Raw genomic sequence first — 72,089 nt, 5'->3', positions numbered from 1 at the left:
AAAAAATCTGCTATGCAATCTCAAAGAATCATTCAGATCTTCCAAAAAAAAGGAGGGAATTATTAGCGAGAAATTTGAAGTGAAATTAATTGAAAACGCAATTGGCGATTTCCCTCCTTATTTTGGCGGTAAGTGTTACTATTGTTGATAGTTTGCTTGTATAATTCATTCAACTATACAAAATCACGCACAAGATAATTGAAATTCCTAATTTTTCGAAATTATAAATTTTATTTCAGAGTGTTCAATATCCATTGCTACTGAATTCGAAGAAGCAGTTTGCTGAAAACACCCTAAATTGCACCGTCTTAATATTCAGGTATGCAGAAATTGAGAGTGTTCAATATTCATGTTTTCATGTAATTTTATCTAATATATACCAACTAGAAGCCATTTCAATTACTTGACGTAATTTTATCTAATATATATCACGCACAAGATAATTAAAATTCCTAATTTTTCGAAATTATAAATTTTATTTCAGAGTGTTCAATATTCATTGCTACTGAATTCGAAGAAGGAGTTTGCTGAAAACACCCTGAATTGCACCGTCTTAATATTCAGGTATGCAGAAATTGAGAGTGTTCAATATTCATGTTTTCATGTAATTTTATCTAATATATACCAACTAGAAGCCATTTCAATTACTTAACGTAATTTTATCTAATATATATCACGCACAAGATAATTGAAATTCCTATAATTATACATTTTATTTCAGAGTGTTCAATATTCATTGCTACTGAATTCGAAGAAGGAGTTTGCTGAAAACACCCTGAATTGCACCGTCTTAATATTCAGGTATGCAGAAATTGAGAGTTACGCTTTTTACTTGTTCAATTTTCATCGTTATGTGGCTTGGCTGATCTTTGCATCATGATACTTCGTCATTATAATTAGAAGTTTCTAGCTGTGTATAACTCCAAATGCCTTTATGAAGCTGCCTTGATTCATTTATGAGGACCTCTAACCTGTAATGACACTTAGTTATTAGTCAATTGTCATGTATAGAAGTTTTGAACTCCAATGCCGTCTCTTGTTATACACTTTTTAATCGTATAGGCCACTGCTGGAGGATAGAGAGAATAAATAGAGAAAAAGCACAAAACAATAAAGGAAATTAGAAAATTCAGATTTAATTTGTTACGAAGCTGCATTTTAACTGACTGAAATTGATGCTTTATTTATAATCATGACTAAATTATTCATCTACTTGGATCAAAGGTAGGACAATATGGAATCATATAATCGTGATTGGATGTTATGCAAGAAAAATGACCCCAAGTATAGAACTGGTGTGAAGAAGTTCTTAGAGTTTGCTTTTACACAAGGAAAAGGAAACCATGTCCTTCTGTGAAATGCAACAATGAGAGGAGGAAAACCAGGCCGGAAATAGAATTAGATCTGCTAAAGTTTGGGACTGTTAAGAGAATGTATTTTTAGTATAAGGTCTAAAACACGAGAATGTATTTGGATCAAAGGTAGGACAATGTTGCATTTCACAGAAGATAAGTAATAAGAAATGGGTTCTCAAATCAAATCTTAGTCAACAACAGGAACCCACGAAAGAAGGGGTTCCTACAACTAACAATTAGTTGATTTTTGCAGGTTGGAGTGAGAGGGAACAACACATGGTATCTTGATAGTGGTTGTTCCAAGCATATGACAGGAGACAAAACTAAGTTTCTCTCACTCTCAACCTACAAAGGTGGAAGTGTGACATTTGGTGACAATAAGAAAGGTAACATAGTTGCCATGGGCAAGGTTGGTAAGTCACCATCATACTCCATTGAAAATGTAATTTTAGTAGAAGGTCTAAAACATAATCTATTGAGTATTTCCCAATTCTGTGATAAGGGAAATGTTGTCGAATTTAATAACGAAAAATGCTTGATCATTAACATTAAAACTAAGAAAGTTATCTTGCAAGGAACAAGGAAAGGGAACACATATATTGTGGATCATGATCTTGTTCCTAAATTCAATCTGACGTGTCTTAGTGTAATTGAAGATGATTAACTCCTTTGGCATAAGTGTCTAGGACATGCTAGCTTCTCATTACTTGACAAACTTAGATCAAAAGACCTCGTCTTGGGATTACCATCTATTAAATTTCATATTGATCAAGTTTGTGATGCATGTGCCCGAGGAAAGCATGTTAGATCCTCTTTCAAATCAAAGACTATATTAAGCACCACTAAACCATTAGAATTAATTCGTATGGACTTGTGTGGACCTATGAGAATTCAAAGTAGAAGTGGAAAGAGGTATGTATTAGTTATTGTGGATGATTACTCTAGGTATACATGGGTTATTTTCCTCTCTAGTAAAGATGAGACTTATTATCAGTTCCTTGTCTTTGTTAAAAGAGTTCAACATTTGAGTGGTCACAAAATAATGCATATTAGATCCAATCATGGTAAAGAATTTGAAAATTATAAATTTGATGACTTAAGCAGAGATCATGGCATGAATCATAATTTTTCTGCCCCTAGGACACCACAACAAAATGGGGTTATGGAAAGGAAAAATAGAACTTTGGAGGAAATGTCTAGAACCATGCTAATTGCTAGTGAACTTCCAAGGAACTTTTGGGCTGAAGCTGTTAATACTGCTTGTCACATAATTAATCGTGCCATGATGAGCCTATCATTAACAAAATCCTTATGACTTTACTTTGGAAAGAAACCTATCACTTATTTTAGAACATTTGGCTGCAAATGTTTTGTTCATAATAATGGAAAGATAATCTTGGAAAATTTGATGCAAGGAGTGATGAAGCAATATTCCTAGGATACTCATCACATAGTAAAGCTTATAGAGTTTACAATAAAAGAACTATGTGTGTTGAAGAAAGTCACATAATCTTTGATGAATCTGACAAATACGATCCAAGCATACAGGTCGATGACTATGTGATTGGGTTGGTACGGCCAAATGAGAAAAATGCAGATTCAAATAAAGAAGAAGAAATAAAAGAGGAAAGGAACGAGGAAATTGAAAACATTCATAACAATGATGTTCCTGTTCCTCAAGGTGAAGGAGATGTTCCTGTTCCCCAAGTTGAAGGAACTGAGTATACCATTGCTAACAGAGGAACAACTGATCATAGCTCCTCATCTACTCAAGGAACTCACGAGGAACAGGTTGTTTCTATAAGGGAGTTTTAACCAAAACCTTGGAGACAACAAAAGTCACATGCATCCAGTGGAACTCCTAATAAGTGACATATCCAAAGCTACACAAACAAGATCTCAGTGAAGGAATTTTTGTGTATTTCATGCGTTCCTATCAATGATGGAACCACAAAATCATGAAGAAGCCCTAACTGACTCTGATTGGATCACTGCCATGCAAGCTGAATTAAATGAGTTCGAAAGAAACAAGGTATGGCATCTAGTTCCTTCTTCTAAATAACAAAAAGTAATTGGCTTAAAATGGGTGTTTAGGAATAAACTAGATGAGTATGGAACCATTTTCAGGAACAAAGCTAGACTTGTAGTAAAAGGTTATAATCAACAAGAAGGAATGACTATGAAGAAACCTTTGCTCCTGTAGCTAGATTAGAAGCCATTAGAATTCTAATTGCATTTGCTGCTTACATGGGATTTAAATTATATCAAATGGATGTTAAGTGTGCATTTCTAAATGGCTATTTAAATGAAGATGTATATGTTGAACAACCCCCAGGTTTGAAAAATAATCTCCCAAATCATGTCTACAAGCTTGAAAGCTCTTTATGGGTTAAAACAAGCACCTAGATCATGGTATGAGAGATTATCAAATTCCTTTTAGAAAACAACTTTAAAAGAGGAAAGGTTGATAAAACCTTGTTCCTAAAATCAAAGGAACTGATATTTTCTTGTTCAAATATATGTTGATGACATCATATTCGGAGCTACAATGAAACATTTGCAAAGAATTCTCAAATCTCATGAGTAATGAATTTGAAATGAGTATGATGGGTGAGTTAAATTTCTTTCTTGGTACAAATAAACAAACTGAAAAGGAATAATTTTCACCAACAAAAATACATAAAGGAACTATTAAAGAAATATGGCCTCGAAAATCAAAGATAAATCACACTCCTATGGGAACTTCAACTAGATTAGATGAAGACTCCATAGGAACAAGTGTTGATCAAACAAAATATAGAGGAATGATTGGTTCATTTTGTATCTAACTGCTAGTCGTCAGACATAGCTTTCAGTGTTGGTTTGTGTGCTAGATTTCAAGCAAATCCAAAGGATCTCACTACCGCGTGAAGAGAATTCTTAGATATCTTAAAGGAACAGATGATCTTGGACTCTACTATCCAATAAGTGACACATTTGACTTAAAAGGATATGTTGATGCTGATTATGCAGGAGATCTTGTAAATAAAAAAAGCACCTCAGGTATGGTTCAATTTCTTAGTCATAATTTAGTTTCTTGGAGCACCAAGAAACAAAATACAGTTGTTTTATCCACTGCTGAAGCAGAATATGTAGTTGTTGCTGCATGTTGCTCTCAAATGCTGTGGATAAAACAACAATTGTCACTAGTAGAAAAAAGCCTACTTGCTGCGGTTAAAAAGTGCCCTATTGCTGCGGAATAGGGCGCGCAGCAATTGAGGGCGCAGCAATAGGTATTAATAATATTGCTGCGGTTTTGAACCGCAGCAATATTACGTAATATTGCTGCGGTTATATCTACCAAACCGCAGCAATATTTGGAATTGTGGTGATATAAGGTGGCCGAAAAAGTAATATTGCTGCGGTTTTGGGCCAGAAACCGCAGCAATATTACTTTTTTTTATTATAAAAAATAAATATTGCTGCGGTTTTTAAGGAAAACCGCAGCAATATACTCCATTAGGTCAAAAATTTTTTTTTTTTTTTTCATTTTGCCATTAAATTCGAAATTGAACAAAATTCAGAAAAATAGCCAAAATTTATAAACTTTCATCAAAATCTAGCTACAAAAAGAAAAAAAATTGAAGACAAACATAACATTACATCAGAAAAACTTAACATTAATTCTAACACATAAACAAAAAATAAAAAGACAAACTTATATTACATCAGACTAAAAGGAAAAAAAACAGATCTGAAAAAATTAAAAAAAACGAAAAAAATAAAGAAATACAATTGAAAAACGAAAAAAAAAATCTGTAAAACAAACAAAATAAATAAAAAAACGAGAAAAGATAAAAAAATAAAATGAAAGGAGACGAGTCTTCAATCTTCGAACTCGATCTTGGAGTCTTCTATCTTCACGCCTCGATCTTCGTAGGAATCTGGGCGCGCGACAAAACGAACAGACGCGCGACAAAATGAAGAACCAAAGAATAGCCGACGAAGAACAACGAACAGCCGACGAAGAACAACGAACAGCCGACGAAGAGAAAGCAGACGCGCGACGAAGAACAGATCTGGGCGGTTTCCGGCGAACAGAACAGCCGACGAAGAACAGATCTGGGCGGTTTCGGGCGAGATCTGGCGGAAACGACGAGCGAAAAAAGAGAGAGGGAGAGAGAGAGAGGAGATGAGGGAGGAGAGGTACTGATGAGGGAGAAGAGGCGTGAGATTGATAGAGGAGGAGAGAGAGAATATGAGGGGGGAGGAGAAGAGGCGTGAGATTGTTGATAGAGGAGAGAGAGAGAATATGAGGGGGAGGAGGATATGCGTGAGATTGATAGAGGAGGAGAGAGAGTGAGAACATTTAGGGTTTAATTTAGGCGTGAGGAGTGGGGTGGATTATTTTATTATTAATTTTAAACGCCTATTGCTGCGGTTTTTTTGTAGGAACCGCAGCAATAGGTTCAAATAATATTTTTTAATATTATTTTAATATATTGCTGCGGTTTTTATCAGAAACCGCAGCAATATATCTGGTCAAATAGTCAAAAATTTTCGTTGAAATCATATTGCTGCGGTTTTCGGCCAAAACCGCAGCAATATTGTTATTTTATATTTTTCTTTTTTTTTAACATGATATATTGCTGCGTAGGGGTAAAACCGCAGCAATATCACCGCAGCAAATAGCATTTATTCTACTAGTGTGTGTGACTATGGAATAAACTTTAATTGTGTTCCTATTTATTGTGATAATACTAGTGCCATTAGTATTTCAAAAGATCTAGTACATCATTCAAGAGTTAAGCATATACATATCAGACATCACTTTCTAAAAGAAAATGTGGAAAAAGGGTTGATTAAACTTCAGTTTTGTCAAACTGAAAATCAAATTGCTGATATACTATCTAAGCCTCTACAAAGAGATAGATATGAAAAATTAAGGCTTGAGTTAGGCTTAATAAAACTTAAGTAAATTGTTCCTGTTCCAATCCCTCATGTTTGAATCGATTTGACTTACTCTATGTGATATTGAGTGATTGTGATTGATTGCCTAAGACCATTGCAAATTGACATGTCAAAAACATAAACATGGATTCAAAGGAATAAAACAACTCACAAATGTCACATAATACTCCCCTTATTGTTCCTAAGTTAAAGAAACATGCATAATATGAAGAACGTTGACATTAAAGCACAAGTTGTTCCTATAGCACAATTTCCTTCGAGTTAATTTTCTTTTCAAAAATTAAAAAGTCCATAAAAATTCTAAAAGATCCGAAAATCCCAAAAATATAGGAATCGAATTTAATTAAATCTTGATTCTCTTTTATCTATTTTATCTTTTATTTTAAGGATTCTTTGCCTAGAAAGGGCTCAACTATTCCCCATTTACTTTAACAAGTCCCACCTTCTGATTATTCCCTGTAGGACCCAAGTTTCACATCTTGTGACTTTTATAAGTCCCGGTTCACTTCCAACCTGTTAAGAAGGTTAAATTTTTTTAAATGTGGGACCCTTCTCTTTCATTCACTTCTCCTCCACTGCATCAGCTGGCCGAAAACAGGGGTTGAGCCACCCCTGTCGCCGCCTCCCCAACCTGACCCATAATCTCTCTCTTCCTCTCTCCACCCAACCCACCCCAAGCCACACCCCTCATTCTCTCTCATTCACCCTTGCCCTCTCGCCTTCTCCTTCACAAAAGAAGGCGCCACATAAGGCCGGAAAACAGGGCAGAGGCACCCTTGTCGCCACCTTCCCAGCCCTTCTCTCTCTCTCCCATGAAAAAAAAACCCAAACCCAAACACCCACACCCTTCTCTCTCTCTCTCTCTCACCCCATCACCTTTCTTTCTTCCTCTCGTCGGTGAACCCTCGCCAATGCCGCACTGACGCCCAACTCCCCTTTTTCCTTCACTCTCCTCCCCTGCGCTGCTGCCCCATCACCCTTTGCTCGCCGGAGTTTTCTTTCCCTCTTTCCTTCGCTCTGTTCCCCGATTTGTCTGTGTTGTTGCTGTTATTGTTCGCTGCTGCCGCTGAACTTGCGCCGTGAAGCCGCCGCCCTACTACCTTGTCTCGTTGGTGTTCCATTACCACTTGTTGGATCTCTACTCTTGCAGCCATGGTGAGATGGAGATGAGAGAAAAGAAAGGAAATATGGGGATGTAAAAACTCACGTGCTACATTAAGTTGTGAGCACGTGACATTCAACCTGCTATAGTAGGTTAGTTACCTGCTGGGTCTTATAAAGGTCACAAGATGTGAAACTTGGGTCCTATAGCGAATAATCAAAAGGTGGGACTTATTAATGTAAATGGGGAATAGCTGAGCCCTTTCTAGGCAAATAATCCTTAATTTTTTTTTTTGGCGTGCAACTCCTCATCTACTGTTACATGCATTTTCCTCTTTCTTTCATCCCAAAACCATGTTCCTTAGTCCCTTCATCTTCACCATTATTCATCTTCTTCACACCCCTTCACACACCTGAAAATCCCAAATTCACTCACAAAATGGCAAAAACCTCATGCAATTCACCTTTTCCAAACACAAAATCTTCCAACCCCTCGAACATGGAAAACCCCTCCTCTCCATCAAAAACCCTAGATTTTGAACAAATTCAAGAAACAACCTTGGTGGAAGAAGAACAAAAATTGGAATCACCAAAAAAGAAGTGTGAGAAGACGAAAATTAATTGAGGAGGATGATGAAGAAGAATCCCCGGAACAAGCTAAGGGGGAAGAAGAAGTTACCCCTGTTCCTTCCAAAGGAATTGTTGCTTCTTCCTCCAAGAAACGCGTAGGAAGAAGTGAATCAAGGTATATTTTAGGTTTTTCTGTAGATTTAGAGTGGGCAAAAGAGGTAAAATTCAATGAATTAATCGACATCCTAAAGGAACAGGGTATGGAATACCTATTTGAAATTGCATTTAACAATGCCTTAGTTCCTTTAGCTATGGATGAATTTCGTACTAATTTCAACAACACTGATGGAATTTGTACTACTGAAGTAAGGGGGAAGAAAATAAAATTTTCTAAAGAAACCTTGGTAAAAATTTGGGAAGTTCCTTGCAAATGAACTAATGTGTATTTTAAGAGGAAATGAACTGTCTCCTTTCCCAATTTTCCCCAAGACAAGATTGTTGAATCTTTTGGGGGAACTACTGGCCAAAACAAAATCAACCAAAACCTTCTCTCTCCTGTCCACAATATTCTGTTTAACCTGGTTTGGAGAGCACTCATTCCTCGAACTGAAAAAGAGGAATGAAGTGGGTCTCTTGGATATGTGTTACATGTTTTTCCTTGACCACCACATCCAAATAAACTTTCCTTCTCTCTTTATCCAACATCTCACTCATTACATTGAAAATAATTGTGTAGTTGGCTATGGAGCTTTAATTACTTCTCTACTTCATCACTTTAAAGTAAAAAACAACCAGATGGCCTACATTGGGAATAAAGCAAGGAAATATTAAACATTGCATGGTTTGGATCTATCTGTGCAAGAGGGAGCGTTGACTCAAGGAAGAATTGCTCCCAGTTCCTGTAATAAGAGGAAACTGCCTAGGGCAGTAGAAGAGGAACTGTCCGAAGTCATTCTGGATGAACAAGTTCCTGGCCCCACAGAACCTAAGGAACAAAAACCCAAGAGGCACAAAATAATAGCTAAAAAGCCTACTTGACATGTTCCTAAAAGAGTTCGGCAGAGCTCTAGATTGAAAATTGCTCAAACTGCCCCTGTTCCTTCCAACGAGGACTCTTCTTTAGTCCTATTTAATGCGGAGGAACAGGAACACCACTATCCTAAGGAACAAACTCCTCCACCCTCACCGAAATTCTCTGTTCCCAACACTATACTCTCTTCCATCTCTCCCTCATCCTTCTCTGTTCCTTCTAGCTTTGAACAGTTAAAAGATGAGATGACTGACCCTAATCCTTTCTCCACCACCTCTACTGATTTTCCACCACCACCACCTTTTCTTCCTTCCATTTATACAAACACTTCTCCATCTGTTTCTATTCTAGGAACAGCTGTTCCTTCACAAGAAACCACCCCAATTCCTCCATCAAAACCACCTACTGCCTCTAGTTTTAAGGGAGAGGAACAAGTTCCTTCAGCTGATTGTGGCTGGGTAAATGAAGTATAACTTCCTACACAACACATGATTAAGTTTTATAATCACCTCCAGTGGACTTTAGAAGACAAAACTGATAAGATGTTGGGTTTAATGAAAGTTCTTAGTGATACGATGATAGACCAACAAAAGAAGATGGAGACAATGGCTCAAGCCATTAAGAGTTTAAAGCAGCAACTTGATGGGCTCCATGGAGAGGTGATGAAGAAGTTGGAATATGTGGTTGAAGAAGAAGTTGTTGAGGAACACTATTCCCCTTCCCTTCCTAGTGTTTAGTTCTTATTTCTCTTCAAGGAACAAGACTACTTAGCTTTGATTTTTTTTTCTTATTTTCTTTCTTTGTCTCTTTTTGTACTTTAAGGAACAAGTGATATATATATACATGACTTTTGCTATTTTTGTCTTCGTTTGTGATTTATGTGCATAATTTATTATTTGGAATGGCTAGTATTCTGTGATTGATGTTTGAGCTAGTCTAACCTTTGCATATCCTAACTTAAACATTTTTATGCTGCTTGTTCATGGTCTCAAGGTCTTGATCACTATTCATGAAATCTCGAAGAGTTTGATCTTTTTGACGATGACAAAGGGGGAAAAAGATTACGGAAAAAATATACTAACTAAAATAAAAAATAAAAATTTACATAGAGGTAAAACTAAATGAAAAATCAAAATTAAGTTTATTAATTCAAGAGGTAAATAAAAAATCAAAATTACGATACTTAATCTTATGTTTTCATTTCTTATTTTATTATTTTGTTTTTCTCATTCGCTTATGTTATTTGTTAATTCCTTAGTTTGTACCTTTGTTATCATCATCAAAAAGGGGAAATTATAGAACCCTAGTTTTGATGATGACAAAGGAACAAAGATGCAAACAAAGTACTGGACTAACAAGTTGTTTAAGTGAGTGAATTTCAAGGTATCATTGAAAGGAACAAAGAGAATACTAATTCAAGGAAGAAATCAAGTTTGGATTTTGAAGACTAAGTGAAGATGTTTCTCTATTTGATACTAGAGCAGCATTGGAGCAAGAAGACTAAAGCGAGGCTTTTTATTTCTAGTTCCATTGTAAAGGAACGAGGAAAGATGTTAAGGAACTATGACAGTTTTGAATGAGAATGATAGTGTGTTCCTTTGTAAGGAATAGACGAATTGGCGCTAAACTTATAAGTTAAAGGAACTAACAATTAAAAGGAACTAGACTTAGGTTGAAGCATTATAATTGTACATTGATGGCAGTTGAGAAAGTTATGCCTAGAATGTAGGTAACCGTTTTATTTTATAAAAAATCTTTTTAAGGAAAAGATTTTATTTTTCCAATGATTTTATTTTTCGGTTTTTGTGGAAGTAATTTAAAGATAATATTTTTATCAAAATGATTTAATTTCAGATTTAATAATTAATTTGTTTTTAATAAAACCTGATTTTCGATTAATGCTTAAAGTGGTTGCTAAAATTGAGGAGCGGTAACTAAAAGCACTCCCACGTCTAACAGTGATCATGGGATCATGGGATGTTTGCGGAACGTGTTCCTCAGAGTAAGGAACATCATAGGATAATGGTATTTCACAAATACATGTTTTAAATCCTACGTTCTAAATTACTACCACTATAAATATTAATGTCTGATTAAGTTCCAAAGTGTGTATGACTAAGTGATTTAGTGAGTTTAACTAATTAAAGTGTCAGTGCGTTCATTCTCTCATAATAGCCATTTGTTCTTTGCTTTCTTACTCTATTTCCACTAAGCTTATTCGATCAATTGTATTTTGATTTTTGGGGTAAGGGAACTTTGAGTGAAGTTTTGTAAGAGAGAAGCTTTGAGTAAAGCAAGTAAGAGTGAGAAAACTTCGAGTGAAGTTGAGAGGAACTGCTGTTAAGGGAATAGTGGCTCATAAACTTAAGTTTAAGAACTCAAGGGGTGGCTCGTGAGTAGAATTAGGTTGTAACAAAGTTGTTTGGCCTAATTAGTGAAAGAGTTGAGTTTAAAATCCCTAGTGGTCGAGGTTGTTTCTTCTTGTCGGGCCCAAGAAGTTTCTCCTCGTAAAAATCCCTTGTGTTCCTTTAGCTTGTTTATTTGTTTAAGTTTGAATTTCCGCAAAAAGTTACGTTTATTTCTACACATACAATTCATCCCCCCCCTCTTGTAGTGTTCCTAGTGAAATAACAAATATTGCAATCAGGCATAAAAAATTATATGTTCATAGAAAAAATAAAAAAATAAGAAAAGAAAGTCTTGCAGGAAGTTAGTATAATATATGCAATACTTACAACGCATAAATATATCAATAACCTATATCATGAATAGAAGGTTAGTAACTTCAAGAAAAAAAATAAAAATAAATAAAGGAATAAAAAAAGTTTGTTAATATAGATGATCCTCAGAAATTATACCACCATCCGAGGTCAATAATTTGGCCCAATAAACTTAATGTTTTGATAATTTGTATTATGCGCAAGTATTAGATGAATTGGTGTTATAGAGATGTGCGAGTGTTTGATGATGATGATGAATAGGGTGTGCTAGGTGTAGGTATTAGTATATGATGAATTGTAAGTGTCAGGCCCGGTTATTTGGGTGTGCAAAAAGCCCAGTTGCACAGGGCCCCTAATTTAGGAGGGCCTCCTATTCCCTTATCCTGCGTGATACATTACTGAATTTCTGAAAATGCCATTTACTTTCCTAAAACACAAGATACAATACGCATGAATATTGAATAATGATATATTCCTCTCTCAATTTCTCTCTCTATGATATTCAATTTTCCATCTTCAATCTTGCAACTTTACATATTCTTTCCTTTATTTCCACAACTAAATCTTCATAATTCCCAAATTAATCAATTAATTCCGTTAATCTCTCTGCAATTTTCCATGGAAACTAAACAACTTCCTCTCTTAACAATTCAATTTGCAACGGGAATGAAAAAATTCTGTCAAACGGCGAATTTCATCCCTCTATTATATAATACTACCTAGAATCGTTTTTCTTCAACAATCAAAATTTTACATCTTTATATTCCGAATTTGCGATCTAATCTCCAAGAAATTCGAGAAAGATCTGACAATTTTAAATGTGAAAGACTCCAAGTTCATGTAAGTTATCTAATCTCCAACCATAATTTTAAGTTTTTTTTTTGTTTCATTTACTCAAATAAACGATTATTTTGAGTCTGATATGTTTTGGTAGGAGAGCAATTGTGTACAGTATTTGAATATCTGGGTTATTTAACTGAATTATGCATATTTGAGTTTTTGAGTTTTTGTTCATTGATTTTAATGGCAGATTTGTAGAATCTGGAATTTACTTGAACTTGAGTTGAATTTTGGAACACGACAGAAAGAAGCAGTTTCTAAGAGAGAGAATTTGAAGGTTCTTCTTCATGTAAGTTATCAAAATCTTCTTCTTCCTTCGTGATACAATGAAAATGTTGACTAAACATGTATTAATGAATGAAAGCAGTATTAGAAACTGAACATGTATTATCATATTATCCAAATTTCAAAACTTTCAATGGGGATTTTAATAAGGTTAAAAAGAAGGCATGTTTATAGGAATGGTTGATCTTTTAGTTTTTCTATTTATTAAATAACATTTTTTAGATGAAAGTCTTCACCCATTTTGATAGATTTAAGTACTAGTTGAATTTTACTTCCAATTCGATTTTTAGGTTCAGCAAGATTTGTTATTTAATTTTCCTTTCCTTCTTTTTTTTTTGCAAATATAAAAATGTTAAGACTTTTTTTTTAGGGGAATAAAAATGTTAGACTAGTACTATACAATAACTGATTCTTTTTGTTGGTTTTGTTTTGAAAGGTGATTTTTTTTTTCCGAGAGATAATGCAAAAGGGCATGTCATTCAACTCATTCTATTGATTCAAGATTTGAAGCTTCAACTTTCCAGGTTGTCTCAATTCATTATGCTTCCTAAAATTAGAAAATATCAATCTGGTTATGAAAAACGAACAAAAAAGAAAAAGGTAGAATTGTTGATTGAGTTACAAAGAGGAGCTCTTGATAAATTTCTTAAGAAAGAATCGCAAGTTCCTACTGAAAATCAAAATTATGATGATAATGTCGTAATTAATGAGAATAACGATGTTGAAATTGAGATTGACAATGCCAATGTTGAATGTGATGATGTGCCTAATAAAAATGATTCTTGTGATGATGTTCCTATTGATAATGATGGTATTGATTGTGCTTCTCTTGAAAATGATAATGTTGATGTGGAAAATAGTGATTATGTGCCTATTGAGAATGAAAATGTTGGACAAACAACCTCAGCCGAAAATTTTCATTTGCCTAATATATATGATCCTAGAACGTGGGACGGTCTTGATTCTAAATTGATAGATTTATTAATAGAGAAAGGTCCCAAAAGAGATTTATCTATTGTGAAAGGTCCTAAAGACAAATTTTCTAGGCGATTTACCGCAAACTTATATACTAGAGTTTTGTCCAATGGAGAGAAGTGTGATAGAAATTGGCTTGTTTACTCGAAAGAGCTTGATAGAGTATTTTGTTTTTGTTGCAAAATATTTAAAAAAGGAATAGGTAGAGGTCAATTAACTAATGATGGCTTTTTGGATTGGGCTCATATTGGCCTAAGACTTAAGGAGCATGAAACAAGCATGGAACATGTGAAAAACATGACAACTTGGTATGATTTGCGTTCAAGGTTTCAAAAGAATTAAACAATTGATAAAGCCGTGCAAAAACAAATTGAGAAAGAAAAAGAGCATTGGAAAAAAGTCTTGAAAAGAATTATTTCAATTGTGAAATTTCTTGCTAAACATAATTTAGCATTTCGTGGTACAAATGAGAAATTATATCAAAATAGTAACGGCAATTTTTTGGGCTTAATTGAAATGTTGACAGAGTTTGACCCAGTTATCCAAGAGCATGTTAGACGTATTACTAATGATGATATCAACTTTCATTATGTTGGTCATAACATTCAAAATGAGTTGATATGTTTGCTTGGTTCTTCTATTAAAACTGAAATTGTTAAAAAAGTAAAGCACGCAAAATATTTTTCAGTGATACTTGATTGCACCCCTGATGTTAGCCATCAAGAGCAAATGTCGTTGATACTAAGATATGTGAACATCTCTCCAAATTCTGTTAGTATTGAAGAATCTTTTTTGGGATTCTTAAATGTAAATGATACGACTGGCCAAGGACTTTTTACTGCATTGCAAAGTGAGTTAAAAAATTTAGATCTTGATATATTGGATGTGCGAGGACAAGGTTATGACAATGGATGAAATATGAAAGGAAAACATCAAGGGGTACAAAAAAAACTTTTGGATTTAAATTCTAGAGCATTTTATACGTCTTGTGGTTGTCACAGTCTTAACTTGACATTATGTGACATGGCTAATACGTGTGGTAAAGCTAGAGATTTTTTTGGAGTTATACAACGCATATACACTATTTTTGCATGTTCTACCAAGAGATGGCAAATATTGAAAGATAATGTAAAAGGATTGACTCCTAAGTCTTTGTCGTCCACTCGTTGGGAGAGTCGGGTAGATAGTGTAAAAGCTATAAGGTTTCAAATTGTAGAAATACGGGAAGCTTTACTTCGAGTATCAGAACATGATAATGATTCTAAAATAAGAAGTGAAGCTAGATCATTGGCAATTAATGAGTTGGGTGATTTTGAGTTTTTGATTGCAATAATCATTTGGTTTGAAGTATTAAGTGCAATTAATCTGGTGAGCAAGATTTTACAATCAAAAGACATGCTTATTGATGTGGCTATTGAAAAAATAAAGGGGTTAATTTCTTTCTTTGAGACGTATAGGCAATCTGGTTTTTATGATGCACTGAATAATGCTAAGAAACTTGCCATTGAATTGAATATTGACCCTATATTTCCCCAAAGGCGTGAAATACGAAGAAAGAAACACTTTGATGAGGAAACAAGTACATCATTTGTTGCTCCATTATCTCCAGTGGAATCATTTAGAGTTAATTATTTTCTTTATATTTTTGATCAAGCCATTAATTCTCTTAATAGGAGATTCGAGCAATATCAGGAGTATGAAAATATCTTTGGTTTCTTGTTTACTTCTTACAATTTGCGGTCATTGGATGATAAGAGTTTAAAATCTTCGTGTATTCAACTTGAAAATGCACTTAAACATAATGACCAATTTGATGTTGATGGACCTGAATTATATTTAGAGTTGATGTATTTAAAAGAGGTATTGTCTGGACAAGGAATGATGGGACCTATTGATATTATGAAGTTTTTGACTGGTTTAAATTGCTTTCCTAATGCATTTATTGCATATCGAATTTTGTTAACTATTCCTGTGACTGTAGCAGCAGCAAAAAGAAGTTTTTCAAAGTTGAAGCTATTGAAGTCCTATTTGCGTTCTACAATGTTATAAGAAAGGCTTAATGGATTAGCGGTGATAGCAATTGAGAATGATCTTTTGGAGAAAATTGAATATGAGGAATTGGTTGATGATTGCATCAAAGAGTGTGAGAAGAATGGCCCTGTTTAAATAAGCTTGTATTAGCTTGAAGTGTATGGCTCTATTCAAATAAGTTTGTATTAGTTTGAAGTGTATGGCTCTATTCAAATAAGTTTGTATTAGTTTGAAGTTGTATGAGAATTTTAGTATCTATATTAATAAAATACTTTGCATTTATGGTGTTTCATTTTGAATAAATTAAATCATTATATAGTACAACTTTGATATATATCTCCGTCTATCAAAGTGAAGCATATTAAAAAAAAAAAAAAATTGAGTGCCCAAATTTATTAATTGGCACAGGGCCCCCAAAATGTTTAAGACGGGCCTGGTAAGTATGGTTGTAGCGTGTAGGTGAGCATGGATTAGTGGGTTAGGAAGCAGAGTGATCTGTAGGGATGTGCCATCACTCCCTCCATGGTTTGTAAATATTTTCATACATAGTACATAGGTCCCACAATTTACCTATTTGCTTTTTTGTTAATTCTTATTTTGGCAATGGTCCCCACTCCCTCCTTGTTCTTTGTGATAAAGCAAATGTAGCAAATAATTGGGGACGGAGGGAATAGTTAGTTTTTTTTATGATAATTGTTAGGAGGGTATATCTCTATTAAAAAAGGGAAGGGAGTAGCAACGACGTCCTCTTTTGAACTGACTATTTTGCCCTCATTTCTTTTCTAAATTACAAAAAGAATCTTAATACCAAAATGGGGTCAAAAAATGCTATCGTAAATTAATTTTCAACAATCACTCAGAAATCACTTATATGAGGAAACTTTACAAATCACTCATAGAATTGAGAAAATTACATTGTAAAAATCACGCAAATCACTCAAATGATCAGGAAACTTTACAAAAACTAAAAATTAACTTACAAAGCAAAACAAATATACTAGGACGTCAATACATACAAAAACATTCACAAAATTCACTTACAAATCATTATTCTCAATAAGCATTCACAATTACATACTCACAAAAATTACCTATAAACAAAAATCTGAGAAAACATAAGATTTTGACAGTGATATCACACATTCGTCCATCGGCGATTTGCAAACTTTCAAATAGGTACATAATTCTTTTAATCTTCAAAGTTCTTTCACATTAGTCGACTATTATGTAGTTGAAAAAATGGAGATAATAGCCTTTAGTTGAAGAGGACTTCTACATAATTAGACTTTAATTTGATTCATTTTCATATAAAATCAGAAAATAAGATGTGTATGAAACTTGATTCATTTATGACACATTTAGTTCTTTTTTTTTAACTTCCAATATAAAAAAAAATAATTCCGAAAACTTTTGCAAAATATCCATGTTCAGAAATAAATTTTGAGTAACAAAACAATATCAAACCTTTTGCGAACAACTTTTGCAAAAATCCATTTTCAGAAAAAAAGAATTACATTAATTACGAAAACCATTTCATGCGAAATCAGATTGTGTATGAAAATTTTAAAATTTCATTTCAAATATAATTGAAACTCAAAGTGTTAAAATTTAGAAAAGGAGAAAAAATAAAAATGCCCATTTCATGCGAAATCAGATTGTGTATGAAAAACTTAAATTTCATTTCAATTATAATTGAAACTCAAAGTATTAAAATTTAGAAAAGGAGAAAAATTAAAATGACCATTTCATGCAAAATCAGATTGTGTATGAAAAATTTTAAATTTCATTTCAAATATAATTGAAACTCAAAATGTGAACATTTAGAAAAATAGAAAAATTTCTCTTCACTGATTTAAGTGGCAAATAAGTACATGGACCAACTGTTCCCGGTTAACAAGGAAGATTTTTTTTAATAAATCCTCCTAAATTAAATCAGACAGGCAGTGCACAAGAATTTTTGCTCAAAATAAAAATAACCCAAACCAACCCATCATGATTCATTTGAATGTAATATCCTCGCACGCATCGCGTGCATAAAAGGCTAGTATGTATATAGTATAGGTAGTTGAGTTGCACTAGGATCTCGAATGATAATAGGTCTCTAAAAGATATTAGAAAATAGTTAGTAGATTTCTAAAAGATTTTAATTAAAAAAAGAATTTAGAAAAGAGTTAGTAAATGATATTTAAAAACACCTTGGAGAAAATATTATTTTTGTAAAAGATATTTGATTAATAAAACTAATCAATGTAATTAATTAATTATATTAATTTAATTGGGCTAGAAAGGGGGTTTCATAAAATTGGGCTTTAATAAAACTATTTTTAAAAGGTTTTTGAAGATGAACTTTAAAAAAATTTATTTTAAAATGTTTTAGAAAGTGGGCTTATTAAAACTAGTTATTAAAAAAGGTTTTCGGAAATGAGTTACCAAAAAGAGTTATAAAATGGATTTAACTGAAAATATTTTATTTTAGACTCGTTCTTTATTATTTCCTCGATCTGGACCAATTGGAGCAGGGTATTAGTTCTCATAGGGTACTAAATGGGGAGACATGGTTATGTGTCTACAGAAGCTCCCACTTTGATTAAGGTTTGTAAAACACAAAGTGGAAGTATAAGTCTCAAGATGGAGAATAATTCTAGATGATCTGCAATCCAAAATCACTCTTTTGCGCCGATACCAGCAAAATAAGTAAAAGCTTCAGGAACAACTACAAGCATATTTCTTAGTCCCATAATCATCAGACCCATACTTAGCATTCAAAGCATCCCAAATATCCTTCGCATTTCTTGATTTACTTTAAATCATATAAAGGGCATAAGTCATATAATGAGTAACATCCCACGACAAATCTTATTGTTTTTCACAAAATCCCTAACAAAATTCTCAATAGCAAGACATATAATCTACCCCAATTTGACCCAAGAAAAATTCCATCTTATCAGACCACATCTTATGATTTTTCCCATCAAACAGTTCTAACTTAGACATATCAGAAAAAAAAGGGATTGCTAATAGGGACAACATTAAAAATACGCACATCATCAGGAATTTCACCAGCCATAGTATTTATAGGGAGAGAAAAAACAAACGAGATCAGAATATGGCTGAAATCATGAGAAAAAACGGTCAATAAATGGAAAAAATTATGACAATAGTTTAGGAGAGAAATGAGGGGAAAACCGAAAACATTGAGAGAGAAATTAGGAGAAAAAGGTAACTTAAGACTGATAAAAACGGTCATTAAATATTGACAAATAATTGACCCTCCCCAAGGGCCATGGCCCTTGACCGAACGGGCGGCACAGACGTCTGGTAACCACACATCACCACGTACCCACTAAAAGCCTCATTGCTACTAAACTCAAAGGGTAGAGGAAGGGTAATAGTTATAAACATTACTCTTCCCTTTTATTCTTTCAATGTGGGACAAAAGATAAAATAGACTCTTCATATTCTTTGAAGCAAACTTTTGAGTTTCTACTCTAAACTCCAACATCTTCATTTCTAAATTTGTTAAAAAAATCAAAACAAATTAAATTTTATTCTAGAAAAATTGACTACTTGACTCGAATAAAATATTCTAAATTGATTTTAAATCCACTAATATATCGTTTGGGAATATTAGTAGCAAGCATCTGACAATAGCAAGTGTAGCCTATGCAACTAAAGTATAAGAATATATATGAAGCCAACATGCTCCGAAAACAATATTTGCAACCTCTCGATACTCTACTTCCGCATTCAATTTGAAAAAGTAGTTTGACACTTCGACAACAAAAAATTATTATCACCCACAAAACCAATATTACTTTCTCCTTTCTGTTTTAAAAGAAATATTGGGTGAAATGACACTATTCATTGATGAATTTTAACTTCAATTGATCGTCATTATAAAGAAAAACATATTCAAGTGGGATCTTGTTAGATTCGTCTCGATGCATACTATAAAATTATAACTTTTATATATTTTTTACGTGTACGCAACTAAAGATATTAAAAATTAAAGAATTGCGTTACGTTGCCTGAAAAAGAAAACATTGCATTTAATACAGAACGGATAAAGTATACATAATTCTAGAGAAAAGTGCCAAGATAACCACCCCAATCAGTATATGTACAAGTAGTCAATCAATCGCATTATAGCAGATGTATATAAATGTAATATATGATTAATGGTGCCACATATTCAACACCAGATTCACTTTAATGCATTAAATGGAGAGATGATACACATATACTCGGTGTATGTGGGCCACACATATACTAAATATATGTGTTACTATTTCAATGTAAACATTTTGTATGTGTTACTACTAAAATGTAAACATTTTCTATGTGTTACTGCTAAAATGTATACAGTTATTAAAAAAATTACAAAATTACAATCATTTGAACCTGGTTTGTTCTTCAATGATATTTGAATTTACATAATACATAGACGATTGAAATACTATATTTCGAATAGAGTTTTATTACATGGTAAGGATGAAAATACAACATTATTATCCTATACACAAATTAAATAAGTGAAAACGACAAGAAAATTTAGTAGTAATCAATAGTATAGAAATGGTGAAGATGAAGCTAATATATGAGTAATTTGAAAAAAAAAATACACACTAGTAGAATAATTGCTTATTGCTGCGGTGGTATTGTTTCGGTTTTACCCATACGCAACAATATATCACGGAAAAAAAAGGTAAAATATAAAATAAAGATGTTGTTGCGGTTCCGACCTAAAACTTCAACAACATAATGTCATCAGGAAATTTGCTGAAAAAAGATGACTATTTGACCAAACATATTATTGCGGTTCTTGACAAGAACCGCAACAATATATTAAAATAATATTTCAACATATTGCTGCGGTTCTTGATAAAAACCACAGAAAAATCATTAAAAAATATATATTTTTTTAAATATAAATGGCATGACAAGGCTGTCACTTAGGGTTTTATTCTCGCGCCTCTCTCACTTCTTCTCTTATTCTCACCCTTCAGATTTCACGCCTACTCTCACTCCACGCCTCTCTCTGTCCTCTTCCTCTCACCCTTCAGATCTCACGCCTCTTTCCGCTCACTCCTTCTCTTTCGCGCACTTTCGCCGGCTGTAGCGTTGCCTTTCATCAAGACCGCCGGTTGTAGTGGTTCCTCGACCGCCGGTTGTAGCGGTTCCTCGACCGCCGCCTGTAACAGTTCCTCTTTCCTCGCTGATTCCGGTTCGTTGGTGATTTCGTCGAGGCTCAAGAGTTCTTCGCTGATTACTGGTCTTCGCGCAACATCTTCGCTCTCCTCGTCGTTCGTTCACCATACGTCGCTGATTAGTGGTCTTCACGCTCCATCCGGTTCGTTCGTTCGAGGACGAGATCCAGTTTATCGGCGCCATGAATAGTTTTTTTTGTTTGTTTTCCTTTTTTTCGTTTGTTCAGATTTGTTATTAAGTTTTTTTATTTTAGAATTTTTTTATTTTTTTGTTTTTGTAGATCTGTTATTTTGTTTGTAGATCTTTTTGTTTTAGATTTTGTTTTTCTAAATGGGCATAGAGAGAGAAACTCCACCTTCTCTCTAGAAACACTGTTCCATTGGTTTTCTCTCTCAGCATTAGCGTAATACTAAAGCCATGGCAAGAGGGAGAGCTAGGAAGAGTGCCCAAAAGGGAAAAGGGAAAAACAATGGTCCTTCATCACCGTCTCCGGGGAAGAAAATGAAAACAATTGATGAGGTTATGGGTGTTGAACCGATAGTTGTTCCAGAGGATAAGTTGGCAGAACTAGAGGAGGAAGTGGAAAGGATGACGATGGTGCCTACATCAGTGACATTAGAAGAGAGGTTGCAGGGATCAACTGATAAAGTCGTACTCTCGGAGTGGTTTAATGTGATGAATAGTGGCTCCAAAGACCCAAATGTAGCACAGAGGATGTCATGGGCGGATGAAGTAGAGCAGGTCCAGGTAAACAAAAAAACCCCGGTAATTACTATTGAAGTAGATGATATCCAGGAAGAAGTAGAGTATTGGTCATCAGTTGTGATTAGCTATGTTTTAGGGGCAACCCCACCACTGAATGTGATGGAAGGATACTTTAAAAGAATTTCGGGGAAAATGGGTATTGATAAGATAGCTATGGTTGGGAGAGGTATCTTCCTGATCCGATTTAATAGTGTAGAATCGAGTCTGAAGGCTTGTAATGATGGCATGCAGTTTTTTGATGAAAAACCTCTTGTTACTAGACTATGGGGACCCTGATATGCCAATGGAGAAAACAAATGTTGAAACAGTGCCCATATGGATTAAAATGACTGGATTGGCAATTAAATACTGGGGAGAAAGAAGTTTATTCAAGATAGCAAGTACTGTGGGAAAGCCTGTGAAGGTAGATGGTGCTACAAAGGCTAGAGATAAGTTGAACTATGCCAGGGTGATGGTAGAAGTCCAGATGAAGCAGGAACTACCAGATGTGATAGCTTTCTGTAATGAACATGGAAATGAGGTGAAGCAGACAATAGAATATGAATGGAGACCTACAGTGTGTAAGAAGTTCTCTGGAATTGAGCACAAAGAGGAAGAATGCAGAAGAGGAGAAGGGAGGAAAGTATGGGTGCCTAAACAAAAAAAGTTAGTGGATAAAGATGGATTTCAATTAGTGGGTGATAGGAGAGTGGAGAAGACCCCTGAGGTGGCTATTGTGCCAGTTCATAATCACTTCAGTGCTTTGCTGGAAGCAGAAGAGGAGACTCAGGAAGTTCAGGAGGGAAAAGATAAAGGAGCAAGAGGGTGCCAATGTGCAGAGAAATGAAAAGGAGATGGAAAAGGACACATGGAAGGGGCAGGGGGTGACAACCCCTTTGCCAAATGGATAATGTACTAGCCTGGAATACAAGAGGGCTGAATAGTTTGGGAAAGCAAAATGAAGTGAGGCAGTTTATAGCTTCTCATAACATAAAACTATTTAGCCTTCTTGAAACCAAAGTGAAGACCCACAATATGGGAAAAGTGTATTTAAACTTATGCCCAGGGTGGTGCTTCACTCATAATAATAGTCACCATGGCAATGGTAGGATTATGGTAGGATGGTGGCCTGGATCTTTTCAGGTGAACATTGTCAGTATGACAAGCCAGTATGTACATTGTCATGTAGTTCCTTGCCATGGAAAAAACAACTTTTGGTGTACTTTTGTTTATGGCTTTAATGAGAGCCAAAGTAGGGATGAGCTGTGGGAAGGTCTTAAAGCTCTTACTGGGAGTTGCCAGGGGCCCTAGGTAGTACTAGGGGACTTTAATGCTATATCCAGTGTTGATGATAGACTAGGAAGCACTGTGAGGCAATCTGAAATAGGCACTATGCTTGAGTGCATGAGAGTGTGTAAATTGCAGGACATACAGTAAAGCTAGTGGCAGGTTCTACACCTGGACCAACAAGCAGGAGGGGGATTCTAGAGTTTTTTCTAGGATTGACAGGGTATTGGTTAATAGCCCATGGTTGGATACATTTGATTTAGTTGAAGCTACCTTCCTGCCTGAAGGTAAGTTTGATCACACACCTATGCTTGGTGTTCCAGTACTGAGCTGTCAGATGTGGTGAGAACTGAATGGAGCAAAGTGATTCATGGGTGTCCCATGTTTAGAGTAGTGGAGAAAATGAAGAATATAAAAACTAGACTGCAAAGATTGAAGAAATCAGGGTTTGGGGACATAGAAAAGGAGGAAATAATAGCAAGAGATGAGTTAGCTGAGGCCCAGAATGAACTGCACTCTGATCCTTGTAATGATAATCTGAAGATCATGGAGAAAATGGCAAGAGAGAAACATTCAACAGCAAAAAAGAATGCTTACTCCATGTTGCAACAAAAGCCTAACTGAAGTGGTTAAAATGTGGTGATGAGAACACCAAAACCTTCTATCAAGCTATAAAAGCAAGGAGAATGCAAAATAGGATCCATGCTGTTCATACTCAAGATGGGGAATGGGTTAACACAACAGAAGGTGTAAATAAAGCTTTTTTAGACTTCTATCAAAGCTTATTTGCTGAGAAGAAACAACAACAACCTGTTCTTAACACCTTGATGGCAAGGGGCAAGATGTTAAGTGAACAGCACTTGAGAATATTACATGCTCAATACACTAGAGAGGATGTTAAGAGGGTCATATTCAGCATCCTTGATGAGAAAGCCCCAGGGGCAGATGGGTTCAATAGCTGTTTCTTCAAAGCTAGCTGGGATGTGATTGGAGAGGAAGTAACTTAAGCCATTCTTGATTTTTTCAAAACAGGAAAATTACTTAAGGTAATTAATGTTACCACACTTACATTAGTGCCTAAGGTTTCATGCCCTGCAAGTGTAACTGAATATAGACCCATAGCATGTTGCTCTATTCTGTATAAATGCATCACTAAGTTAATTAGTGAAAAACTGAATAGAATCCTCCCTGATATAGTGTCACCTAGTCAAGGAGCCTTTGTTGCAGGTAGGAGTATACTGCACAATGTAATGATTTGTCAGGATCTAGTGCAACAGTACAGTAGGAAATCTTCAAGAGCTTGCTGTATGATGAAATTAGATCTGAAAAAAGCGTATGATACAGTCAATTGGTAGTTCATTAAGCAGATGCTAGAAGGTGTGGGTTTCCCTAATTGGTTTGTTCAGCAGATACTGACTTGCATTACAACCCCAAAATTTTCTATCATGGTAAATGGATCTCCTGTAGGTTTTTTGGGGGCTCAACGTGGGCTGAGACAAGGAGACCCAATGTCTCCTTTACTTTTTGCTTTAGGACTGGATTACCTGGACAGAATCTTGAAGTTTGTGGGGGATCAAGAAGGATTTCAATTCCATGTGAAATGCAAAGAAATGAAAATGGCACACTTATGCTTTGTTGATGACGTGTTACTCTTTTGTAAAGGAGAATTTAGGTCCATCTATACACTACTGTAAGGGTTTGAGATGTTTTCTCATGCATCTGGATTGGAGGTCAATTACTATGCAGGGATGCAGCAAAATGAGATACAAAGGGTAACTGATATCAGTGGTTTTCAGATGGGGAAACTGCCTTTCAGGTACTTAGGGGTGCCCATTTCAACCACAAAGCTGAAAGCTAAAGATTGCCAGGCCATGATTGAAAAGATAACAAGTAGAATAAGGCTCTGGAGTACAAGACATATGTCCTTTGCAGCAGAGTCAACTCATTAACAGTGTGTTAATGAGTATGCATGTGTATTGGGGTCAGCTCTTTATACTACCTAAGAGTGTATTGAAAGAGATTAATAGCATTTGCAGAAGCTTTCTTTGGACTGGAGTGCATAATCATGCAAAGGTTGGAGCTGTGCAGTGGGACAAGCTTTGTCAAACCAAAGCAACAGGGGGCCTTGGGTTCAGAGATACCTACTTGTGGAACCTAATTGCAGTGGGGAAGCTAGCTTCGTATGTGGCTCAAAAAAAAGATAACTTGTGGGTCAAATGGGTTAGTGAGATGTATGTCAAGGACTAGCCTTGGAGTACTTATGAAGCTCCAAATACAGCAAGTTGGGCTTGGAAGTATATCAAGAATGCAAAAAAGGAGTTGTGTGCCAGATTACAAGGGGATCAATGGATGAGAGAAGCCAGCTTCAGCATAAGCAAACACTACCAGAAACTTCGAAGCAATGGAGGGAAACTACAATGGTGTAGGAGTGTCTGGAACAGATACTCTCAGCCTAAGCACAGGTTTATTCAGTGGCTAGTAATGCAGAACAGGCTTAAAACCAAAGCCAGACTAAAAGTGATGCAGATAAGCCAAGATGATACTTGTGTTGTCTGTGGAAACATGACAGAAAGTGTGGAACATCTAATGTTTGACTGTCATTTCAGTAAACATTGCATGAACAAGTTGATAGAATGGCTTAATGTGCCATGGAGAGGAAGGAATATGAATATCATGTGCAGGTGGGTGACAACCAGATACAAAAGCACCAGAGTACAGAGACAAGTAATCTTAGCTACGATTGTTGCTGCTATCCACAGTATATGGAAAAATAGAAATCAAGCATATTGGGATCATACTGTTAATATGATAGATTATGTTGTACAGCAAATAAAATATAGTATTAAGCATAGATGCTTGCAAGTTCTTAGCAACAAAGTGAGTGACAGAGATAGACACTGGGTGGAAAATTTGTAAATACTGGGAATGTCCAGTTAGGCAGCTGATTGCTTAGGCAATCTTAGTTTGTTTGTTTTGTGGAGCTTTAATATTACTTAACTTCCAAAAAAAAAAATATTTTGTTTTTGTTTTTATTTTTTTTTATTTTTGAGATCAGTTTCTTTATTTTCTAATATATTTTTGTTTTTATTATAATTTTTGTAATTAGTCATTAAGTTGTAACTAGTTTTTTTACCTTTGTATATTAATGAGATTCATGTCAATTCATCTTGAGTTTGTCTGCAAATTTGGTGAAGAGTGGATGGGTTAGTTGCATGGTTTTACCTTTCAAATTTAATTGCGAAATGCTAAGCAAAAAATATATTTTTGTTACCTGTACCATGTTTGGGAAACAACTGCAACAATAGGTCAAGCTATTGCTGCGGTTTCTAGCCAAAACCGCAGCAATACATTGTACTTTTTTAATAAAAAATAAACGTACTGCTGCGGTTTTGTTCAGAAACCGCAGCAATATGTTCAGATATTGCTGCGGTTTTAAACCGCAGCAATATTTTAATTACCTATTGCTGCGCGGTGAAAAATCATCGCAATAGGCCACTTAATTACCGCAGCAATAGGCATTTATTCTACTAGTGACAATTCCTTTTTTTTAGTTTTAGAAAAAGGATTAATACAAATCTAAACAAAGAAAATTTCATAAAACAGAGTTTTTAAACAAAGATAAAGAACAAATCATTAAAAAACAAAATTACTTGTTGAAATATTATAAGTTTGTAATATTTTTAGTAATAATATACGTTTTAGTAGTAACACATACAAAAGGTATAAATTTTAGTAGTGACACATACATCTAATGTATGTGTGGCCCACATACACCGAATGTATGTGTAGCCTTTGTGCATTACATGGGCCTCCCTAGGTCATGCATAAAATAGACAAACCTTATGAATCACATTAAGGGGTCTTTTGGTTCCTTATTTTTGGGTTTCAAGAAACGGAATCAATTACTGATTCTCTTTCTTCTTGTTTGGTTTAACCCCACATTAATCCCTTACCATTACTTGATGGTAATGGATTCCCTTAATTTGTTTCCTTGCCCTCCCCCTCAAGTAACAAAATCCATTACTTGAAGGTAATAGTTACCCTTTATTTCCATCACTTGACTTGAATCAAACACTCAATAAAGAAAACCATTTTTGTTACCTTCTCCCTCCTATATTTGTATCCATTCCCTTTCCATTTCATATATTGAACTAAACGACCCCTAAAAACATTAGGCCAGAGTAAAAGTGATTTAGGAATATTGTCATCAGCCATGCACTAGGCAAGCGTTATGCCTATCAACAACACCTGTAGAGCTTAGTTAGTGTTGAAATACCCGTGTCTAATTAACAATATTCACTCCTGGTAATGTTGGCATCAATTCGTAATTAGTCCTTATTTTATTTGGGGTATTACTTCCTCCGTCTTTGAAAAATTTGACACGAGTCTATGGTGATAAGTTGATTTTTGGTTATCAAATGTTATTTTATTCGAGAAGTAAATGGAATAGAAGTTGGTGGGTATTTTATTAATAAAGGTGGAGTGTGAGCCAAATGAATGTAAAGAAATAATATACTAATGATGAAACCATACGAAAAATAAAAGTGTTCAAACTAATTTGGGACAAACATATAATAAGAGTGTTCAGACTATTATGGGGTGGGGGAATATTTTTCGTTGCTTTCTAATATGGGTTGGCCAAGGTTTGTTCATTTATAAGATTTTGGAAGTAGAGATTCGTGAGTAACTAGGGCTTCGGTAGTGAGAAAATATTTGAAATTAGGCTTAACTAGAGGTGTCAAGTCAGTTCAATAGTTCACTTATGCTTATACCCAATCAATTCAATTCATATCAGTTCAGTTTACAGCAGTTAAAATTATTAATAGTTCAGTTCACTTCCGTTAACAAACTTTTCAGTCCAGTTTAATTCTGTTATTTTTCTTTCAAGTTTTAGTTCAGTTCAGTTGCATTTTAAATTAGTTTCACCCAAACAATTAAACCAACCAATGTTAACAATATTTCAGTTAAAACACCTTATGCTTATTTTCAAAATATTTCAGTTGTTAGTCACATAAGTTCAACAATAATCGCATCGGTTCAGGTAGAAGTTAGTCACGTTCTTGTATTTATTCGAGAAAAATGAAACTTCGTGTCAGGTCTTGGCCAAATGTTTTCCCGATTTGGTTACAATTAATGTGGCAAATAAGTGTAGTTCAGCTCTTGCCTTGGTAAAAAATAGTTGTACTTCCCAAAAACGTGTATGAAAGTGACATCGATATATGTGTATTTTATTGATCTATTCTACAATTCGGAATAACACAATTTTATATGAGTCAATATTCAAATTTTTATTTGTATGCAAATCACATCATGTTTGGTTAAAAAGGATGTATCGTATTAGTATAAATTTTTATAAACTTCATCGAAAGACGAGTTAAACATTTTTAAAAAATCCAATCAGATCAATGTCTTAAGATACCTACAATGGCTTACTATAACTATACTTGTCATTATGTTATATGCATCTGAAAACTAAAATCATATAATCGACATAAAATAAATTAATATAGGATTAGATCGAGGTATCCACATGAATCAATAAGTTAAATCAAGATAATAATACTCCATTTAAGCTAATCGTTAACAAGTTATATTCAATTTGAAATTTATACATCTTAGCCAAACTGAAAGAAATTGATATTAGATTTGATGAATGTATTAACGTAAGTCGCTAAGAGTAATTGAAGATAATTATGGTGCTTTTAAAGTAAGATTAAGTTGTATCCATTTTTACTTTGAAAAATAATATTGGAGTGAAACAATTTGATATTGGATTATTAAATTAATGTATCAATGTAAATCGATAAGATAAATCAAGATAATAATACTCCATTTAAGTTAATTGTTAACCAGTTATAATCAACTTTTTAAACTCATACATCTAAGCCAAACGGAAAGACATTTTTTTTTTGGTTCAAAGTTGTTATTGATAACAAAAAAAAAGTGGGGTTACAACCTAAAGTGGAAGGAGCACCAACCCGCCTCCAGCCACCAAACTCTCAATCAACTAGACCAACAACAACCTACACCTATCATTCTCATTACAATTACAGGCAACTTTGAAAATTACTTCCTTGATGACAGCATGGGGACTCAGAATAGAATCCTTAGAATGTTTACTATTTCGCTGAAGCCAAATAGCATACAGACTTTCAGTATAAAGCATCACAAACAACTTGTCTTTACTTCTCTTACTCCTGGCCTTCTGAACAACCCTCCTCAGCTCACCAACTGCAGTATTAACAGGAGATAACTCAATGTATTGTAGAACTGCATTCCAGATAGACTTACTATATTCACATTCAAAAAATAAGTGTTGCACACTTTCTTCTTGAACACCACACAGTTTACACAAGGTGTTACAATCTCTTTTCCACTTGCTGATTCTATCTGTAGTTGCCAGCCTATTTAGAAGAGCCATCCATAAAATGAATTTACTTTTAGGGGTAGCTTGATTATTACAGATGAGTCTTCTCCAACTGACTCTATCAAACCCCTCTTGCAGATGATTGTAGGCTTTCTTAATACTGAATTTCTGAGTATTGCTCACTTCCTCCCAACCACAAATATCCCTCAGCAACTCCCTGGAATCTAGAATTTTCCTCAATAGCCAAGAAGTGTTACTGTTAATAGTAACAGTATCAATGGCACCTCTGTTAATATAGTACGCATGAACCCAACGCACCCACAGCTTATCTTGTTTAAAATAAAAAGCCCAAAGTTGCTTCAGAAGTGCTGCTTTATTCCATAGCACCATGTTGATTACATTTAAGCCCCCTGTAATCTTGGGCTGCTGGATGAAAGACCAAGCAACTGGAGCTTTTTTCGCTTCTAGCCCCCCAGTCCACTAGAATTTTCTACAGATGTTCTCCACTGCTTTAATCAGCTTCTTTGGAAGAGGAAAAATTTGCCCCCAGTAGTTTTGCATGCTACCAAGTATTGTTTTCACCAATTGAAGCCTACCATCATATGACAGTAGATGCACCATCCAACCTTGAGCTCTATATGTAATCCTGTCGATCAGTGTATTTACACTGAGAGAATGAAAGTTTTTTTGCTGCCAATGGTACCCCTAAATACTTGAAAGGAAGTAGACCAATAGGCATATGGATCCCTTCAACAATAAGATTAGCCACACCTTGATGAATCCCTGAGAAGTAGATACAACTCCTCTCATTGCTAGCTTCAAGACCAGAGGCCCTTGAGAACTTATGAAAAGCTTCCATAATCTTATCTAATGAACTGTGATCTGCTCTAGCAAACATGTCAGATCATCAGCAAACATTAGATGAGTTAGCCCAATCCTTTCACACTTTGGATGAAAGTTAAAGTCAGGGTTTTTAGTCATATCACCCAAACATCTACTTAAGCATTCCATACTCAAGGCAAAAAGAAAAGGGGACACAGAGTCCCCTTGCCTTAAACCTTTCATAGCATCAAAAGGGTTGGCAGGAATCCCATTCAAAAGGATAGAATAAGATACAGACTTCACTCAAGCCATAATCCTAAACCCTGATTCCTTAAACCTTTCAGGATACCCTAATTCCTTAAGCATACTCTCCAAAAACACCCATTCTACTGAATCATAAGCTTTCTTGATGTCCACTTTGATAACACATCTAGAAGACATGTGACTCTTATTATAACCTCTCATGAGCTCAGTTGCCAATAAGATATTATCCACAATTTGTCTGCCTGTGATAAAGCCTGTTTGAGAGCAACTCACAACTGTGGTAATAACCTTCTGGAGCCTATGAGTCAAGATTTTAGAAATCAATTTGTAGATAATAGAGCAGCAGGCAATAGGCTTATAATCTTTTGCATAAAAGTATTATCCATCTTAGGAATCAGTCTAATAGTAGTACAATTAACTGGTTTATAAAGTTAGGCTTGGTAAAAAAAACTCTAGCACGGCAGCATAAACATCTTCCTTAATTACATGTCAAGCTTTGTTGAAAAACACTCCATTGAACCCATCCAACCCAGGGGCCTTTGCATCATCAATGGAAGCAAGAGCTGTATCAATATCTGATGTGGTAACTTCCTGCATTAGTAAGCAACAATCTTCAGGTTTCAATCTAGGCCCCTCTCTCAGAACCCTTAGCTCAATGCCCTCCAGCTGCTCAGCTCTTGAGCCAAGAAGGTTGTTATAAAATCTTGTAATTTCCTCCTAAATCTCATATGCATCAGTCAACCTCTCACCCTAATCATTATGAAGCACTGCAATCTTATTTCTTGCAGTTCTCACCTTAACTGCAGTGAAGAAAAACCTGGACTTGGAGTCCCCCAAGGTAAGCCAATGAATCCTTGCTTTCTGATGCAAAATACTCTCTTCAATTCCAGACCACTTCCTAAGCTGATCTAGGAACAACTTTTCCTCCTACTGTATTTCAGTTGCATATTCCATCTCAGGCAAAGCCTGCATAGCAGCCAACTTTTTCCTTAATTCTTCCACTTCGAAGTGAGCCTTAGAAAAGCTTTTAGAGTGAAAACTTTTCAAAGCTGCCTTGTCAGCTTTCAGTTTAACCCAAACACTTTTCATTTTATGAGGACTAGAGGTAGAATTCCAGTCCTCTTGAACTACTTCAATAAAACCTTCTTGATCTGCTAGGAAATTCATGAATCTAAAAGGTTTACCTCTTTGGCTTTGACCACCCCCAGTATCAAACAGAAGAGGAGTGTGATTAGAAACACTAGACTCAAGGTAGTGAATCACAACATCAAAGAAGTGATTAATCCAATCACTATTAACAATTGCCCTGTCAATTCTACTAGAAACCGTATCCCGCCCTACACCCTTAATATTCCAAGAGTAGAAATGTCCACAAGAGGGGGCTTCCAAGAGCTGGTTATCCATCAAAAAGTTGTTGAAGTCTATAGTTTCTGCTTCAGAAACATCTACTCCATTCATTCTATCCATAGCATTGCATACAGCATTAAAATCCCCCATCATAATACAAGGCTGAGTCTGACCAGCAACAAATCTTGTCATTTCAGTCCAAAGACTCTTCCTACCAGCAACTGAGTGAAGACCATAAACTGTAACCATATGAAACATGAACACTCCAGCTCCATCTTGCACCTCAGCAATAACCACCTGCTCTGAAACAAATTGAATTATAACTTTAGCTTCTCCTATTAACCACCCTAACCAGATTCTCCCTTTATTCGAGTGATCATAATTACAAATCCATTGCCACTCCTTGCCAAATGTTCTCTGAATTTTAAAGCCGTTATGAGCTCTTACTCTAGTTTCCAGCAAGGCACAAATATCACTTTATGAGACATGAGGAAATACTAAATTTCCTTCAGCTTCAGGGGATCATTCATGCCCCTGACATTCCATGTAGTAACAATCATTAAGATAAATAAGGGTTAGGCACCCTAGCGCCCCCAGGTAACCTTGAGCCGAATTGCAACTGTAGCCCACTCTACATCACACTCTTACCTTTATCTTTATGCTTTCTAGTAACCATCTTCCACACCCCCTCTTCTGGATCTTTCTCTTGAACACTACTAGGAGTAGAAGTAGGGGTAACTGCATCACCAATAACTGCATTTACCTCCTCAAGCCTTATAGGAACACTAGGCCCAACTTCTTCATGAGTACTAGGTATACTAGGGATAACATCCTTAGTAACTGGATCTTGCACCTGTTGAGATTTTTGCTTTACCACCCATCACGGCACAATAATATCAGTAGCTTTAACCTGACCTTGAGCTACACAGTTATACCCCACCTTCTGGCATTTCTTACAGAAGGGAGGAAGCCAGTCAAACATCACATTCTGCTTAAAGACAACACCATAGGGATCCTCCACTTCAATCTCCTTAGGAATATCTTGCATCACATCTATTTCAATTAGAACTCTAGCAAAAGACACTCTCAAACACTTGCTTGTACAATCATCAGCATATAAAGGAATCCCCAAGACACTTCCTATCTTACTAAGAGAATCCTCCCCCCCCCCCAACAGTTGAGAGGAAGGTTAGGAAACTTCACCCATATAGGTATCACTTTTAGGATTTATGTATGGAAATTAAAGTTTGCACTCCAAGGTTTAACAATCATAGGTTTCCCAAAGAACAAATGAGGCCCAGAGTACAAAATGTTGTCTCTCTCCTCCCTGGTATTTAGTTTAATAAGAAAGAAACCTTCCTCATGTTTATAGATCATTGGCTCCTCCATTAGACTCCAATTAGCAGCAACATAATGATTAATAGTTGTCAAAGTGGGGTTCTGCCCTACCACATACACCACAATTGCATTCTACCAGCATTCACCCATTTTTTCTACTTCACCTTTATCAAGCTTTGCAACAAGACCACCATTGATAATGGAAGGGGCAACAAATTTCAAACCCATACCTTTTTCAAAAATGCGAGTGGAAGATGTAAATCCCTTCCATTTTTGCTTAGCAGCTTCCTGATGCTTAGATTGATCTTCTCCTGGTCCTTCAACACTAGGTTCCAACTCCACCGGAGTTATCTCTGCCTCCTCTCTTGATATTGTTCTATTGGACTCCTTCTCTTTCTCGTGCAAAAGTTGAGATTTTTCCTGTTGCTCAGCTATTCTGACCTCTCCCAGAGTCGACGATGCTACTCGTCGGCCCAGAAGATTTCTTTTTCGGGCCCATAACCGACACCGGCGTACAATAGCCTTATCACCTTATCGTGCGCCAAGGAGGGTTTAATAGTAGGTTTTTACAAACGGAAAGACATTGATACTAGACTAAATGAATATATCAATATAAGCCGGCCGATAAGATAATTGAAGATTAAAATGCTCCATTTTGAATTCGAAACATAATATGAAAGTGAAACAAGTTAGTATCGGATTATTAGATTATTGTATCAATATGAATCGATAGCCTATATCAAGATAAAGACACTCCAATTTGCTGAATCGTTTATAAGTTACGTTTATTTTGAAACTCAGATATCTAATTAAACTCAAACAAGGTGATATTGGATTACATGATTTATCAATGTAAGCTAATAAAGCAATTGAAATTAGCATTGATCCATCCAAGTGAACCTTGATTAAGCTTTATCTATTTTGAATACAAATACTGAAGTGAAACAAGTTGATTAGTTGATATTAGGTTATTAATTAGATGAAAGTTATGTGAATACATCGATCTAAACATTAAAAAAATTCAAACAATTTTTATTGCATAAGAATAATGTATGATGATATTGGATTAAATCAATTTATTGATATAAGTCAATAAGCTAATTGTTGTAATATGCCTTCAATTATCTTAAACTTCAATCAACCAAGCATGGGTGTCAGTTATACTCAAATGATTCAAAGTACTTATTGAACAATCATTTTGCGACTAGCCTTTTAGCGACTAACCATAAATTGATCCGACGGTTGCTAACTCAATTTAGCGATTGATTTACCTGTTTTAGTGACTACTTAGGTTGGTCGCTAAATCTAGTTTTTCTTGTAGTGTTTTGAGAAATCAAACCATCAACACTGACTAATTATTTTATTTTTTTCTACATTAACTTTTGCAACTACATATATATATATATTTATTAAAAGTTTCAGTTTCATATAGTTGTAATATCATAAATTTATACATTAATAATAAAATTATCATGTTAGAGTATATCATAAAGTTAGGTAAAATGTAAATTTGATTTGAAGTGTAAAATTAGTTAAAATGACATAGTTGAAAATTATCAAGAAACTAAGTTATATGTCATGAATTCAAGTACTAGTAGAAATTATCAGGATAAAATCTGTATGTGAATTGGAGTACTATCATGAATTTGGGTAATATTTGAATTCGATTCGAGTACAGTTAACAAACAGTTTAAAACAGTTTCAGTTTATATCGATATTAATTTTGTTTTAGTTTCAGTTTGAATTAGTTCAGTTAATTCAGTTAAAAATTCAGTTTAGTTCAGCTCTGTTGATTAATCAACTTTTTAGTTTTTCACATTTTTTTCAGTTACAATTTGTTTCAATTCAGTTGCAGTTTAGTTTTGGTTTTTCATTTACAGTTTATTTCAATTTTAGTTCAGCATTTGTCAGTTACTTTCAGTTATAATTACTCCTAGTTTATTTTAGTTCTGTTCAAATTTGAGTTTGTCTCGTTTAACCATCAGTTCATTAACCAAACTGACTGTTCTACGCTTAATGAACCCATATTTGAGGGAAAAAGTGGTTTAGGTCGTTGTAAACGGCGCTTTGCAAGCGTCTATGTCTATGGTATTGTGGTAAATAATGCCAAAAGATGTTGCCTCAACATTATAATAAAGCCTTTTCAATAATATATAGTCTATGCATAAATTAAAGCAGTATATTTCAGAAATAAAGTAGCATACATATTAGCATATGCAAGGATCAAAGTAGAATATAAATATTTCCTCTATTTTATATTACTCGTTACATTTTTCAATTCACGGATTCCTTGGAAATTTTGGAGAACAGAGAGGTAGAGAGTAAAAAGAAAGGGACTTATGTGAGAGGAGGAGAGAGATAGAGAGAGTTTATTGCTCAAAAAGAAAGTGTATCAAGTAATGTGAAACTTCTCACAATGGAAAATGTAGCGAATGTTATGAAACGAATCAAATAAATTAAAGTAGTACCTACAAGGACAAAACTAGTAATAATGACTAAAGTAAATAAAAGTCTTGTTAGTCTAGATATATAGCGTTTTGTTGTCATCAATTACCATAATGCCATTGTTATACAAGCAAACGCTAATAGCCGTTATGAACGCATAGGTCCAGATTCGACAGGGACCAACTCAGATAACACTGCCCATAAGACCAATTGGTTCTTCTTTAATTTGAACAAGGAAGCAAAATATTAGGCTTGTATTAGTTCTAAATTACATATATTTAGGTTTTATTTGGCAACACATAACTCCTTAAATGATTAGGTGATAAAAAATTAATTCTTTTGGTATACATGAATATTTAATTTCTCTAGGAAGTTTCATTTCCTAAAAAATTACTTTCCTTGTGTGATTCCTAGAAAATGACCTAAATTTGTTTGGTTGACATCAAGAAATTTGCAATTTTCATGAATTTTGATTGACCAAGGGAGGGATCGGTAATTAAATTCCCACATTCTGTGGGAATTTCAACCAAAGAATTTTCATTGCACCCATTTTATCAACTTCCTGTCAACCAAACCACTTCCCAAATGAGAAAATCATGGGAGTTTTCATTGCCTAACTAAATTCTTGTCAACCAAACGAACACTATATCACCTAAAATAAATAGTCGTGATTGAGGGGTAAGAGTTTATATACAATTTAGGCTAAAAAATTGACTGAAATGAAGTTGATATCAAATATACCATCTTAATTTAAGGTGTTAAAATTTTCACCTACCTTATTAGTTTCAACTCTATTTCGATCAGTTTTATTTCTCAAATATAGCCTTAGCCACTTCTTTCCTTTCTAATTATTCACTTTTGTATAAATTTATACTAGAAGAGTTAGTGGTAATTCTTTTTGGGACAATAGGAGTACCTACAACCTGAACTATAAATGAGTCGTGAGTTCATGAGCTTGAAGGCTGAACGTCAAAGTCATGTAGCTAGCAAGGCATAATCTTGCAGAAGGGAGGGTATAAATAACAACTGAACCATATAGTAATCATACTTCACCCATATAGTAGTCATACTTGCACCCATATAGTAATCATAGTTCACGTACATTCACGAGCATAAGATTTAAGAAGCTGTTTCTAATATCTTAACTGGGATAAAGTTAATGTGTGGCAAAGACAAAGTATAATCCAACTTCAGAGACATTACTAGCACCTTTTGTCTTTAGCTCCTGACTTGAAACCAATGAATGTCGTCTTTGTCATTTACTATTGACCATTTCTGCTGTTAGATATTCCGTGCCAACAGTTGCAGTTTGAATTCGTGATATGACAGAACTGCAAGTTGTACAACCAATCTGGATGAGAGATGGCACAATCCTTTAACATGCCTACTATTACTACTCTCTTTCAGAGATTGCCACTGGTGCGGGTCAGTCCGCAACTCCTAGCGGGCCGAGTTAAGATTTCACCATCAAGGATCGGACTGTAAAATTCACAATTTGGGTGGGCTGGTTCATGAGTTGAAATTTTTTGGCCCACACCAATCGGTTATCAGTTTTTCCATTCGGTGAACGATTCGTGAGCCTGGTGGGCTGTACCAGGCTTACGGTCCGACATGAGAAATTTTATTTTTAACTTTTTCCAAAACTATGGAATTATTAAAATTATTCATTTGTTACGTAAAACCTTTAAAAATAAATAAAATATATATAATTATTGACAAAAATGAAAATTTTCATTATTTTTGAATTTGATTAAATTATAATATGTGTAATTTGATTAAATGTATACAATTTGATAAAAATATACACAATTTGGTTGAATAATTACTTGCGTTTGGGCTAGTTCGGTTCATGGGTCGAGCTAGATCGTTTTCGTGGATCGGGTTGGGCGGTTTTAATAGTGGACTTTCGTGGATTGGGTTCACAAAATTCGGATCCACCCACCAATTTCATGGTTCGAGGTGAGGTAGACCGGGCTTTCCGCTGGCTCAATCCACACGACCCACGAGGCGTGCTGGGCTGGATTGGCCCGTATTGCTAGCCATCTCTACTCCCCTTTGTTCTTATTTGAGTGATACATTTTCCTTAAATAGTAGTTTCTTTTTAAGGGGTGTGTTATATACAACAAAAAAAAGTTAAATTAAATATAGCAAAAACATGTTAAGAGACTAAGCTACCTTCGACCTACATACACAACAACGCAAACATCTCCCCACTCCACTGCGAGTCTACAGCAGCGTGCAAGAGCCATTAGTGGTGATGCACCTACCCACCCTCCTCCTCGTGTGACGCACCGACCCACTCTCCTCCTCCTTGTGCAACGTGCCAACCTACCCTCATCCTCCTCCTACTCGTGCAATATGCCACCTCTGGTGGACGAAGCCACAATCTTGTCGACAACTGCTCCTCACCGGAAGCATGGACCACCCAAGGTCAGTTCTTTTTTGTAAAAGTTAAATTACCTTATTGTATGAAACATATTAGTGAGATTTGATCGGATTTTTGAATTTGTTGTTCTTTTATTGAGATGTGTTATGAGTTTGTGAACATCTAATATGATTTTTGAATTGGTTGTTCTTTTACTGAGACGTGTTGTGAGTTTTTGAATTTACAATGATCATATTGAATTGATGTTGTGTGAGAATTTTGAGGATTTGGAGTTATATATTTGTTCAAACCAAAATTTTATCGACTAACCTAAGGCTTACTCTACTCAAATAGCATCAATCTTCGACAACCAAGCAGTAGTTTGTGACCTATAGATACAAGATAAAAATAAACATTAGAAACACACATGAGAGAAAAGCTAAATATATATCACTATTATTGCCAAATATTACGAAAACAAACAATATGGATCACAGTACATAGTGATAGTAGCATCATACTTACATTACTAAAAGAGTAAAAGTAAACCCTAAAAACATAGTACTTGTTTCGGGTTAAACTTCTAAGACGGAGGATGGATCCGAGATCGCCCCTCTAACGATCAAGTTAGTTGATGTGTTTAATTGGTAAGTGTGAAGTAGTTTGTCTATAATTCATTACCTCAATAAATGGGGATCTGTTCCCTATTTATAGGCGTTGAAATGTGTGAAAATGTCCTGCCAGGTTAGCACAAGATCCGAGATGGATGAGACCCACTGAGGGCTTGCCATGCTGGCATAAGCCTATTGAATATGCGGGGACCACTAAGGATTTATTGGGCCCAATCATTAGCTTTACGCAAAATATGTGGAAGAGAGCGCTCTTGAAGCCACATGTTTTGCAGAAGTTACTGAATTGCCCTTGGGGGCTTGTTGGTCTGTTCACCTCGAGGGCATCGGACCTCGAGAGGGTGGCACCTCGATCGAGTTCGAAATAAATTAGGGAGAGCTAAAGCTTTGACCAAGGTTATTTGAGGGCCGATGAATCTTGATGTCGAGGAGCGCTTTGCCTTGGGTGTCTCGACAGATGTAAAGCTTCAAGAGGCTGATACTTTTCTTGAGGTTACCCAAGGGCTAATGAGCCCCACGAAACTCGAGGGGTGGATGGACCTCGCACGAGGTTTCCTAGGGCCTAATGAGCCCCAAGCAACTAGAGGGCTTGATGGACTCCGCTCGAGGTTATCAAGGGGATAACGATCCCCAAGCAACTCGAGGGGTGGATGGACCTCGCTCGAGGTTTCTCGGGAGCTAATGAGCCCCAAGCAACTAGAGGGGTTGATGGACCTCGCTCGAGGTTTCCCAGAGGCTAATGAGCCCCAAGCAACTCGAGGTATCAATGGACGTCGCTCGAGGTTACCCATAGGATAATGAGCCCCAAGCAACTTGAGGGGTCGATGGACCTTGCTCGAGGTTAGCTAGGGGCTAATGAGCCCCAAGCAACTCGAGGGGTCGATGGACCCCGCTCGAGGTTACCTAGTGGTTAATGAGCCCCAAGCAACTCGAGGGGTCGATGGACCTCGCTCGAGGTTACCCGGGGGCTAACAATCCCCAAGCACTTCGAGGGGTCGATGGAACCCACTGGAGGTTACCAAGGGTTAATGAGCCCCAAGCAACTCGAGGGGTCTATGGACCTTGCTCGAGGTTATCCGGGGACTAATGAGCCCCAAGCAACTCGAGGGGTTGTAGAGCCGTTGCACTTGACGGTCGTCGACCTTAGTGGTTATGATGACCCCGAGGTATCCTTCACTCGATCTGGGTGGTACTGTTGCGCCTCGTCGTTGGGCTCAGTTGAATTTTAGTCAAGATCAAGGAGTCTGAGTGGACTGACCTGGGCAGCTGGTGAATTTAGGCCTGCCGTGAGGCCCAATTTTAATGCTTTTCGAGAACCTTTTGAGCCCGTCGGATGTTAACCGTCCTTTTCAGGCAGTATATAAAAGGGGAAGAAAGTACTTTATTTTTGTCCCATTGCACATTTTGATCCTTTTGAGACTCGTATTTTCTCTATTTATACAATTTCGAGAGTGCGAAAGGTCGATAGTTGCACTTCGAATCGAAGGAGGATCTCGAGAGCCTTCTAATCAAGTTATGACCTTTTTCTTTCACTTCTTTATTTATCTTTTAGATGGGCCCTTCTGGATGGTGCCCTCTGTGAAAGGATACCGGGGGTTCATCATCTTACTTGGGGACCCCTCCTCCCCTACTGGAACCATTGTTCGATGGGGTTTTAATTAATGGGGTTCCTGTGGTGTCAAGCTCAAGGAGTTCGACTATCCTAACCCCTCTCAAGTGCTCGATGCCCTACCGTACTCGAGCGTCGATATTTATGTACTTTCTAATGGGGGGGAAGAATTAAATAACCCCCGACAATTTGTCACCATTGCTCGACCCCGGTCCATTAGGAGTTACTTAGATGATCTTCTCGATAGTCAGGTTATTCGAGTAATGGAGGGGAGCAGTGAGGATTATTCTCTTACCCCAAGCGTGAGCAGCAAGGACAAAGGGACTTAACCTCTGCCTAGGGAAATAGCGTACTTCCATGTTCGAGGTCCTTTCATGGACAATCTGACGGATAACCTTCGATTTCTTGAAAACTCTTAATGGATTAAGCACCCCTACGCACTATATGTACCAGAACCTACGGAGACCGTCTACACCCCCCGACGGGCTGTATATTTCTTTATAAAGCTTATCTCAAGCTGGGACTAAGGTTCCATCTGCATCCCTTTATAGTCGAGGTGCTTTACTCATACGGTCTGGCCTTTTGCCAACTTATGCCTAATAGCATAGGCTCGATGGTATGCTTCTTGGCTATTTGCAATATGATGGGTGTAGAACCCTCCTTGACGATGTGGCAGAATATGATGAAGCTCGTTGTTATGTCTGCTACCTCGAGTGGGGAAGGGTGGTGGACCTTCCAGGTCTGTTGCCCTTACAAAATCGTGGGAACAATGCCCTCGAATCAACAACATTTCCGAACGGAGTTTATGTACGTGTACCGGGCCGAACAATGGGATTTTCCTGTCGTTCCTCTTCTCGAGGGCCTGAATATGGGTTTGAACAGATCGGTGTCTCACCATTATCGACACAGGTGACCGAAAGAAGGTCCCCTAGCATTGGAATTCTTCTGCGGAGGATCTGAGTAACGAGCACTTCCTATCAGCAATTGGGTTGAGTCCTGCCTATCCCCAAGGTCGGGATTTTGATGTTTAGGTATTCGACCGTCCTTTTTCAAATTTGGCCACTGACTTGTTTCTTTTGTTTTGCAGTTATTGCTCGCCAGGAACTCGACGAAGAGATGTAGAAGCGTTTAATGACGAATCAACGGGTGCATGACTAGATTCGACAGAAGCTATCGAGAGGGGATACTCGAGTACCTCGAGCCCCAAAGGTAACATATATGCTTTCCTTGCTTAGCCTTTTCCTTGCTTCAATCATTGACTCCTACTGCTGTAGGATCCTTCAAAGAGGCCGAAGACCCGATCCCCCACCGCCTATGCCATTGTTACTCCTCGAGGGAGTGATGACAGAAGAGAAGTTTCTAAAGTAGTTGCTCCTCCATTGAAGGGGAAATCGACGGAGACTCGAGAGGCTGGGGAAATCCCACCCCCTCGAGGGGGCGATTCGTCAATCCCTAAGAAAGGGAAGACCCTAGACTCGGCACCCACCGTGCTTCCATTCACAGAGAGGTCGAGTATAGAGAAGGCTGCTTTTTTTTTACTCAGCAGTGAAGCGCTTCCTCACTGTGACGGATATCCATGTCATCTGGGACCTTACTGAAGAGGAGGAAGTCGAACTTCTTCACTCTACCTGGATTGATGTAAGCCTCAATCATTACTTATTTTATTTCAAGCTGATTTGTTGCTAACTGTTTCTTTATTTCAGCACTTGATCCGGATGGCCATGATGAGCCATCGACACACTCAGGCTCCTGGAAGTTTCGAGAGGAGTTGGAGGAGCAGACCAAGCTTGCCTTAGATTGAGAACTTGAAATCAAACAACTTAACAAAGACTTCGAGATCGAGAGGAAGCAATGGTCCGAAGATAAGGCTGTTTTAGACCAAAAGCTCCAAGGTGGTGTAAGCCATAGGGACAATGTTAAGTGCACCAAAAATCTTATCATCAAGGAGTGGAAGGATTCCAGGGAGGGCAAAGATTTTGCCACCGACATGGGACTGCTGGGAGCCGAGGTCGCTACTCGAAAGATTATGGTCAGGCTTCGAGAGGCTCTGGGGAAGGTGCATCCTTCGGTTGATTGCAGTAAGGTTGAAGCGGAATATAACTCGATGGTCGATGCAGAGCTTGAGGTCGACGATGCTCTGGACATCGAAGGCCTTTTGGATGAGGAAGTACCAAACGCTGGTGGAGGAGAGGTGGCTGGCGACGATGATCCCAGGGAGCAACACAACTCGAGTTCTCCTGCTTCCTCTAACAGCGAGGATGATGAACAAGAAGCTGAGGAAACCGAAGAGGCCTCTAATACCTCGAGCAGCGGGTCTTTGAGCAGTTCAGCATGATCTTTTTTGGCTCACTTGGCCTTCCGCCTTTTGCCTTTTGCTTTGTAATTAGCCTTCCGCCTTGAATGACTTTTTAGGATGTAAATCTCTTACCTCAATGAATGGATTCTTTTGGCTCAGCCACTCTTTTTACTTCTTTCCCGTTGCTTATTTTATAGTCCTTCGAGATGCAACATAGTCGAGTCTTGGCGATTCTTCGAGATCCTTTGATGCTCCTGTCTGTGCCCTGGGTTATGTGGGCGCTTAGCGCGTGAAGCACTTGTTGGGTTTTTTGACACATGTGGCCCACTATGTGGGTCAAATTTAATGCATCTTTGGGAATTGCAAATTTTCTTATAACTACGGATGAAAACCTCTTCATAACTCATAATTCATTTCTCTTCTTTTCTCTCTCTTCTCCAACTCGACTCTCGATTTGTCTTACTTCAACTCGAACGACGATGTCTCAATCCCTGATTACTGCTGAGGCGCTTCGAGCGGTCAAGCGTCGCCAACTGGCTAAGTCTAGTTTGAGCGCTTCTACCCCCTCGAGGGCAGTGACAGATGCTTCCAAGGTGAAGCTCGAGGTCCCACCCCCATCTGAAGGAATGGGGTTGACTTCAACTGTTTTGGCTCCCAAGCCGGAGCCGATGGAGGTTAAGCTAGACGAGCCTCCCGTGGTGGTCGCCTCGGCGGTAGTCATTGCTCAGGCTTCACAGAAGAGGCCTTGGTCCGAGGAGTCAACCAAGGTACCTTTGCAATCCCTCTCGAGGTCTGAAATGGCCTAGAGGTTTGACAAGGCCTTGGAGCACCTCATGATTGAGGCTGATGAGAAGGCTTGCCTGACCCCTGATGGGCAAGACGTCGAGGCAGTTAAAGCAACCTTGGTCGAGGTAAATCCTTTTCATTAGTTCCTTTGTAATTTCTTTTGGCATTTTAATGCTAACTTTCGTCCTTCGTGCCAGCTATGGATTAGGGTATCGGCCCTGGCTCGAAGGTCAAGCCAGGGATAGCTGCGGGGACCTTAACAGTCGAGATGTCCGGGGACAAAAGGTCCGCCTTCGTCAACCGCCTTCGATTAGTTGAGATGCGGCTTTCGGAGGCCATGGAGGATATCAAGAAGGCCCAAGAGGCCTTTGAGGAGGCTATCGCCAAGTCTCGGGAGTGCCGAGAGGCGATTGTCGATCCCTACAAGCCTCCGAGATAGGCCATGTTGAGGCCTTTCAGAAGGTGTGAGCAGTGCTGGAGAGGATCGCCCCTAGCCTCTCCCGGGATAAAGTCGAGGAAGGTGTTAAGGAACTCTCCCAAGAAGATGGAGGGCTCGTGAGGCCCCTCAGGTCGAGGGCTAGGTTCCTGCCCTTGGGAACCTCGAGGGATAAGCCAGGTTCTTCCTTGTTCTCTCCTGCTCCTCCTTTTTCTATCTAGGCTCTTCCTTATTTTCTTCAGGTTTTTCTTTCTTTTCTTCTGTCTTCTGCCAGGGCTAATTTTGAACCCTCAAGCTTTCGTGCTTAATTTAGACTTTCTCTTCAACTTGTAATGCAGCGACTTCGATAGCTTGTATCTCAATTAATGGAATAAAACTCGATTCTTTGCATTTTGTTGTCTTCATATTTGTGGCTTTGAGCTTTTACCAATTTGTATGTTTTTAAATAAAGACTCGACACACAACTCTTTGATGATCATTCACTAAGTAACTTTACAATAGCTAACTTTGACTTACTGCTCATCTAAACTGAGAATTAATGGGCTATAAATCAATGCCAAAAAATAGGGCAAGTGACTCTTAGAAAGCTTTAAGAATCGATGCAAGAAGAGTCAGTGACTCATAAAATTTATAAAAGTTACAAAAGAGTCAAGATTTAATCTTTAACCTAATGTAGTATACCCCTAAGCTTGAGGGACCAACTTTAGACATAAAGCTTACGGAGGTTATCCGCATTCCATGGTCGAGGGAGTGGTCTGCCTTCCTAATCCTCGAGGCGGTAAGTGTCGGGGCGGACCATTGAAGTGACTCTGTAGGGGCCTTCCCAATTAGGTTGTAATTTGCCCAACCTAGGCTCTCGAACGGTGGCCTCAAATTTCCTTAAGACCCAGTCATTGATCTAGAAGGGTCGATGCTTGACTCGACAGTTGAATAGCCGGGTACGTTTAAGTTTGTAGGATATGGCTTTCAGGAGGGCAGTGCCTTGAGTTTCTGGTAAGAGGTCGAGGTTGATTTTCTTCTCTCCCTCGTTGCCCTCGTGGTCATAAAATGTTATCTTAGGCGATGGGATGCCCACCTCGACAGGTAGGATATCTTCACTACCGTGCACCAAGTTGAATGGTGAGTGGCGAGTGGCTTCCCGGATAGTTGTTCTTGTTCACCAGAGGATACCATTGATGTCATCGATCCATGAGCCCTTATCCCCTTCGAGCATCGTCTTTAGTCCTTTTAGGACAATTTTGTTAGCCGCTTCTGCTTGTCCATTAGTCTGAGGTTGACTAACAGCATGGAACCTGGTTTCGATGCCGAACTTGAAGCAGTATTCTCGAATGGGCCGCTGTTGAATTGACGACCATTATCTAAGATGAGGATTCGAGGGACACTAAATCGACTGATTAGATATTTGCCAGATGAATTGTTGGACTTGTTTATCAGTGATGGATGCCAAAGGTGCAGCCTCTACTCAATTCGTAAAGTAACCGACCGCCACCAGCAAGAACCTTCGTTGCCCTAAGGCAGGGGGAAAAGGTCCAAGGAGGTCCATTCCCCACATATCGAATGGCAGAGGGGCCTGGATGGTGGTCAAGAAGCTGGCAGCTTGGTAAGGAAGGTTGGCATGCATCTGGTAGTCTTTGCATTTCTAAACCATCCTCGAGGCATGTTCTTTCATGGTGGGCCAATAGTACCCTGCTCGAAGAGACTTAGCTGTAATTGTTCAAGCTCCCTGATAACTCCCACATTCCCCCTGATGTATCTTTTAGACGACATAGACTCCTTCTTGGGGAGTTAGGCAACGGACGAGCGGGTGGCTGAATGATTTTTTATACAGCTACCCCTCGTGGTATGTGAACCATCGAGCTTGTCTTCAAACTCTATCTACTTCAAGCTCATCTTCGAGGACGGTGTCATCTCAAGAGAAATATATGATCTTGTCCATCCAAGTGGGGCTCTTATCGAGGGTGGCTACTTGGAGCTTTCAAGATCTCTCACATGATGGGTGAAGGTGAGATGTCCTCAGTTGAACTAGCTAACCTCGATAATGCATCTGCTTGCTGATTCTCATATCGAGGGATATGAGTAATGGTTAAGGGAGCTAGACCAATAATTTCTTCCTGCACCTTCTTTAGATACATATTTATGCTATCTTCTTTAGCTTCAAATTCCCCTATTACTTGTCGAACAATGAGTTGAGAGTCGGAGAAAGCTTTGAGTTTTCGAGCCGCAGTCGTTTTACATAGCTGGATCCCGAGGAGTAGTGCTTCGTACTCGGCCTTTAAATTCAGAAAACCGTCATTTATTTGTACGAAAATAATAAAAAAGACCGAAAAGAAGACTACGCGTCACACAGAGGAGTTCACCAGGCGCACGATTATATGTGACGCACAATGCCACGTGTCAGGCACAAATTGGTGCGCCTAACACAACTGGACCTGTGCGTTGGGCGTACGTGGTGCTCCAGACGCATCGTCTTGTGCTTAACACGGTTTGACCGCTTGTTTAAAAAACACATTTAAACGATTATTTATATCTTTAGAGCTGTAAATATTATTTTATGGGATAATAACTGCAAAACTATCTTTGAAAATTGTTATTTCCCTAGGAACACTACAAGAGGGGGGGGGAATTGTAGGTGTAGAAATAAACGTAACTTTTTGCGGAAATTAAAACTTAAACGAATAAACAAGCTAAAGGAACACAAGGGATTTTTATGAGGAAAAACTTCTTGGGCCCAACAAGAAGAAACAACCTCGACCACTAGAGATTTTAAACTCAACACTTTCACTAATTAGGCCAAACAACTCTGTTACAACCAAATTCTAACTCGAGCCACACCTTGAGTTCCTAAACTCAAGTTCCTGAGCCACTGTTCCCTTAACAGCAGTTCCTCTCAACTTCACTCGAAGTTTTCTCACACATACAAGCTTCACTCAAAGCCTTTCTCTTACAGAACTTCACTCAATGTTCCCTTACCCCAAAAACCAAAATACAATTGATCGAAATAAGCTTAGTGGAATTAGAGTAAGAAGGCAAAGAACAAATGGCTATCATGAGAGAATGAAGGCACTAACACTTAATAAGTTAAACTCACTTAATTACTTAGTCAGACACAATTTGGAACTTATCTAGACTTCTATATTTATAGTGTTAATCATGAAGAACGTGGGATTAATGTTAGAGTACATGTTTAGTCCATTAACCCATGATGTTCCTTCCCCTAAGGAACACGTTTTACATCATGTCCCATGATCCCATGAATTATAAATGAACGTGGATAAATTGAGCCATTACTCCTAAGTAATAGGAGTTCCTTGAGCTTTATCCGAAAATCAGTTTTTATAAAACTCTTATCTTTTAAAACTGAATTTTTAATCTTTAAGAAAATAATATCTTTAAATAAAATCTTTCTAACAACCGGATATTTATTTTCTTATTTTCCGAAAAATAAAATCTTTTTCTAAAACAGATTTTCTTTTTAAAACTGATTTTATCATTTGAAATTAGATATAACTAATTTCCTATAATTTAGGCATGACTTACTCAATTATCTTTTTAACCGTTACAATAATCACGCCTAAGTCTAGTTCCTTATTATTATCAGTTCCTTTAACATATTTCTAAGTGCCACTAGTTTGTTCCTTACAAAGGAACAAACGCTTCATTCTCAAATACTGCCACAGTTCCTTACCATTCTTTCTTTGTTCCTTTACATTGGAACTAGAAAATAAAAGCCTAGCTTCTATTATTCTTGATCCAATGCTTGCTCCAGTATCAACATAGAAACTTCTTTACTTAGCCTTTGAAATCCTCTCTTGACTTCTTCATTGACTTCGTATTCTCCCAGTTCCTTGCATTGATACCTTAGACACCATACACTTAAATAATTCATTAGTTCACTACTTAGTTTGTTCCTTTGTTTCTTTGTCATTATCAAAACTAGGGTTCAACAATTTCCCCCTTTTTGATGATGACAACAAAGGTACAAACTAAGGAAAATAACAAATAATATAAGTGAATGAAAATAAAAACATAAAGAAGAAAATGAAAAATAAAACACAATTATGTAGTAACTGAAATTTTGATTTTTCATTTACCTTAACCTATTTATGATTTTTCATTTACCTTATCCATTTTTTAAATTTTTTCAATTTTGTCATTTTTTTTTTAAGTTTAAGTTTATGTACAGTTTGTTCCTTAAATCCTTTTCCCCCTTTGTCATCCTCAAAAAGAATAGACTCTGCATGAATTGATGAATTGATTTAACACCTTAAGACCAATATGCAAGCACCATTAGTGGTTAAGTTAGAAAATCAAAGAGTAAACTTGCTCAAACATCAATCACATAATACTAGCCATTCCAAGGAAGAAATTATGCAAACATTTAGAAACATAGACAATATAGCAAAAGTCATTGATTATATAGCACTTGTTCCATAACAAACAAAGAAAGAAAAGAAAAAAAGAAACAAAAGTTGTGTTCCTTGATGAAAGAAACAGGAACAACAAAACAAAAAAAAACTAAGAAAGGGAAGGGGAATGGTGTTCCTCTACAACTTCTTCTTCAACCACATCCTCCAATTTTTTCATCACCACCCCATGATGAGTTCAACCTGTTCCTTCAGCTCCTCCAAGGCAGAGCCATAGATCCATCTTCTTTTGCTGCGCAACCACGGTATCACTCAATTTCTTCATAAGACTTATCATAGTATCAGTTTTGGCATCCAAAGTCCAATGAAGATGATTGTAAAATTTTATCATATGTTGTGCAGGAAGGCAGACTTCATTAACCCAGTTAGTTCATCCGGATTTCCTGTTCCTTACCCTTGGAACTAGAGGCAGATGGGGATGTTGTGAAGGAACTGGAGGTTTGAGTGGAAGGCTCATCTGTTCCAGGAATGGAAACAGAAGGTGAAGGGTGATAAATGGGAGGAAGAATGGTGGTGTGGGTGGAAGAGTTGTGGAGGTGGAAGCAAAAGGATTTGGTCCTTTTATTTCATCCTTCAACTGCTCAAAACTGAAGGAACAGAGAAGGACGAAGGTGAAATGGAGGGTATTTTGTGAAAGGAACAGAGAGTTTGGGAGATGGTGGTGGAGTAGGTTCCTTGAGAGTGAGGGTACCTGTTCCTCATTATCCGAAAGGACTAAAGGAGAGTCCTCTGTTGGAAGGAACAGGAACAGGAGCAATTTTTCACGAGTGCTCTTTCTCACTCTCAAAGGAACAGAGGGTTTAGGCTTAGTGGCAATGTGTTTGCGCCTCTTAGGTTTCGGTTCCTCCGGTTAGGAACAGGGTTATCCAAGATTACATCATATCTTCTTCTAAGTCAGTTGGGCAGTTTTCTTTTTCCTGAGGAACTGGAAGCCATTCTTCCTTGAATGAGAACACCTTCTTGGACAGACAAGCCAAGTCCATTTAGGGTCTTCTCATTCAAGATGTTCCCTTGTTTGACCCTATGGTGGTCCAACCGTAAGTCTTACTTCAAATGATGAAGTAAGAAGTTATCAAGGCACCGTACCCAATCACAATTTTCTCAATACAGTGGTTAAATGTTGAATGAAGAGGGAAGGGAAATTGATTTGTATGTGGTGGTCAAGCAAAACATGTAACACATATCCAAGAGACCCACTTCATTCCTCTTTTCAGTTCGAGGAATGAGTGCTCTCCAAACCAAGTTAAACAGACTTTGTGAAGGGGAGAAGTAGGTTATGGTTAAGTTTGTTTTGGCCAGCTGTTCCTCCAAAATATTCTAAGATTTTGTCTTGAGGAAAATTCGGAAAGGAAACAGTTCCTTTCCTTTTAAAATACAAATCAGTTCCTTTGCAAGGAACTTCCCATACTTTGCTTAAAGTTGCTTGATTAAACCTTATTTTCTTCCTCTAACTTCAGTTGTGCAAGTTCCATTAGTATTAACAAATTTGCACAAAACTCATCCATAGCTAGAGGAACAAGAGCATTATTAAAGGCGAATTCAAACAAGAATTCCATGCCTTGTTCCTTTAGAATGGAGGTTAATTCTAGAAATTCAATTTTATTGCCCATTCTAAATCGACGCAAAACCCAAACATACCTAGATTCACTTCGTTCGACCCTTTTCTTGGAAGACGAAGAAACAGTTCCTTTGGAAGGAACAGGTGCAGTTTCTTCTTCTTCCCCCTGAGATTGTTCCGGGGTTTCTTCTTCATCGTCTTCCCCAATCAACTTTCTTCTCGCATGCTCCTTCTAGGAGATTCTAATTGCTGTTCCTCTATGGGGTTTTCTTGAATTATGTCGGTTTCAAGGGTTTTGTTGGAGATGAAGAAATTTCCATTTTTGAAGTGTCGGTTGTTTTTGTGTTGGAAAAGGGAGTTTCTTGAAGTTTTTGCCATGATTTGTGAAGGTTTGGAGGTTTTTATGGAGTATCAAAGGGTGTGATGAGGTTTCGGATTTGGTGAAGATGAAGGTTTAGAGGAACACGGTTTCTTAGATGAATTAAGAAGGAAGTTTTGCATGTAATAGTAATTATGACACGCGGGAAAGAAATAAAGCAAAAAAAAAAAAAAGAAGAAAAGAAAAGATAATAAGAACCAAGATTTAATTAAACTGGTTCCCCTTATTTTTGGGATTTTTCGGATTTTTCGGATTTTTATGAATTTTAATTTTTGAAAGAAAATAAATGCTAAGGAACTTGTGCTATAGGAACAACTAATGCTACATATCAATATCCTTCATACTATGCATGTTTCTTGACCTTAGGAACAGTAAGGGGAGTATTATGTGACATTTGTGAGTTGTTTTATTTCTTTGACTTCATGGTTATGTTTTGCAACATTCCAATTTGCAATGGTCTTAGGCAATTAAACACAATTATTTTTAGCACACAAAGTCACTCAAATTGATTCAAACATGGGGGAATTGACATAGGAACAATCACTTAATTTTTATTAAACCTAACTCAAGCCTTAATTTTTCATATCTATCTCTTTGCAAAGGCTTAGTTAGGATATCAGCAATCTGATAATCAGTTTGACAAAACTCAAGTTTATCAAACCTTTTTCAACATTTTCTCTTAAAAAGTGATGTCTAATATGTATATGCTTTACTCTAGAATGATGCACTGGATCTTTAGATATACTTATAGCACTTGTATTGTCACAATAAATAGGAACACATTCAAAGTTTATTCCATAGTCACTAAGTTGTTGTTTTATCCAAAGCATTTGAGAGCAACATGCAGCAGCGCTACATATTCTGCTTCAGCAGTGGATAAAGCAACTGTGTTTTGTTTCTTGGTACTCCAAGAAACTAAACTATGACCAAGGAATTGTGCCATACCTGAGGTGCTTTTCCTATTACAAGATCTCCAGCATAATCTGCATCTGCATATCCTTTTAGTTCGAATGTATCACTTCTTGGATAGTAGAGTCCAAGATCATCTGTTCCTTTAAGGTATCTAAGAATTCTCTTCACAGCAGTGAGGTGAGACTCCTTTGGATTTGCTTGAAATCTAGCACACAAACCAACACTGAAAGCTATGTCTGGACGACTAGCAGTTAGATACAAAAGTGAACCAATCATTCCTCTATATTTTGTTTGATCAACACTTGTTCCTATGGAGTCTTCATCTAATCTAGTTGAAGTTCCCATAGGAGTGTGATTTATCTTTGAATTTTCGAGGCCATATTTCTTTAATAGTTCCTTTATGTATTTTTGTTGGTGAACAATTATACCTTTTTCAGTTTGTTTGATTTGTAGTCCAAGAAAGAAATTTAACTCACCCATCATACTCATTTCAAATTCATTGCTCATGAGACTTGAGAATTCTTTGCACAATGTTTCATTAGTAGCTCCGAATATGATGTCATCAACATATATTTGAACAAGCAAAATATCAGTTCCTTTAGATTTTAGGAACAAGGTTTTATCAACCTTTCCTCTTTTAAAGTGGTTTCTAAAAGGAACTTGATAATCTCTCATACCATGATCTAGGTGCTTGTTTTAACCCATAAAGAGCTTTATCAAGCTTGTAGACATGATTTGGGAGATTATTATTTTCAAACCAGGGGGTTGTTCAACATATACATCTTCGTTTAGATAGCCATTTAAAAATGCACACTTAACATCCATTTGATATAATTTGAATCCCATGTAAGCAGCAAATGCAATTAAATTCTAATGGCTTCTAATCTAGCTACAGGAGCAAAGGTTTCTTCATAATCAATTCCTTCTTGTTGGTTATAACCTTTTACTACAAGTCTAGCTTTGTTTCTTACAATGGTTCCATATTCATCTAGTTTGTTTCTAAACACCCATTTTAAGCCAATTACTTTTTGTTGTTTAGATGAAGGAACTAGATGCCATACCTTGTTTCTTTCAAACTCATTTAATTCAGCTTGCATTGCAATAATCCAATCAGAGTCAGTTAAGGCTTCTTCATGATTTCTTGGTTCCATCATTGATAGGAACGCATGAAATGCACAAAAGTTCCTTAACTGAGATCTAGTTTGCGTACCTTTGGATATGTCGCTGATTATGAGTTCCACAGGATGTGACTTTTGTAATCTCCAAGGTTTTGGTTGAAACTCTCTTATAGGAACATGTTGTTCCTCATGAGTTCCTTGAGTGGATGAGGAACTCTGCTCAGTTGTTCCTCTGTTAGCCTCGGTGGACTCAGTTCCTTCATTTAGAGGAACAGGAGCATCTTCTCCTCCTTGAGGAACAGGAACATCATTGATTTCATTATTTTCAATTCCTCGTTCCTTTCCTCTTTCACTTCTTCTTCTTCTTGTGAATCTGTGTTCCTTGGACTAGGTTGTGCTAACCCTATCTCATAGTCATCAACCTGTATGCTTGGATTATGTTTGTCAGATTCATCAAAGATTACATGAATGCTTTCTTCAACACACATAGTTCTCTTGTTATATACTCTATAAGCTTTACTATGTGAGGAGTATCCTAAAAATGTTGCTTCATCACTCCTTGCATCAAATTTTCCAAGATTATCTTTTCCATTATTATGCACATAACATTTGCATCCAAATGTTCTAAAATAGGTGATGTTTGGTTTCTTTCCAAAGTAAAGTTCATAAGGAGTTTTATTAATGATAGGTCTCATCATGGCACGATTAATTATGTGACAAGCAGTATTAACAGCTTCAGCCCAAAAGTTCCTTGGAAGTTCACTAGCAATTAACATGGTTCTAGACATTTCCTCCAAAGTTCTATTTTTCCTTTCTACAACACCATTTTGTTGTGGTGTTCTAGGGGCAGAAAAATTATGATCTAGGCCATTATCTCTGCTTAGGTCATCAAATTTATAATTTTCGAATTCCTTGCCATGATCTGATCTAATGTGCATTATTTTATGTCCACTTAGGTTTTGAACTCTTTTAGCAAAGACAAGGAACTCATCATAAGTTTCATCTTTACTAGAGAGAAAAATAACCCAAGTGTACCTAGAGTAGTCATCTACAATCACAAGTACATACCTCTTTCCACTTCTGCTTTGAATTCTCATGGGTCCACATAAGTCCATATGAATTAACTCTAATGGTTTAGTGGTACTTACAATCGTTTTAGATTTGAAAGAGGATCTTACTTGTTTACCTCGTGCACATGCATCACAAACTTGATCAATATGAAATTTTATGGATGGTAATCCTAAAACAAGGTCTTTTGATCTAAGTTTCTCAAGTAATGAAAAGCTAGCATGTCCTAGACGCTTGTGCCATAGAAGTGAATCATCTTCAATAACACTAAGACAAGTTAAATTGATTTGAGGAACAAGGTCTAGATCCACAATGTATGTGTTCCCTTTCCTTGTTCCTTCCAAATAACCTTCTTAGTTTTAATGTTGATGATTAAGCATTTTTCTTATCAAATTTTACAGTATTTCCTTTGTCACAGAATTGAGAAATGCTTAATAGATTATGTTTTAGACCTTCAACTAAAAATACATTTTCAATGGAGTGTAATGGTGACTTACCGACCTTACCCATAGCAACAATGTTACCTTTCTTATTATCACCAAATGTTACACTGCCACCTTCATAGGTTGTGAGTGAGAGAAACTTCGTTTTGTCTCCTGTCATGTGCTTGGAACAACCACTATCGAGATACCAAGTGTTGTTCCCCCTCACTCCAACCTGCAAAAATCAACTAGTTGTTAGTTGAAGGAACCCCATCTTTCGTGGGTTCCTGTTCTTGACTAGGATTTGTTTTGACAACCCATTTTTTTCTTACTTATTGTCACATTTTTCCCAATCATCTCAGATTTTAGTTGACATTGATTTATGTAATGACCTACCTTGCCACAATACATACAGAACTTATCACTAGGTAGATCAACATATTTCTTTGTCTTGTTCCTTTTCTTGTAGTTTTCAAAACCAAGACCTTCCTTCCTTTTGGTCTGTGGTTTCTCAATCCACTTAGGAACTTTCATGATTTTGCCTCTGTTCCTTGCGACAACCAGTTCCTTTTTAAGATTACAGATCTGTTCCTTTAAAATAATTTTTCTCTTTATTTATTTTTTCAATCTCAGATCTGTATCCTTTCAAAGGGGTTGATCTTATATCAAAGGAACTCAGAACAGGGACAAATTCCTTCAAGTGTGAAATCTCTAAATTAATTAGATAATTTTCATTTTTCAAACTCTCATAACATTCTTTGATTTTTAAGTTTTTATCAAAAAAATCAAAAATCTAGTTTCGACATCAGTTCTCATTTTCTTAAGCCATTCTATGTGTTCCTTGCAAACCTTTAAGGCTTGTTCCGTTTGTTCACGTTTTTCACGTTCATCTCTACATTCAAGAATTGCATCATAAAGAAGATCATATATTTCAGTCCTAGTTTTACCATCTAGTTCTGACTCAAGTCCATGTTGACTTACCTCAATTTTTTCTTCATCTTCTTTTTCGTCAGTGTTTGCCATGAGGCAAAGGTTTGCTGTTTCTTCAGTTGGTTGTTCCTCTTCTTCTTCCGTCTCTGAATCTCCCCAAGCAGCTATCATAGCTTTGCGCACATTTGCCTTAGAGAAAGGTGCTTTTGATTCTTTGTTCCTTTCAGCAAAGCGTTCCTTGTTCCTTTCTTTGGTTTTGTCGTTTTCCCAAAGAGGACATTCTTTGATGAAGTGATCTGTACTTCCACATTTATGACAAGCAGCTTTGTTAGAAAATTTCTTAGTTTTACCTTTGAAGTTTCCATTCTTCATGTTCCTGTACATCTTTCGAAATTTTCGAACCATGAGGGCTGCTTCTTCTTCTTCAGAGTCCGAATCATCTTCATCATCTGCTTTGAGAGCAATTGATTTTGATTTGGAGCTTTCACCATATTCAGTATCAAGGTGAAGCTCATGAGTCATAAGTGACCCTGCCAGCTGTTCTAAGTTGAACTTAGTGAAGTCTTTTGTTTCTTGAAGAGCGTGACTTTAGCCATCCATCTGTCCTTAGGAAGACTCCTAAGAACCTTTCGAACCTGTTCCTCAGATGAAATAAACTTTCCAAGAGAAGCCAACTCATTTATAATGTTAGTAAAACGAGTAAACATGTCTCGGATGCTTTCTTTGGATTTCATGCAGAACAGTTCATATTGATTCATAAGTAAATCAATTTTCGATCTTTTAACTTCATTAGTTCCTTCGTGGGTTACTTCTAGTAAATCCCATATTTGCTTTGCGGATTTGCATCCCATGATCCTATTATGTTCATGGGGTCCAAGTCCACAATGCAATATTTAATAGCCATGGCATTTACTTCCATTTTTTCAAAATCAGATTTGTCATAATCAGAGAGGGGTTTAAGAGTTACCTCATTTTTGTCATTTGTAGTTGTGACTTCGAAATCACCAACTTCAATGACTCTCCATACCTGATAGTTTTCAGCCTTGATGAATATCTCCATGCGGTTCTTCCAATAGTTGTAGTACTTCCCATTGAACATAGGAGGCCTTTGAGTGGAATAACCTTCTTCAAGTTTCTCGGTGGTATTCATTGTTCCTTGGATCTTTTCCTCAATAGGGTTTCCTATCTTACGTGAGTTCTAGCTCTGATACCAATTGTTATTTCCCTAGGAACACTACAAGAGGGGGGTGAATTGTAGGTGTAGAAATAAACGTAACTTTTTGCGGAAATTAAAACTTAAACGAATAAACAAGCTAAAGGAACACAAGGGATTTTTACGAGGAAAAACTTCTTGGGCCCAACAAGAAGAAACAACCTCGACCACTAGGGATTTTAAACTCAACACTTTCACTAATTAGGCCAAACAACTCTGTTACAACCTAATTCTAACTCGAGCCCCACCTTGAGTTCCTAAACTCAAGTTCCTGAACCACTGTTCCCTTAACAGCAGTTCCTCTCAACTTCACTCGAAGTTTTCTCACACATACAAGCTTCACTCAAAGCCTTTCTCTTACAGAACTTCACTCAAAGTTCCCTTACCCCAAAAACCAAAATACAATTGATCGAAATAAGCTTAGTGGAATTAGAGTAAGAAGGCAAAGAACAAATGGCTATTATGAGAGAATGAAGGCACTGACACTTAATAAGTTAAACTCACTTAATTACTTAGTCAGACACAATTTGGAACTTATCTAGACTTCTATATTTATAGTGTTAATCATGAAGAACGTGGGATTAATGTTAGAGTACAGTTTTAATCCATTTACCCATGATGTTCCTTCCCCTAAGGAACACGTTTTACATCATGTCCCATGATCCCATGAACTATAAATGAACGTGGATAAATGCAGCCATTACTCCTAAATAATAGGAGTTCCTTGAGCATTATCCGAAAATCAGTTTTTATAAACTCTTTTTATCTTTAAACTGAATTTTAATCTTTAAGAAAATAATATCTTTGAAATAAAATCTTTCTAACAACCGGATATTTATTTTCTTATTTTCCGAAAAATAAAATCTTTTCAAAAACAGATTTTCTTTTTAAAACTGATTTTATCATTTGAAATTAGAAATAACTAATTTCCTATAATCTAGGCATGACTTACTCCATTATCTTTTAACCGTTACATAATACACGCCTAAGTCTAGTTCCTTATATTATCAGTTCCTTTAACATATTTCGTAAGTGCCACTAGTTTGTTCCTTACAAAGGAACAAACGCTCATTCTCAAATATCTGCCACAGTTCCTTACCATTCTTTCTTTGTTCCTTTACATTGGAACTAGAAAATAAAACGCCTAGCTTCTATTATTCTTGATCCAATGCTTGCTCCAGTATCAACATAGAAACTTCTTTACTTAGCCTTTGAAATCCTCTCTTGACTTCTTCATTGACTTCGTATTCTCCCAGTTCCTTGCATTGATACCTTAGACACCATACACTTAAATAATTCATTAGTTCACTACTTAGTTTGTTCCTTTGTTTCTTTGTCATTATCAAAACTAGGGTTCAACAAAAATATTTATTTATTAAAATAAAATAATTAATCATCATCAGTAATTAATTATTGGGCTTTTTCTAAGGATTGGGCTTAAAACTAAGTTATCAACTCAAAATTTAATTCATTATCAAGAATAATTGAGCTTTATAATAGGATCAAAATAAACTTTATCACTTTAAGAGAGTTTTGGCTCTTCAAACTGCTCTCTCCTTAGGTTGGACCAATTAAGACCGCGATATGTTTCATCATCGGATTCTTAAATGGGGACACATGATTATGCGTCTACAATAATTAGTTTAAACGATGTAAAACACCGCGCTGTAAAGAAGGTTGTAAACACAGTGGTAAGGTGAGCTGAGAATTGAATGGAAATAGTGGCCATACAAGAGTGGATAGGCCCTCCAATTAGATAAGAACAGTGTATGCGCCACATTATGAGCAAGAACTGAAAAAATCGCATGGCCATGCTAAATAGGATAAAGTGCTACTTATTTGAACAATTCGAACTCATCAATCAAGGAACAAAAATTTGAGAATAACACAGTGCTATCAAATTTGGCATTAAAGTGATTTAGGGAATTTTACATTGCGCTCTTGTTTTCGAACAAGTGGGAGTTGGAAGGAACATATCCTTAGACATTTTCGATAATTACTAATAAATAGGAACTAACTATGAAGGTGAATTATTTTAGTAATCATGTTTGCTTGCTACATAATAAATATGATTAGTAGGACAATATTGCTTGGATCTATAAGTAAAATACATTAATCCTGTGAGTTCACACATTGCATCACAAGTTAGACAAAGCAATACAAGAACCAATATGGACTTGAGATGGCCGACAATAAAGGGAAAAGGGAGGAGAATTAGTTCTCATAATTTGCATAGGATTTTCTATATATAACATAGATATATAACTTATATTGATTATTCCCACACAATAGGTAAGAAAACTTAAGCTACAAATAACTATAAATAATATTTATTTTATTCTCTAATAGAATACTTTTTTTGTTCTACAACATCTTTTTCCATTTTAGAACAGTTAATTCATATCTATTACATCATTATCTTATTTTATAATGAGATCTTTCTTTATTTCTCTCATGTTTACATGGGCTCCTTAGTGTGTAAGTCACTCTCATGTGATGTGATTATAATGGAATAGGTGAAGTATGAAACAATACTTAGGGGACTTTGGTTCATATAGTGGTATGGGTTTGGAATCAGGAATGAAATTAAGGTGGTATAAGTTTTGAATTTGATACGTAATACCATGTGTTTGGTTTTACTTGAGAATGAATTTTTTTATTCTATTTGATACCTTGAGGTATTGGTATAAGCCATACCCACCTATCCCCTTAGGTTTCTAAACCCCATACCTTATGCGTTTGAGGTATTGATTTTAAATCTTTTAATTTTGTAAACAAACAATAGGTATGGGTTTTGCTCATTCTAAACCCATACCTTATACCAAATCAAATGAACCAAACGCCCCCTTAATGATTTATGAAAATGGACCCCTCTTATACATCTTTACATTTGCACCGTACCAAAAGTTTAAAAAAGATATCCATGTACTATACAATATTTCCACTATCTTTTTAGTTATGCCATTTAATTTTTAGAGCCTTTTTCATTCACAACTTTGACTATTAATATGTTTAATTAGGTACATGTAAAAATGATAGAATTTTTATTTTAAAAATTATATAGTTAGACGAATGCAACATGACACCACATGAATACATTTTTCCATAAATAAATAATGCATTATAGTCAAAATAAAATTTGAAAAACTCAAAATAGTAAAACTTAAAAACAGGACAATGTAGTTGTTATTCTGCCTCTCCCTAAACTAGAGGTGAAGCAAGAAATTCATAGTTGCAGGTTTCGGATGGCCGTTAATTTTTTTAAATAAAACTAGTTGTTGGTCGAAACTCTCTCCTCTCTCTAGAATATCAATGAAACGGTAACCCATTTTTTTCCGCTTTTGAGCTCGGCAATAGCTGAAACAATGGCAAAAGGTTCGAAATAAGGAAATAATGGGAAGAAGATAGGAAATTAAGCTAAAATATCTCTTTTAGAGCGCCAAAAAAGTAATATGTTAAGAATTCCACAAACTGAAGATGCGAAGAGGATGCGTAATGTGAATGACATGAATGAAATGCCAGTTTTGACTTGGACATCGGATGAAGATGATCTTCACTCTCATTATTCAATTTATATGAATGAGACTAGTTCATATTTCTTTAGATTATGTGACTCCGGAGATAGAATACTGGAATATAATTCCATTTTTATTTGTTATATCCTTGGCATTAAACCTCCGTTTCGTATCATTGATGGATTTATCAGGAGGATGCGGGGCAAATATGGAGTGGAAAAGGTAGCTATGATGCATAATGGAGTGTTTGTTGTTAGATTTCGTACTGCAGAGTGTAAGTAGAAAGCATTAGAGGCAAGACCAATTCTATATGATCGAAAGCCAGTAATTGTGAGATACTGGACCCCTGATTTTGATCTGCAAAAGACTGATGTGAAGCAGGTTCCTACTTGGATACGATCGCCTTACTTGCCATTGAATTATTGGGGCCAAATTTCATTAAATAAATTGGCTGGGCTAGTAGGGAAACCTATGCACTGATCGTCCAACTACTCAAAAGGATATTCTGGCATATGCTAGAATAGTTGTGAAGGTGAGTGTTGACCAGGAGTTCCCTGATTCAATATCCTTCATGAATGAACAAGGAGTGATGATGCAGCAAAAAGTTCATTATGAATTTAAGCCAATATTTCGCTCAGATTGCAAGGGTATTGGCCATATTGATGTTGAGTGCAGGCAAAAAGAGGTATGAGGTTGCAAAGATGAAGATCAAACCTCGACAAAAGTGGGTGCTTAAGGTACAGGCTGGTAATGCTTCTAGTTCTTTTAGGAATCAGAGGGATCTAGGACAGGATGCTAACCAGAAGAATGGTAGGTCTACTCTTGCCACAATTTCAGAGGAAACTAGAGAGGCGGTAGTTGGTGCAAATGTTGAATCTGTAACTGTAGGGAGTGAAGCTATGAAAGAAGTGGTGCAGCAAGAGGGAATAGCTACTAGTGATACTATATGAGGGCTCTTGAAGGAGTTAAATTGTACAACACAGGTGGTAGGGGTTGTTATCCCTCCACATTGATAATATTGGATTCTGGAATACAAGGGGCCTCAATAGTTCATAGAAATATTTTGATGTGAAATGGTTCCTTGAACATCATGGTATTGGACTATGTGATCTCCTTGAATCTAGCGTAAGGAGTAATAGCTTCCTTAAGGTTTTTGGTCATTTTGGTAATAAGTGGAGTGTTGTTACAAATTATAATACTCATCCTGGAGGAAGAATTTGGGTTATCTAGTTGCCAAATAAATTTGTTGTTAATATAATTGAGTGTTCTGCTCAATTCATTCACTACAGTGTGGAAATTCTGGCTATTGGGAAGAAGTGTTGGGTCACAATGGTGTATGGTTTTAATAAGGCTCAGGAGAGGTTACCTTTATGGCTGGATCATCACACGATGAGTAAGGTTGTCAATGGTGCTTGGCTGGTGGGTGGGGATTTTAACAATGTTCTTCATCTGAATGAAAGAATAGGATCCACCATTACTTTAGATGAAGTTATGGAGTTAAGACAATGTCTACGAAAATGTGAACTTCAGGAGCAAGCAACTATTGGACCTTTTTATACCTGGTCTAACAAACAAGAGGGGCGTGATAGAGTCTTCTCTCGAATTGATAGAGCTGTTGTGAATGAAATATGGATGGAACATTTTCCAGATGTTGAAACTATCTTTTATCTTGGGCCCTTGTCTAATTAAGTTAGATAAAGGGTCTATAAGTAAACCTAAGCCCTTTAGGTTTTTCAATATGTGGACTGAAGCTGCATCATTTATGGAGATAGCTGGGTGGGAGGAGAGAATTCAAGGAGTTTTAATAATGTTTAGAGTTGTCAAGAAGTTAAAGAGTTTAAAGAAAGGGGTGAAGGAGTTAAATAAGGAGAAGTTTGCAGATGTTGAAAATACTGCAGATGAGGCTTATAAGAAACTTATTGCCATTCAGCAACAAGTACATAGTGATCTTAGTAATGGTCAATTGCACAGCCAAGAAAGTGAAGCTCAAAATGAATATTTATCTCTTAATGAGGCTAGATTAAGTTTTTTGCATCATAAGGTGAAGCAGCAGTGGCTGAAAAAAGGGGGCTCGAATACTGCTTACTTTCATTCTTTATTGAAGCAGGGAAGATTTCATAATAAATTAAGTAGAATTAAAAACCTGCCAGGGGTTTGGAAGGAAGAGAATGGTGAAATTGAAGGAGCTTTTTTAGAGTTTTATAAAGAGCTATTGGGTGCTGAAAAGGCTACTACTATGCATCTTAGCAAGAAAATAATTCAAGAGTGCAGTGTAATTTCAAGTGATCAGCAAAGGGTTTTATGTTGTGACTTTACAGTAGAGTATGTTAGGAGAGCCTTGTTTGCCATTGATGATAACAAAGCGCATGGGCCAGATGGGTACACAAGCCACTTTTTCAAGAAAGCTTGGAGTTGTGTTGGCACTAAAATCAGTGCAGCAATATTGAACTTCCTTCAGACTGGTAAGTTGCTTAAACAGCTAAATGCAACAATATTGTGCCTGATACCTAAAATTGAGCAACCTACTGATGTGACCCAATTCAGGCCCATTGCATGTTGCAATGTCCTGTAGAAAGTTATATCTAAGATGCTATGTGAAAGATTAAAGCAAGTACTTGGCCACATAGTTGACCCTGTGCAAAGTGCTTTTGTAAAAGATAGAATTATTATGCACAATATCTTAATCTGCCAAGATATGCTGAAAATGTACAAGATAAAAGAGTTGCCTGCTAGATGCACCATCGAAGTTGATCTACGTAAAGCTTATGATTCTCTAAGCTGGAGATTTATTGAAGAATTGATATATGGTTTAAACTTCCCTAAGAAATTTGTGGGTTGAATGATGATTTGCATAACTACTCCTACGTATTCACTGAGTGTTAATGGGGATTAGGGGTGTTAACGAGCCGAACCGAGACTGAACATACCTAGGCTCGACTCGACGCGAGAGTATGAGGTAAAGGTCGGCTCGAGCTCGAGCTCAAAGCTCGTCGAGCCTAAAAAAGTTAGGCTCGACTTGAGCTCGAAACGAACAAAACCAGGCTCGACTCGGCTCATGAAATTAAAATTTTATAAATTGAAAGAAAATTTAGCTTAACATTAACCAAGACTTTACATCTAGCCCAATGTTTTGTCAAACTTTTTATAAGTATGGATGTCAGGCTAATTTTCATTAAATATGACAAGCCCAACAACCATACATTCTACTCCTATCTATACCCTCATATAATACAAGAGGTCCCTTATTACTCTTGCTTTCTCTCCAATGTGGGACTTTCAAAATCCCAACAAAGGAACTCACTTAGGCTCTACAGCGATCAACGAGCACAAGAAGAGATGGGTACTTTTGATTTTTGTATCATGCGCCTTTTGTATTTGGAGATGTGAAGTTTTACTTTTGTCTCACCGATGTGGGACTTATAAACCTTAAGTAAATAAGCTTAACATTAACCAAGACTTTAGATATACGCCAATGTTTTGTCAAACTCTTTATAAGTATGGATGTTAGGCTAATTTTCATTAAATATGACAGGCCCAATCCTAACAAAGTAACCCACTTAGGCTCTACAACGAGCACCAAGAAGAGATGGGTGCAGTTGTTTTGCATATCATGCGCATTTTATATTTGGAGATGTGAAGTTTTGTTTTTGCCTTTCCGATGTGGGACTTATAAACCTTTACTAAATAATTTAAACATTGTGCATTTTTCCTCGTATTCCCAATATGGGTAGAAGAAAAGTGATGGAATTATATATAGTAAAAGAATTAATTTTATGCTAATCCAAGTTTTTAGGCCTTGCATATTTGTCCAACATTATAAAATAAGACAAATCAAACAAGAATTATAATGAACTTAAAGGGTAATAGAATTATATAGGGAAATAAACAAGGTTGGTGTTTACTTTCTCTATCGATGTGGGACAATATTTTTTTACATAAAGCCTATCTAAAATATATTACGAACATGTTTGCGAACTTTCGAGCCGAACTCTACTAGGCTCAGGCTCGGCTCGGTAAGGTCACGAGCCGATCTCGATCTCAAGTCGAGCCCTCTCGAGCCGAGTTTTGATCGAGCCGAGCTCAAACAGTTTGCGAGCCACCCTGGCTCATTAAAACCCCTAATGGGGATATTAGTGGTTTTTTTAAAGGGAAGAGGGGTATTAGACAGGGGGATCCCATCTCCCCATTGATCTTTTTCTTGCCTATGAAGTATCTTACCAGGCTGATGAAGAAAATGAGCAATAGAATTGAGTTCAATTATCATCACAGATATGATAATTTAAAGCTTAACCATCTCATCTTTGCTGATGACTTGATGATGTTTTGCAAGAGTGATCAAGGCTCAGTTGCTCTAATTGTGAGAACTCTCAAGGCTTTTGCAGTGACTGGAATGTGAAAGAATATGTGCAAGAGAGCATACTAAGGGTCTCTGGATATAAAAAAAAAAAAAAAGGTGAATTCCCCTTTAGATATCTAGGAGTTCCCATTACATCTAAGAGACTAAAGAAGGCTGACTGTGATGTTTTAGTTGATAAAATCATGAAGAAAATCATGTGCTAGTCTTCTAGGCATCTGTCTTATGCTGCAAGAGCTACTCTAGTGAATTTTGTGTACACATTTACTGGGCACAAATCTTCCTTCTTCCTAAATGTGTGCTTAATAGAATTGTCCAAATCTGTAGAGCATTCTTTGGGAAGGGAAGATTAGTTTTGCAAAAAGTGCCTCCTGTAGCTTGGGAGTGGGTTTGTAAGCCCAAGAAGAATGGTGATTTGGGCATCAAAAACTGTCAGAAATGGAATACTGCAGCTTTGGGGAAATATGTTTGGCAAATTACAAATAAGGAGGATGCTTTGTGGATTAAATGGATACACTGTGTCTATTTGAGGGAGAATGACTGATGGACCTATGAACCACCTGCAAATGCTAGTTGGGGATGGAAATCTATATATATGCAGGGTGAAGAATATCTTCAAACCAGCTTATACTGGAAATAGATGGTTGAATGGAGATAAAGCTTACTCAATAAAGTATGGCTATGACTGGCTTCAAGGGCAGCATGAGCCTGTTCCTTGGCATTATAGGGTTTGGAACAGCCTGAACATCTTTAAACATTCATTTATATATAGTCTGGATGGCGTACTTGAGAGACTGAAGACAAGGGATCACCTATTCAGAGCAGGAGCATGCCAACAGAATTCATGTCTCTTATGCGGTGTGGGGGAAGATTCTTGTCTTCACCTGGTTTTCAGCTGTACATCTAGCTCTCGTATTTGTCAGCAGATTATGCTTTGGCTAGGTATTAAAGTTTCTAGCTATGAAAATGTGTTTATCACATGGAAGAAATGGGGGAGATGGTTTAAGAGTAAGAAGCTTCAAAAGGTGAGCTATGCTGTGCTTGCTGCCCTTGTCTACCACATCTGGATGAGTAGAAATTATACTTTGTGGAATGATGCAGTGAACAGCCAATCTGGGTTGTGAAAAAAGTTCAAAGAGATGTGTGTGATAGAATCAAAAGCTGGGTAGATATGTAATGTACTGTAGAGGATAGAAATTGGATTCATACACTTGTAAATAGTTGTAATTAGTAGCTGGTTTGTTTGGAGTGTGTTGTTGCTTTGATGCTTAGGTTGTATTTGGTTGGCACGTATTTGCCCTGGTAATATATACTTACATTTTACCAAAAAAAAAAAAAAAAAAAAGTAGTTGTTGGTCCGTGTGATGCCCTGGATCATTTACTATTGAAATATTAAATCAAATTAAACACTTGAGAAAGTGGAAAAAAGGAGGTATATGCATTAAATTTTGCTGAGAAAATGATCTTCTAGTTCTTTTAAAATTTTCTACTTAGTAAATTATAATATGAATTATTCATCAATATAGCTCTCGACTTCAATAGAGTACATATATCTGAATATATAATACTTACAATGAATATTACATAATCTAGTCTTAAACTTTAGGTTCATGTATGAGAATATAATCGATGTAATTGAATGTATAGTAGTATTAATTACCGAGGTTATAAAATATATAAAGAGTACCAAAAAGTAGGACATGCTATTATTAGCAGTAGCTTTATAAGTATTAATTTATACATTTGTACTTAATTATCTTTGAAAATAGAAATATTACCTTGTCTTTAAATAATTTATTTTCTATAAAGACTAACTTGAGTTTGTAGAATAAATGGTTAGTTCATTTGTACCTCAAATAAAAGTTAGTGGTGTCAAAACAGGTTCTCAAACAGGTTTTGGGTATACCCAGGGAGAACCAAGTCAGACCCGGACAGGTCAGGGTTATGTCAATCAATGTCCCAAGTCGTTATTAGTTAGGTTTTCTCAATTGAGTCGATCACATTTGAATCATGGGATGGCCGGGTGCTGAACAAGTCTGAACGTTCCATTTACAAGTTGATCCATTACCGGGTTTGATCGCTTGTGGATAACTTTTCACCGTGTTTGCGCAATTCGTATTTGGGTTTCATGTATGCTTGGGTAGAGTCAAGTGTACTCGGATTGAATCAATAATGACCTTAGCTCAATAATTTTGAAGCATCGGGTCCATTCGCTATTGAACGATAATTCAACTTTTGTTGACTCCTTGTCGGGTCATTTTGATTTCGTAATGAATTTTGTAAATGAATCATATTATTAAAAGCATTAAGATCGACATATATATACATATGTAAGTGTGCGATAAATATATGGATGATAACAAAAAACTAATAAAAACATTATATTGTTTACTGTGATGTTTATTGTATTCTCTTAGTCAACTCTTATTTCGACTAATCAACTGCGTAAAACCACTCTAATGAGTAAAGGAATAGAATGACTCTTTATATGTTCTAATATTATATATTATAACCAACGATAATAATAACAATAGTAATAGTAATACAAATAACAATAGGAATACCAACAACCATAACAATATAAATACTAATAGTAATAGTAGTAACAATGCTAATAATATCAATAACAATAACAAACATAACACGATATATATGTATTATATTATGACTATATATGATGAAGTGTAAACAAACTGTTTTATTATCAATATGTTTAATCATTTTAGTAGTACATCGGTATTAATATAATTGTAAAACAATTGTAACACTATATTGATTATAAATTAGTACACGACTCTTGATATGTTATGATATTATCACAAAATTGACAATCATATATTTACAACAATGGTTCATATGAGGCCTAACCGCCTAAGTGATTATAACGAGAGTTAATTTGTTGTACAATAACAACAATAAACATAACAATAGTTTATATAAAATGATGGTAAACATAACAACCATAAGTCAATAAGTTAACAAGTACCAACTCAATACCTCATTCACTTCTTCTAGGATAATTGAAAGAAGTTGTTACTAGATAAGATTAATGAATGTATCAATATAGATTATAAGCTAATTCAAGAACAATACAATATATTATCTAATAGCCCTCACGTGAAATGCATTTCGAAACTAAAAACATGTATTTGGATTGAAACAAGTTGTTATTTAATAAGATCAATAAATGTATCAACGTAACTCGATAATCTATGTCAATGTAACACTACATATAAGTTTACTTAGTAAATATAATTATAATATTACTTAATTGAGTAATAGACTGATAGTTGTATAAGTAATGCTATAAAAAGTCTAATTAAAATTTAGAAACTCAATTCATAACTCTAATATAATAATACTTAAACACTAACCATAATAATTTCAATAAAAATAACCAAAATTTCAAATTAATAAAATAATTGATTAATTATTAAAGTTTGAAGTTACTAAACCAAGACAACAATTAGTAAGATTATAAAAAATATAAGATTGTCAAATATGTGATGAGTCACCAATCCATGTATTAGGTCATTCTCTTTTCTCATTGGCCAAAGATTAATATCATGGATCATGAATTAGAACCCTTGATTTGAGAATGATCCAAAATCTAACCATCAATCTCTCAAAGACTCAAACCCATCTCCCATTTCTGATTTCTCGTCTATCTTCCATCTATCCTCTTTAAAACCCTAATCCCCATCCATCTCTCATCCGTCCATCTCCTATTCCTTCTATCATTCTCTCTCCTCAGCCTACCATCCCCTCAACCACCCACTCCTCTCTCACCACACTCTCAACCACCCCACGGCATTAGTCGTCGAAGACTGCACTACCCCCTCCCACTCCATCCCTCGTCGAAGATTCAGTCAAATTCATTCTTCATCAACCCTTTTCATTCGTCAATATGAAAAGAAATCCTAAATTATCATCAACAACGTAGGTGGTGGTCGTAGCATTTTGTCCTTCATCAGCAGTGGTTAGCGGTTCCTCTGTTCGTCCGTTCTTTTATGGTGGTGGTGGTTCCTTGTGTCGGTTCCTAGCTCGGTTCGTCCGTTCATCCTTGTATCGCTCATTACATAAATAACCAAATCAATTTACAGAATTTAAGAGTTAAGGTGTTATTGTTTTTGTTGTAATTTTTTGTTTTTGTTTTTCTGTAACATTTACATCTAGTTTATCATTTTCTGTAATGAGCAAATGTAAATACCAAGCATTTTGATCTTAGATCTACCCATGTTCAATTGAAAATTTGAATTTGAGATTTTTTGTTTGCATATTTGTTGATTTATGCTTGGTTTGTGTATATATCTTCATTAAAATTGCTTCAGATTTTAAGTAAAATTTTGAATCATTTGCATCTCTTAGATTAAAGGGAACTGGCTGATTTTTAAAAAAAATTATGACTTCCATCATTGACGACTGGCTAGCAGTCGGTATTTCTGAGAAGACCTATCGGAGCTCCAAAATCTTTGTCATCGTTCAGCTACAAATGATTAATGGATATTCGGATAAGAATGAATTTCATATCTGGTTACGAGCTCATATGTTGTTGTTTAGTATAGGGTTATGAGAATTTGAGATTATTTGGTAGAAAATTTGGTAGAATATTAAAATGGGATAATTTGGTAGAATAGTAGTAGAAAAAATCATAGAATATTTGGTAGAAAAAATGGAGATTTTTTGGTAGAATATTAAAATGGGATAATAAATTTGGAGTATATATATTTTTTTTTTATTGGGAAATTAAGCCAGCCCAAGGGCTAACCCCCTACCAAGACTACTAGCCTTGTAGGAACTACCAGCACATTGGCTGGTAAAGCATGCAAAGCATGCTAAGGAAATACCCCAACATAATGCTGGGGGTAAGGATCGAACCCCTGACCTCAAGGATCAGAGGGAGTGCTCTACAGTCTACCACATGAGCTAGCTCCTCGTCCATATAAATTTGGAGTATATGGTTTAACCAGATATTTTTTAATATTATTTGAAACTGAGGAGATTGGGTAATTAAACTAAAATATAAATAAGTATATGATATTCAAAATTTAACCCTTAAATTATATGTAATTTAATTTTTTATTTAATTAATTATTAAATGTAAGAAATTTTTTTTTTTTTGCTAAGTAAGTGTAAGTATTGTATTAATCATCCGAAGCATTTACAACCAAACAAGCTCAAAGAGCCAGGAGGACTGCTATACAATTTACACACAAAACAAATTGAAATCACATTATCTAAGCTAGAGACTGAAGCCAAGTTCTATCCGGCATATTTTTAGGCAACACAACCATAATTCTCCCTTTTAATAACCATTTGCAGCAATCTAGTACTGCTAGCAGTAGATGGAATCTTATGATTCCATAATCCTTCATTCCTACTCTGCCAAATCAAGTACACAATTGCAGCCACAACAACTTGAAAAACTTCTCTTCTGAACTTAGAGAGCCTGCTATTTTTAATCCATCTCAAGTCCACCTCAATATCATTTGACTGGCACTGCACCTGAAGCCACCTTGTAAGCTATTGTAAGCACAGGCTGTAGGTCTGTCTTGCCAGGTCAGCATACAATCTTACCAGATGTCGGTCAGGTCTGGGTAATCCAAGACTAGATTTCGGTCAAGTCTGGGGACTGACCCTCATAAGTCGAATCAGGTTTAAGTCATGTCAGAATCAGGTTGACCCATCGGTTAGACCTGTTTCTGACATCACTATGAAAAGTTAATGGTTTAGGTCTTGAAACTCTCATTTTTAATGTTTAATATGTCTAATTCAAGGGATATATTTAATGACTTAAATTACTTAAGCAACTTTACTTACATGTGAGCTTAGTATGTGCGAATAACAAAGTGCGTTTCAAAAGAATTTCACTAAGGTTATTGAAAATTATTAGTGACTATCAATCCCGATTGTCTTGTATATTGTGTCATTGATAATATAAACTGTTCCAACTACGGTAAAAGCAGAAAATAGCCTCATGAACTTGTAATTCTATTATAAGCCAACTTTTGAAAAGTTAAGTTTGCACCTCAAATACCTTAAATGCCCATATTACACCTCAAATAATTTAATCTAATGGTCAAGCTTTCATTGAGTTCACTATTTGGTCTTTGTCTTCAGATGTTATGTTTCTTTCTTCGGATTGTTAATTATATTCTTCAAGCTGAAGCTTGGGGTCGGCGAGAAGGTGTGAAGGCGGCCAGGTTTTCAATAGCTCTTTTCTATTTATTATAACCTTGTTGTCATCAATTATTTTCGGAGATGCTGGAAGGCAATGTTGTTAAAATCGATATTCTAGTTTGAATCGAATACGACCTTTAGAATCGAATCGTAAAATCGAATCGTAGAATCGTAAGATTCTACAAACATGTATAATCAAGATATTGCACTCAATCTTCATTGAATATGCTAAAATTATAAGTTAAAAGACCTACAAATTAAAAAAAAATAGTTTTTTACCCACTATATTGGCAATAACTAACAATATATATCTCTTATTTTCTTTGTTAGCATAATTTAAACTTGCGAGGTTTTCGCTAGTCAACAGAATTGTATAGAATCGTCTAGAATCGCAAATCAAATCGTCTACCATATTTTGAATCATAAAATCGTAAGATTTTAAGATTTGAATCGCGATTTTAATAACTTTGCTGGAAGGTTATGTGGGAAATTTTTGCTTTGATCAGTATTTCGGTTGAAGACTTGAAGAGTGTTTATGATATCTTGTTCAACCACGGGTTTACAGAAGCGAATCAAGCGGCGTATTTCATGGCTCATAGGGGTCACGAGACTTTGTCTTTATTGTATTGGTCTTTTTCATGCAATTTGATTTTTTCTTTCATCATGCAAAAGTATGTTGTAGGCTGGTCTATATAAAAAACTAAAATTAGTTTTTCTTTTCGGTAAAAAAAAAATCTAATAATTGTATAATTAAATCCCTATCCATTCGTGGAACAAATTGACCCTAATTGTCGTTTTATCAACCATTCTTTTTCTACAAATTTGAAACTTAATTAGTGGACAAAATACATGGAATTGGCAATTCCAATAGATGGGGATAAAGATCGAGTAATTTATTCGCAAGTCCAACCGTACAAGGATTGAATTAATCAATAGAGGCTGCAAAACGCCAACTCTTCAAAAATATTAGAAGATTGAAGAAACCCAACATTCTTGGAATTAATCGATAGATGCATGTGTATTCTATTGAATACCAAAAAGAAAATGTTTTAAATAACGAAAGAAAACTCAAAACATTTTTTAATCAAGTCAAGCAAAGACGCATAGTCCACAAAATGAGTGTGAGTGATTAACTGATTATACTGAATCATAGGATATGTGTGTCTATATATCTATGTCATTACTCATTATAAGAATAATTTAATCATATTCCAGCAAAAGTATGTTTTAACACATCACCCACTCTTGCTCTCGCCGAAAACAAAAAAGGACGTTCTCAATGGTATCCTTTAGTTTATACATTTTCTCATTAGTAATCTCGTGTTTTTTCAGTTATCACCAAATTACTCTAAGTCATTGAATTTCTCATTTTGCATAATTAGTAGTCATGCCTAATAAATTTCTTATTTTGCATAATTATTAGTCATGCCTAATGAATTTCTTATTTTGCATAATTATTAGTCATGCATAATTTGATCATATTCCAAGTTATATGTAGCATAAATTCCTGTAATTAATTAGGCGAAGAATTTTTTAGCTAATCATGAATTTCCATGAAAATCACTTGATTCTCTAGTTAATCATGGAGATTTAAGCTACATTTAACATAAAAAAAATGCTATGTAATTTCTAGAAATCATATTGTAACCTATTAGTTTCAGTGAATGATTATGCAAAATGGAAAAATGCAAAAAATAATGATTTTTTATTATAATTAAAAAACACTGGGTTACCATGAGAAAATACAAAAGCTATGGATAATCTGAATAATAAAAAAACACAAAGTTACTAATGAAAAATAGTAAAAATTAAGGGTTACCACTGAAAAAAAAATCCAAACAAAAATCCCCATTCCTTTCATTTTGATGTTTAATCATTGCGTGCATCTTACATAGCTTTAATAAATTAGAAAAGTTAACTAAAAAACCAACTATGTTATTGGATCTATATCACAAATCATTCAAATGATATCGTTTTATATCAATATTTATAAGCTTGATTAATAAAGATATATGTAGTCGACAATTAGTCCGTAAAAAAGAAATAATTTATTTCAAGTCGCAGTATAACATCTATCCATAAAAATATACTAAAATATATTTCTATTAAAGGAATAGTGATGTCACATGACACTCTTCAGTGTATATGTGACACATGACACTCATTTCAAACTTCTAATACACATGTGATATCATTTAAAATTATAAACAATAATG

At 36.1% G+C, this 72,089-nt stretch overlaps 3 protein-coding genes and 1 pseudogene across 3 annotated transcripts; 2 read left to right on the top strand and 2 right to left on the bottom strand.

Moving 5' to 3' along the window:
* Positions 1-9,251: 9,251 nt before the first annotated feature.
* LOC104908043 (uncharacterized) lies at positions 9,252-16,472 on the top strand (annotated as a pseudogene).
* Positions 16,473-29,103: 12,631 nt separating this feature from the next.
* On the bottom strand, positions 29,104-29,853 carry LOC104908041 (uncharacterized). Its single transcript, XM_010697092.1, has one exon. The coding sequence runs from the start codon at positions 29,851-29,853 to the stop codon at positions 29,104-29,106; it is 750 nt and encodes a 249-aa protein (XP_010695394.1).
* Positions 29,854-30,097: 244 nt separating this feature from the next.
* LOC109136543 (uncharacterized) lies at positions 30,098-41,935 on the bottom strand. Its single transcript, XM_019252722.1, has 10 exons — positions 41,845-41,935; positions 33,465-33,764; positions 33,252-33,341; positions 32,807-32,949; positions 32,545-32,749; positions 31,481-32,198; positions 31,345-31,366; positions 31,058-31,140; positions 30,623-30,847; positions 30,098-30,350 (listed from the first exon to the last, which is right to left on the bottom strand). Exons 1-10 carry the CDS (start codon positions 41,933-41,935, stop codon positions 30,098-30,100), a joined length of 2,130 nt encoding a protein of 709 aa, XP_019108267.1.
* Positions 41,936-64,229: 22,294 nt separating this feature from the next.
* On the top strand, positions 64,230-64,817 carry LOC104908040 (uncharacterized). Its single transcript, XM_010697091.1, has one exon. It carries the CDS (start codon positions 64,230-64,232, stop codon positions 64,815-64,817), a length of 588 nt encoding a protein of 195 aa, XP_010695393.1.
* Positions 64,818-72,089: the final 7,272 nt, after the last annotated feature.

Source organism: Beta vulgaris, chromosome 5 (genome assembly GCF_026745355.1).
Source record: "Beta vulgaris subsp. vulgaris cultivar EL10 chromosome 5, EL10.2, whole genome shotgun sequence".
In the NCBI taxonomy this organism is placed as follows: Eukaryota; Viridiplantae; Streptophyta; class Magnoliopsida; order Caryophyllales; family Amaranthaceae; genus Beta; species Beta vulgaris.
This window is presented reverse-complemented; position numbering and strand designations above follow the sequence as displayed.

Excerpts from the sequence above, each read along its gene's own strand:
- LOC104908041 (XM_010697092.1), bottom strand. The coding sequence starts at position 29,853 with ATGGTGCTATGGAATAAAGCAGCACTTCTGAAGCAACTTTGGGCTTTT.
- LOC104908040 (XM_010697091.1), top strand. The coding sequence starts at position 64,230 with ATGACTGATGGACCTATGAACCACCTGCAAATGCTAGTTGGGGATGGA.
- LOC109136543 (XM_019252722.1), bottom strand. The coding sequence starts at position 41,935 with ATGATTGAGGCTTACATCAATCCAGGTAGAGTGAAGAAGTTCGACTTC. Across the intron at positions 33,765-41,844 it reads TGACATGGATATCCGTCACA|GTGATAAGGCTATTGTACGC; the intron begins GTGAGGAAGCGC and ends GCGCACGATAAG. Across the intron at positions 30,351-30,622 it reads GAATTAGGGTATCCTGAAAG|AGCAGATCACAGTTCATTAG; the intron begins GTTTAAGGAATC and ends CATGTTTGCTAG.